The sequence below is a fragment of the Mercenaria mercenaria genome, chromosome 18 (assembly GCF_021730395.1).
Source record: "Mercenaria mercenaria strain notata chromosome 18, MADL_Memer_1, whole genome shotgun sequence".
Lineage (NCBI taxonomy): Eukaryota > Metazoa > Mollusca > Bivalvia > Venerida > Veneridae > Mercenaria > Mercenaria mercenaria.
This window is the reverse complement of record NC_069378.1, coordinates 17064914-17137002: the sequence shown is the minus strand read 5'-3', so window position 1 is coordinate 17137002 and position 72089 is coordinate 17064914. Positions and strand designations below refer to the sequence as shown.

At 35.4% G+C, this 72089-nt stretch overlaps 4 protein-coding genes across 4 annotated transcripts; 2 read left to right on the top strand and 2 right to left on the bottom strand.

Annotated features, from left to right (window-relative positions):
* Positions 1-18166: 18166 nt before the first annotated feature.
* On the top strand, positions 18167-22267 carry LOC123538968 (toll-like receptor 3). Its single transcript, XM_045323409.2, has one exon. The coding sequence runs from the start codon at positions 18285-18287 to the stop codon at positions 20697-20699; it is 2415 nt and encodes an 804-aa protein (XP_045179344.2). The 5' UTR covers positions 18167-18284; the 3' UTR covers positions 20700-22267.
* A 5368-nt stretch (positions 22268-27635) lies between these two features.
* LOC123539097 (thrombospondin-2-like) lies at positions 27636-30025 on the bottom strand. Its single transcript, XM_045323576.2, has 4 exons — positions 29890-30025; positions 29101-29196; positions 28627-28800; positions 27636-27881 (listed from the first exon to the last, which is right to left on the bottom strand). Exons 1-4 carry the CDS (start codon positions 29915-29917, stop codon positions 27727-27729), a joined length of 453 nt encoding a protein of 150 aa, XP_045179511.2. The 5' UTR covers positions 29918-30025; the 3' UTR covers positions 27636-27726.
* A 5660-nt stretch (positions 30026-35685) lies between these two features.
* Positions 35686-48185, bottom strand: LOC123538895 (uncharacterized protein CXorf65 homolog). Its single transcript, XM_045323303.2, has 5 exons — positions 47769-48185; positions 40586-40672; positions 38556-38678; positions 38193-38276; positions 35686-36147 (listed from the first exon to the last, which is right to left on the bottom strand). The coding sequence occupies exons 1-5, from the start codon at positions 47791-47793 to the stop codon at positions 35957-35959; spliced, it is 510 nt and encodes a 169-aa protein (XP_045179238.2). The 5' UTR covers positions 47794-48185; the 3' UTR covers positions 35686-35956.
* Positions 48186-53325: 5140 nt separating this feature from the next.
* LOC123538433 (cytosolic 5'-nucleotidase 3-like) lies at positions 53326-71393 on the top strand. Its single transcript, XM_045322537.2, is given in 10 exon segments — positions 53326-53723; positions 55968-56066; positions 59695-59727; positions 59729-59765; positions 62804-62847; positions 63921-64006; positions 65281-65370; positions 66481-66643; positions 67284-67484; positions 68324-71393. Coding segments are annotated over 10 exon segments (1062 nt in total). The 5' UTR covers positions 53326-53525; the 3' UTR covers positions 68435-71393.
* Positions 71394-72089: the final 696 nt, after the last annotated feature.

Here is a 72089-nt window from a genome sequence, read left to right as displayed (position 1 = left end):
AATTAATAAACTTTTCATCTGTAAGTGTTGAATTCATGCTTGTCTGCATAAAATCTAAAATTCAGGGTTTGTCTGGATCCATCCTGGTCGCAAAGCCACAATGTTGATTTTCACATGGCGCGGCTCATATATAAACTGACAGTGCTTGTAGATCTACATTCGCAATTAATGTTGTGTATAACAGTCACGTATTAAAAAGAAACTTCCTGTTACTTAATATAAAAAAACACAATGTGTGTAAACTCGCGCCGCAAACCCACTTTCCATTTCCACTCAGAAGAAACGTAATGCAGAACAAAGAAATCCTCCAAGTACCAAAATAATATTATCATGACTCGGAGTAACGACTATTGTTTTATGATTTAAGCGTAATTTCTTCGGAATTCCAGTTAGAAATTATACCGGAAACACTAAGAAAATACTTGAGCATTCACATGACAAACAATCCTTGTGTACGTTACATCCACCTTGTACGACAGGAAGAACAGTAAGAGTGAATAAAGTGAAACACAACTTTTTCACAAGAAACATTTGTATCAGTGACTCATGCTTCTAGAGGTTCATGTAAAGTGTTTTAAAAATGTCCCATGGGTGAATATTTGTTCTGTTTTTAGACCTCATAGGCCTTTGTTTTTATAAAATGTATACTAAACTGTTTAGAAAAAGTTGAAGTGTTTTTCAAAACAGGTTGTTCTGTTCTGAATAATATTTTTGTTTCTCTTATATCACATGCGCTTTGATTGTCCCCATTCTTTTTGTAGAAGGTATCAAATTTCTTTTTCAAAGTTTTGTGCCTAATCTTCCATTGTGGGAAATGTTACAAATTTGTACATATCAAGATCACACAATATCCCTGGGTTTGAGAAAATATAAAAGATTACCATATTTCACTACTGGGAGTACCAAGATGAATGTGTTAAACACACAGTCAAAATACTATTAAAAAAAAGGAGTTTGATATTTTATAAAAAACAGAAAATTGACAGTCGAAGAAAATGTAATATTAGACAAAACGTATATTCCCAAACAAACTTACCTTTATATAAACTATTTCCTTCTTTCCCTGAACAATTTAGTGTATAATTTTGTTATGAATAGTAATAAGCTATGAGGTGAACATTTCCATAAATAATAGTCACAGAGGGATGGTCTCAAAACACATTTGACGAACCCTAACAATTGTTTGTAGAGCTCAACCTTAATTTCAAGAGCCCTTAATGTTTTGTTTAAAGTACCTGTCATAGCTTCTGACACTGTCCTAACCATAAAGTTATTTCTTTCTTGATCTTGTTCCTTCTTGTCAGGGCTGTTATATTTCCATCTTCTAAGATCGTTTAGCACAACTTGTATGTCGTGTTATTGGTATTGTTTGTATTCTCAGCTTGAACATTTTGACCTGGATGTTTCCAATATCCCCGCTTTCGTAGCTTTGGGTATTGTATAATCACCCCTTGGATATGGTACCTGCTTTTTAATTTTGTCTTTTGGCAGTTCCTGTGATATGCAGGTTCAATAACCTCAGATCCCTTTTTAAGTTTCAGTTTGTTTAGTTCTGCCCATTGATTTATCATTTAGGGCGAGTCCGTTATTTTAATGCTAGTTGAAGGTTCCATGTGCACCGCCGTATGAACACATCTGCGGATGTCTCTAAATTGTTTTTTGTACTTGTAGCATGTGTAAATGTTGAGTTATGCTCGACTCGGGGCTAGAGGGCGTGGACGGTAACATACTTTTCCGCTACGGTCCACGAACAGGCTTAATCAACCCAAGCCTGCAACATTTTCGTTTTTGCCGTGCTGAGCGATCTGTGGAATTTCCACTTCTTCTGTTTCATAACGAGACTTGGGTTTCGGCTGGTGTCACTCAAAATGTCCTCATCCTCAATTATCAAAAATTGTTCAAGGAGTCTTTCTTCATCAGGAGATTTTAGCCACTCATATTTAAGAAATAATTTATAGCAAAAGAAGGCTTTAATACTATTTATGCACGATGGGCGGTTATACGTCGGGCGTAATAATTGGAATTATTTTTGAACGACGTATTACCGCCCGAGTGTATAAATAGTGTTAAAACACACTTTTGCGATAAATTATTTCGATTCTAATATGCCCTTAATTTAAACAGTAGATAAAATATAGAAGCGCTCTTTCTTGTCGCAACAAAAACTTTGACGTCACAGCACGTTAACGTGACGTCATTCTAGCGTAAGAGTGTTAAAATGGCATGCCTCACACTTGAAAGGAACATGATAATCACTGATGTCGCTTCAGAATCGAACTTTTATGCATGTTTTCTCACTTTTTTCTTGCTAAAGATAGCAGATTGGTACAACCTTCCTCTCTTTGCCATATATTGCAACATCGCAGAGGCCATCTGAAGAAAGATATTTCGCAAACTAAATATTTGCATACAATAACAAATATGTCCAAGATTAAACTTTAACCTTGATCAGAGCTTATAATAATGAACCACTAGCAATGCATCTGAATCTCGTAGCCTGACCACAGAGTTCAAACTATTTACGCCTTTCAGTATGACGCATAACTGGTACATAGTTTGCATCTAAGGACTTGTACCGGTGAACTAGTTTCAAGAAAATACCATACACATTCACCTGCTTAAAGTTCGTAAAGTAGCATTACCAAGATTTTGTATAGCAGCCTGATGTTCTGTAAGCATTCTCGGGCAGCTTTCCTGTATCCTCACCATATAATGTAACACTTGCAATCGACAATGTTTCTGGACAACTCTTACCTCAGGCCCCAACAGACCCCTTTTAGCATCATCTTTCATTTCATAAAAGCAGTAACTCATTTTCAGTTTTTTATAAGTATTTTTCCAACCAAAGAGCCAGATTAATGCTGCGCCGTGGGCGTCATGCAACAGTTCTTGTCTTGATATGCTTGGCACCACTATCTAAAATACTTGATTAAGTCCATTTCTTTTTATAGTTAAGCTGTGATTTGAACTGGCATTAACAAGTCTTTATAAAATGTAATCATATTAGATGACATTTTAATAAGGTTTGCTGAAGTATGAAACTCTTCATACCACTATTCGTACATTTTTTCATATGGGTTATACAATTGTTCTGGAAAAAAAAGTTCGCAAAAGTGACACCTGCTATGAAATATTTATTTGTGTCAATTTTGATAATTACAAACAAGATAATGCTAGAAAGGAGAAGACGGCCTTTTAATTATTCATATTGCAGTTTATCTGATATTTATGTAAAGTATGCTTGCACGTATATTAATACGCATGTAGACATATTCCACTGCGCCTACACATACCCAGGGCTTGAAGCCTATCAATGAGTATTAATGCATTAACCATCAGACACCATCCTCTACTCTCTGATCTTTCATGTCTTCTATACACCGGTATTGGCAGTAAATCGCGTATTTTTTATCGTTTTTTTTAGCGACTGATAAATCAAACCACATGTCAACTTCAAATGAAAACACCCTTTCAAATAGTAAAATGATCATTCCTCTTACGGGACGCTGAGCACATCAAGTAAGTAACATACCCAAGTTGTTCATTTCATTCGTTATCTTAGACTATCGAAATCGCCGTACTGGTACCTGGTATCATACCTTCCTCAGCTTCCGGTTTTAAAATTTGAGGTGAATCATTTCAGAGAGAAACCTAAATTCACCGATAACAATTCGTATCGAACAACAATGGTGATTAAAGAACTATAAAACGCCAGTTTGTAAACCATCCGAGCTGAATACAGTCAATAAAACGTTTATTTACTTTGGAAATCCCCAACGGTTTCAAGGAACTGTGACGTAATGTTTGTGACGTCATAACAGTCTTGGGATGAAGAGGTTCTGCTGTGTACTTATTTTATCGAGATGAGTGACGACGGAAACCTAGCATTTTAGTAGATCTATGTATCATTTTCAATTTTACCGTTTTCATTGCTGTTATATTAAAATATATGTAATACTTAATGTTTGATCGCTAAACTTTCAATATAAGTCATACTTTGTTGGTTTATTTGTAAATCTTAACAACATAATTATACGTCTAACGAAAACGTTTCTCTAAACGAAATGGGGAAAAACACCACCCAAATTTTTGTTTTTTATTGGTCTCCAACCCCACTACCCATGATTTTTAATTTTCCTCCAACCCCACTATCCATCATTATGAATTTTCCACTAACCTACCACCTATAATTATCAGATATACGAAAATCAAAACATGATTTGGTTGTAGAGCATTTTGTTTATAATTATATGAAAGTTTCAACACGTTAACCATTCTGGTAACGCGAAAATATAACGCCAATACGTTATTAACTATAAGCACCGAAGAAGCATCGTGGAATGCACGTGCAGTTTTCCCGCCAAAATACAAAGAAGAAACGTCTGCTTCCGGTTCTAACAAGAAATTCATCGGCCCGATATTTACGCATATTTAAGCAGGATTTTTATTCGTAAAGGCTGGTTATTTTATTATTCACGTTTCCATCTTAACGTTCACATCTGTAGGTGTGTTCAGCTAAACATCAGAAAATCTGCCGAACAGAGTACGAAAATGTATATAACGAACCAGCCAAAGAGCTATAAAAATAAATGTATTTATACTTCTTTGATGTAGTACATATGGCTTCGGAAGAATCGTGTCGAGTCGTTAAAACATACATTGTATCATGCCCTGACGCCGACAAGACTTGTCATTCCTTTGGACATGATTCAATGGAAATTTAGTCATCCGTTTCTAGAATAATGATTTCACGCAGTACATGTTTAGTAAACTTGTGTTAAAGGCACTGACCACCAGATCGTACGACAAATAAAATAGATATCAGAATATTATTGCTATACATTTCTTAAGGTTTTAAAACTTAGTGACTGACGGATTATGTTATAAAAACACGTAAGAATCAGTTGTTTTTGCGATTTTTCCATTCAAAAATCGGGATTCTGGAGGTTAACAATCTTAATCATAAAAGCTTTACATTTATTTAACGACCGTTCTTCCATGGTGTACTGGTCAAGATTGCAGGAAAAGTTTTATTGCCGCGGCGGTTCGGGTTTGATTCCCAACTCGAGCATGTTTTCTCTCACTCTCTCTCACTCTCTCTTGATTTGGCATTTTAAGACAGATTAGAAAGAAAAACTAGTGTTCTGATGTTCAAAATATGTCCAGACTCCAAGCAGAAATCTCGAGGTCAGTGTCTTTAAATGGCTAAACGCGAAAGTAACAACTTTCAAGAGTTCTTTTGGCCACATACTGTTTAACATGTAACGGAAATAATTAAAAAAGGTTATGTTTAGGGAAAGAAATGAAATATTTCGCAAGTCAAAAATTCTTTTTACGATGCTGGCTTTGTCATTAATACTTTAAACTGCAGAAATGCACTCATTTATGATAGGTCTGTCTATCATTTGCTTTAATCTGGAGGCAAAATATGATTGGAAATCAAATGAACACGTGGCTTTTGTTTTTTATCATGCTCAACATAAATCATTCAAGTATTTTAAAGAAATTGATGTTCGCGATTTTTGCACTTTAATTTGCATTGATACTGCAGTAAATATGATTGTGTGCGACATTAGTGACTTCCCATAATTATAAATGAGAATGTCTGTCGGGAATATTATTATGCGGGTTTTCTTAGCGACTTACATGTTTCTTGTAATGAAAAAGTTTCCGAATCGGCTAGTGCTTCGCAAATATATTGAAATACCTGAGTCAGATATGGATGATGACGATAATTTACGTCGGGGCCTCCGTGGCTGGGTGGTTTAGGTCGCTGACTTCAAATTACTTGCCCCTCATCGGTGTGGGTTCGAGCCTCACTCGGGGCGTTGAATTCTTCATGTGAGGAAGCCATCCAGCTGGCTTACGGAAGGTCGGTGGTTCTACCCAGGTGCCCGCTCGTGATGAAATAATGCACGGAAGGGCACCTGGGTCTTCCTCCACCATTAAAGCTGGAAAGTCGTCATATGACCTATTATGTGTCGGTGTGACGTTAAATCCAATAAAAAAGTAATAATAATAAAAAAATTTACATCGGCATCGGATAATGAAATCGGTACCATTCATTTATTAACATATAAACATATAGTTTGTAAGGCTGTTTAAAGTATTTTTGCGTGCATGGAAAAATTCGAATAATTTTAGGGAAAAGTGATCTTCATGCAAAGAAGTTTTACTAAATTCTCGCATCTTTTCGTTTCGGCCTGCCTCGATTTCATATACGCGTCACGTGCCAGTCAGAATACACGAGTGCGAATGAAAGGCGGGAAAAAGAAGTATCAATCGGTCTCCACAGATTCTATTGACTTCTACACAAGTGCGAGATGTAATCAATGACACGATTCTATTACATCAGGAAATGTTGATTGACATACTTCGGCGACTAGGGACGCTGTACGCATCATCCAGACTCCGAATTCAACGAGAAAAAATGAAACATTTAATGAACAGAAATAAAAAAAAAGATCATATCTTTTTAGATCGGTGATGTCAAAATTGCATTCTATGTATAGCGGTCAGTAAAGTAGCGACTTGTCGTTAAAAAGTAAGGAAAATATACGTAATTAATTAAAAGAGGTGATCAAACACCTACCCAACCTTTCCCCCCCCCCCCCCCCCCCCCCCCCCCACCCCACTCCCACCATGTTTTTTTTTTTAAATATTTTTACAATCAACCCACCACCCATAAAGACTATTTTTGTGAGGACCACCACCGATAATTGTGATTTTCTGATAGACACCACCACCCATAATTATGATTTTCCGATGGACCCCACCACCCGTCAATAAAAATTCTTCTGTGAGAATTATGGTATTGTATGTAATGAAAATAAATCTGTAATAAAAAAAGTCGCAAATTGCAGATGTGGTGCATATTTCACAGGCGTGTAGGTCTAGTAAAATTAGATCTATACATTTTGAATGAAAATTATTCAAGATATAAATATATAAATTTAACAATGCCTTTACTTCAAATATATGACAAAATGCATGATTTGCCGTTCTAACTTTAAAAATATAGCGGGGGACAATATACCTATAACCTCTTTACCACGCCTGCGTACTATGAAAAAGTTTCCAGCTACGCGCCTGAGTTGCTGTTAGATATTTTTCTCCATGACATTTACATAATTATGCTCTCCAATTTTTTTTTTCTAATTTCTTGTTAATTTATCCAAGAAGTAATTCAGTGCTATGCATTCCAGCGGTCTGAATAACGATAATTTCCAGAGCATCAACTTTCTTTCACAGGATACACAAAACTGAATAATAAACCCTTGACGGGCCTCAGTGGTTTCATTTCATTACTGACGTAGATAACAAATGACGTCACATACATAGTACTTGGAAATTGTTGCAGCCATGTTTATAATGTCAGTTGCGATAAAATGTGATAAATGGACTTTGGAAATAACTATGTTACTGGAAATTTCGTGTAAAACATATTCGTGATAACTTCGGCAATCGGACAATTCAGCTTCTAAAATGTGTCAGGTACTGTACACTTTACACTTTTAAATTGCTGTATGTTTCAAACCAGGGGTAGCAATAAATGTTCTTTCTGTTCCACAACGACCAGTATAAATGACGCTATGTCCGAATTTTACGAGTTGAACAACTGCTCGTCCTTCCTTGTTCGTAGACATTTTGGGATGAAAGATTCTTAATTTGTTGCTAAGCGATACGTTCTCTCCGATTGACCTGGAGTTGGATACGGAATGGCCGAATACCAGAACATTTTATGTAATTTATTTGCTATATGTGTATTCTATACATGAAATCAGTCATAGACGTTTAATGCGCCTGCACTGGCGTAGCACGCTGTAGGCACTGCAGGTCCGGGCCTACACTTTCTCCGCAAAAGCAAAAATGACAAAAATGAAAACGCCAAAAATCAATAAAATCATGGACCGGGGAGGGGGGTGTAGGGGGACACAAGAGAGTACCATGTAAAAATAAGAAAAAGACATTAATCGATTCATGAATAATGCTGTAAATTTATATATTATAGAAAGATTGCATAAAATGATAATTTTACATCGCGGGAATTTTTGAAAATGTCCACTGCAAGCCCACCTTATCTGGATCCATGAGAAACCAAACTTTGATACCAATGAACTTTAGTTTGTTATCAAACAAATGGAAAGATTCGAAGGAGTACAAGTTTCCACCCAGGTAACCTAAAAACGGTCTTGACTCTAACAATATGTTTGGTTATTCCGCACAATGTAGAGATCTATTCCGTATCGAAGCCGTGGTAAAATTGTAAGTGACAGGGACCCAAAGTTACTCTTCAAAAACATATAAGCAATTCTTCAAAAGGTAATTTTATCAGATTTCCAAATTTATGCACGATTAATCATTTCTGCAACAGCGGTTTTGTTCAGAGTGGTATTAAGAACTTCTTTAATTCTGGAAAAAGTCATCTGTTGAGTCAAACGGTTTTGAAACATTAAATCATGCAATCGCAAATTTATTAACTAAATACCTCAACCCATTTTGAATGTAGCAACATTTGCATTGAACAGACACTTTTAAAAGGAAGAAAAAAGTGAGCATATGCATATGCTTGACAAGTTTTGCGAGTAGTTTGAATAAACGAGCCTTAATTACATAGACACAAACAAGTAATTACTCACTTCTCTCAAACACACAGTTACGGTAGTTCTGCAGGGTTGAACAATTATAGATCTACAATGTACAATTCTATTTAAACATAATTATATTTTCAAAGCACATGAAAGGGTCATGTGCTTGATTTTTTTGTTAGAACGATTTAAAAATTTTGGTTCTGGGGTTAATTTCCAGCGTGGACTCTTATGGGCATTTTTTGACACTTTATTTAAGACATTTTCACGTATAAAAAAGTTCCACGATGTATATTTCAATGAACCTTGTCATTGTTTTTACAATTTTCAATCGCATTGCAAAATAAAATGTATAGGTCCGTGTACTTGATTTAGCAGTATAAAGAGAATAAAAACATACCTTAGAAATACAATGACAGAAAACCGTCTCGCTAGTCTTGCTCTGCTGCATATTCATCGAGATATTATAATCGAGATATAATTTATTAACAAGTTTGCCTCGGTTAAATGCCGAAATATTGAATTATGTCATACTAACACAGCTTGAGTTATTTAACGCTAATGAAATAAAGTAGAAAATAAATCATAGAAACCGAGAAAAAATGGCACTGATTACAGTTCTGTTTCATACCTCCGAAATGCACCAAATTGCTCCATTTAACGTAAATTTTCAAAAAACTTTCTGGGGGAGCATGCTCCCAGACACCCCTAGCAAATTGCACCTTCGGTGCTCTTATCTGTAGGCCTACAACTTGAAATTCCTAAGCTACGCCCCTGACCTGTCAATATTTTTCCCGTCCGTGGGGGCGGCGGGCTGACCCAGGGGAATTTGACATTTCAAAAATTTGGTTGTCTAATCCCCACCCTAGAGACAACCTTTTTTGTCTAAATCCCACCCTAGAGCCTGGTTGGTACATCAAATGTTTGTCAAATTCCCGCCTGTCGGGAATGGTCTTCTGTCTAAAGTCCCGTGTATGCCCGCCGCTCCCCCGGGCGGGCAAAATTGACAGGTGCATAAGTAAGTACAAAATTTATTTCTTTCTCTTTAGAATGGTGTAGATCTATCATAGACAGAAATCCAACGTCATTTGCCTTCAAAATCGCCGTTTAAAAAATCGAATCGAGCCGTGAAGTTGCCAACCTGGATCTCTTTCAGAGATCTACGATCTCTTCAAGAGATCTAACCTGCATATATATTTTATTGATTGAGCTTCAGACACCTGTGCACATACTAATTTACAAGTAGATCTATACTGTGCAAATATATACGTTCAAGTATAAAATGTTACATGTCACGACTCGCATAATTACAAACTCACTTATATACCGGAATACGCAGACATGTCCATTACACGTGCACCTACATGAAATATATTCTATTCTATTTGTGTATGTAAATATATTCGTGTCCCTATATAGATTTACAAGTGTACACTTAAAAGTTAAATATATACACGGACGTATAATTTTATGCGCACCATATACATGGATGCGCTCGCGTTAATGTATAAAATTCACGAATTTATATTATACACGTGCACGCATATTTTTATACATACATCATAGCAACATTATCTTTAAGCAAGACTCCTGCCAGGTAACATATCCCAGAGCTTATCAAATATTATAGTTGCCATCTTCCGTGTCTGATATCAGTGTGGGGAATTTTGGAAATTTCCCGCTTTTATCTAATTGTATGAATTTTTATTTACAGTGCACAAGTTATGTACAGTTCGATTACTAGGTCATACGTGTTTACACGTTTTCAAACCGAAAATTCTCTACTTACAAAATGACCTTTTTGCTTTCTGATTATGTTTTGTTTTAGCTTGAGTTCACGTTTTTCTTATACTAGAAACACTAAATTATGGACGCCAGAGTTAAGGTTACAAAACGTAATCTTTAATGTTTACAAACATGATGTTTACGAAAACGAACTTGTACATTGTGTATTCCGATATTACTATTACTTTATTTTGAATAAATGTTTACTAAACCGTATCAAAATAAATAGAAGTAGAATACCAACAATTTTACTTTTTCCTTCCTGAATTGTACGGTTTGCCTACAAAACATAGAATTAAGACTTAACCAAGATACCAGACAAATCAAGCTGTAATAATAGGGTAGTTGTATCTATTTATTTATTTATTTATTTGGGTTTTACGGCGCACCAACACAGTATAGGTTTTATGGCGCCAAACAGGACTACAAATTTTGGCTCCACATCTCATTTACATCGAAATATAAACATGAGGTATGGAATCAAAAAAGAGTTACTGCAAAACCAAGTGTTAAGACCCTATTAGTCGCCTTTTACGATCATGCAAGGGTAAGGCAGTGGTTCCAATTCTTTTCATACACAGATCGTCCCAGAACCACATGGTCAGGGTTGTTGTAATAGTAGTTGCATTCGACTGGTGCCGGTTCACAAGTGCAAGCATCTGTGTAGAAAAGACCTTGCAACGACCATGATATTAAAATTCACCTTAATGGGTAAATCTAACTGACTGATACTAAATGAAAAATAGCTTTCGTTTATTGATTAAGATTCGATGAAAACAAAATTTGCTTCATCATGTTTATCAAAGGTCAGAAATGGGATTGATGGAAATTACCCTGATTTTCCCTTATCTACAACCACAAATAAATCATACACACATAAAGCACTTAATCCACTTTTTAACACATTACTGATACCTGTAATCATATATGAGCCGCACCATGAGAAAACCAACATAGTTCATTTGTGACCAGCATGGACCCAGACCAACCTTCGCATCCGCGCAATCTGGTCAGGATCCATGTTGTTCGCTAACAGTTTCTCTACTCACACTATGTACCCGGATAATCTTAACTCTGTTCAGCGACCCTAACTCAGTGCCAACATGGCGGATGTAAAGCAGATACAGCTTTGTTTTCTGTTGTAATTTCGATGTATAAAGGAATGTTTCGGTTGTTATATCTGTCTCCATTGATCGTGGAATACCGACGAACAAGGCAAACTTTTCAATGAAACATTTTACAAAAAATCTTAAAAAATACTAATATTCTTTTGTTGCCTCTACTATTTTGTTGTTTGGAAGCAAAAATATACTACTTTATGGGCCCGTTTACACTATATTGTTAACCCACTACATGTTGACACAATACATGTTCAAATATACTGACAGCGAGAAAAGGGATAAAAACCTTTGATTTGATAAAACCCGAACTCAGTTTACATGAGGAATGGATAAACACCTAACTGACTAGTATTCTATAGGAATGAATGAGTTGACATGTACATGGTCTGATTATTGTAAACATTACTTTACTTTATAAGCGGTATTGTTCAAACTTTGTCATTAATTTTACAAGATGTTATATGTATGTCCTCTACAGTCAAATATTCTTTCATAATTTTATGCAAATAGCAATGTTTGCAAAAACCTGGGTAAACCCTCGAAAATAATTCAATATAAAAGTCAAAATTATTATATAATTATATAAGAAATTATTTGATACCACCGATGTTCAAAGTTCTGTAACCCCCAACCTTCTCTCCCTCCATCTCTCTCTCTCACACACTGTTTCAGAAGAATTGCGTTTGTTTCAAATCTTGTATATCTTATAATGTAAGAGATTTTATAGAGGTGCTAATGGAATATTTTAATATTGTTTAAATGGGATTAGATTTATGATTAATTATTAAATATGATATTTTTCAGACGGTAAGTAGGGAAGAAAAGTGTGTGTGTGTGGGGGGGGGGGGGGGGGGGATCATGGACCGACAGGGCACGGGTTTGGAAATCCACACATTTTTCACTTGTCCACGGACACTTAAAAATTTACTTGTCCATAGTCAAATTTCACTCACTCGAATTTGTAATATTAAACCTTCTTGAAACTGCAAATAGACTGGAGAGTTCTTTATTTAGGACAATGAAAAGAAAAGCATATCACAGTAACTGTGGTAAAAATTAAGCTGTTAGAGTAGTTGCCTTTTAAAGTTTATAAAAGTCTGAAATCGCACAAGCAGGGTTCGTGATCTTTTGATGCCATGCCCAAAACACTGTCCACACAATGGTACAAAGCCAGATGAATTCAGAGAAAGACTCCTAAAACGTTCCGACTTGTTTTTAGTCATACTTGCGATATCTGTGTACTTTTGATTTTCATTTGGCTGACTATTGGCTCCCATATTTCCTTTGACAGTGACTTACTGTCTCAGCAGTTGGAATTCTACTAACAAACTTGTTGAAATACTTTTTTAAGTTGTTTACGTTTCTGATTTTTTATCATAGTCACCGTGTTACAGTGTGCGCAAGACCTAGCCAAATAACCAGTCAGATCATGGAAAATGATGCTTAAAGACACAAATGCATGTTCAGCAAGTACATCACGGATTTCATACATTAAATTATCTTTATCACCTCTATACACTTGAAGCAACACACAATCTAAATGATATTTTTTGTTTTCTATTTTATAGGTGAAAAATTCTGCTTGTCCGCGTACACACAGAATGAAAAATGCACTTGACTGCTGACAAAAAAAAATCATGAGTTGGACAAGTTGGATATAGGAATCCCACATCCATGCAGGGCAGGGTGGATGAAAGAACTTCGAGCATTTATAGTTCATACATAAAGTACAAACGAACAGCTATGTTTTCATTTGGTTAGGTGTTTATTCATTCTAAGTTCGTATTTATCCAGCACTGTTTCCTTTACCAGTCAGGAATTATCCGCAAATCTAAACCCACCTCATAAGCAATACAGTTTTTAAGCCATAAAAATGAATTTCAAACTCTGATACTGTTAAACATTGTCTAAGAGATGTTTATTGAACTAATACAGTTGATAAGTAAGGTCGTATTGCAATTTCTGGTACTTTAAAACAGTTAGAAACATAAAACATGGTCATTTTGAAGACTTCTTTGAGTACATTTTAATGAATTCCAGCCACATAATGTGACTTGTCGATTGAAATATTTAGTACACAAAACATGTTATCAATGTAGGCAAACAGGTTTGAGATTAGTTAACGGCAGAATAGGTAACGATATGAAGGTGGGAAAATATACTTGTGTCACTAACAGAGGTTGTAGTGTTGTTGATTATCTATTGTGTAAATATAATATGTTTAAGAATATTTCATCTTTTAATATTGATGATCCAAACATAATGTCAGATCACTGTTTAATGAATGTTACATTCAGTTTTGATACTGTTATAGATAAAATATGTAGTAATACAGATAACACATATGAAAATATTTCTTATAAGTACTTGTGGAATACGGAAGAAAAGAGTACATATGTTAAAAATTTAAATAGGCCTGAAAATTTAGCGTCTTTGGATAATTTGTCAACACATATTAGCATGAGTGATAGTCAGATTGATACTGACCAGTGTATACATGAATTTGAAGGCTTTTTCGGAAATGTAGCTTCACCTTTTGTTAAGAGAATAAATACACGTAATAATGTGAATGTTGGCTATAGTGAAAGTAATCAGCCATGGTTTAATGAACACTGTTTTGAAAAAAAGGATATATTCTTACAATGTTTAAATAGATATAGAGCATGCAAAAATGATGTAAATAGAATACAAATGGTCAAAGCCAGATCAGAATATAAAAATGTCATTAGAAAATGTAGATTTAATTATGACAAAAATAAAACAGATAAACTTATATACGCTAAACAGAAAAATGCACGTTTGTACTTGAAAATGTTAAAAGAGGCTTCAGGTGTAAAACAGTGCAATAGATCATTATCAACTTTTGAAAGGTATTTTCAGGCAAGCAATTAATGATCCGGAGGACAGGTTTTTCACCCCGGACGAAGATGTACTACATTTTATCGAACACTACGAGAGAAATGAATATATGGTTATGTTTGAAGAATTGAATATATGTATTACTTTTGATGAAATTAACTTAGCAATTAAACAGTTGAAACAGAATAAATCTGCTGGGCCGGATTTGTTACTGAATGAGTTTTTTATAGTAGATAAAGATGTTTTATTACCTGTATTATATACTTTGTTCAACAAAATATTTGAAGTAGGTTATTTTCCAGATAGATGGTCCGAAGGTTATGTGATACCACTGCATAGGAAAGGAAGTATAAATGATGTCACAAATTATAGAGGTATTACATTATTAAGTACATTAGGTCAACTGTTCACACGCATTATTAATAATAGGATGACATCATGGGCAGAAAATTATCGTATATACATTGAAGCTCAGGCAGATTTTAGAGCAGATATGTGTACAGTAGACAACATTTTTGTTTTAAATGGTTTAATATCACATGTTCTCAATCAAGGAAAAACACTATTTACTCTTTTTGTTGACTTTACAAAGGCATTCGATTATATTGTACGTGACAATCTTTGGTATAAATTAATACATACAGGACTTCGAGGAAAGATTTTGAACATTGTACAGTCAATTTATGACTCAGTTAAATCACGGGTAAAGTATTGTAATAGTTTAAGTGAAGAATTTACATGTGTACTTGGTGTAAGACAGGGCGAATGTTTATCTCCCTTTCTCTTTTCAATGTTTATTAATGATTTAGAAGAGAAATTTGTGCATAACAATCTTAATGGTATAGATGTCGATATGTTAAAAATATTTATGTTATTATATGCGGATGATATAGTTATATTTGCTAATTCAGCTAATGAACTACAAGATAGTATAAATGTGTTGCAGCAGTATTGTAATGAATGGGAACTTCGTGTTAATGTTACTAAGACAAAAATTATTATATTTAGAAAAGGGGGTTTAGTTTCAAGTGATGTAAGTTTTTATTATTAGGCTGAACCAATAGAAATAGTTTCTAAATTTAGTTATTTAGGGGTAGTGTTTACCCCTGGTGGTTCTTTCGCTACTGCACAACATACACTTTCCTGTCAGGCCCAGAAAGCATGTTCCAGTTGAATAAATACCTATACAAATTTACATTTATAACGCCAAAGCATAAATTAGAATTTTTTGATAAATTAATTTCACCTATTTTGAACTATTGTTGTGAAGTATGTGGTTTTGCAAACGATTTATCAATAGAAAGAGTACATATGCAGTTTTGCAAGAAAATTTTAGGAGTTAAGAAAACCACACAGAATGATTTCATTTATGGAGATCTTGGTCGTGTGTCTTTTAAAACTGTACAACTGCTTAGAATAGTTAAATACTGGTTGAGAATTTTACAAATGAGTGAGCACAAGTATGTAGCTATTGTATATAACTTGTTAAAAAATGATATGGAAAGATATCCTAATAAGACAAATTGGTGTACGTTACTTAAGAATTTATTATGTTCCTTAGGTGTGGTAGATGCTTGGATTTTTCAAGGTGCTGGCAATGTTACAATGTTTTTGTCTGTTGTTAAGCAAAGACTGAATGATCAATTCATTCAAAATTTGAATTCGAGACTTAATAATTCTGATAGAGCCCGTTTCTATAAAACGTTTAATGTATTTCAATTTCAACCATATTTGGAATGTTTTACGGTCAATAAGTTTTGTCAAGCATTAACTAAATTACGAGTCTCATCACATAGATTACAAATTGAAGCTGGAAGATGGATTAGACCTGTAAGAATTCCTATTGATGAAAGAAAATGTTTTGTTTGTAATCAATTGGAAGATGAATATCATTTTGTTATTGAATGTAGTTTATATAATGATATAAGAAAGCAGTATTTACCACGAAAGTATTGGAATAGACCGAGTATGATGAAGTTTGTTGAACTTATCCAGTCAGACAATAAGAAAATCATAAGAAATTTAGGAATGTTTATCTATCATGCATTTGTCTCAAGAGATTCTACATTATATGGAAATTAATGTCCTTATTGCTCATAGTGATATGTGAAATAAGGCATAGATTATATTGGTCATTACGTGACCTTCTCCGGTTCTGATACTGTTAATATGAATAAAATAACTTAAAAGAAATTGAAATTAGTTTACAGTTATTAGTTTATGTAAACGTTAAATGTTATAGTATACAAAATAACATATAGGTAGTTAAACTTCAATTTTAATATTATGATAAAAATAGTACTATCTATTTAAGTGTCCTGAAACACATAATACTGTACTTAAATGGACTGAACTCACTGATTATGTCGATATGTTTTCACTGTTAGGCGCATTATGTAGTAAAAGATATTTATGGCAAATGATCTATATTTAAATGTTACATGTTTTCACACTGTTTGTTCATCATGTATTATTGTGTGTTATTATCCTCGTGTATTTATAAATGCAATGGATTTAAATAAAGTATCTATCTATCTATCTATCTATCTATCTGACTATCAATAAAGGAGATCATGGCTATCGAAAGTTTTACGCTAACATTGTATACTAACATAAAACATGAAAAAGACAGGGAAATTAACTACATACATCGTCTTTCTGTCAGCCATGTTGGCACTGAGTTAGGGTCGCTGAACAGAGTTAGGATTATCCGGGTACATAGTGTGCTACTTGCAATAGGCTTTGAAAGCGAACAGCATCGATCCTGACCAGACTGCACGGATGCGCAGGCTGGTCTGGACCCATGCTGGTCGCAAACACACTATGTTGGTTTTCTCATGGCGCGGCTCATGTGATTCGCTTTAGTTCATCAAGATCTTCAATATAGTTTTACTTTCATGTATTAACTCGACTGTTCAAAGAAAATGGCAGAGCCGTTGCACTCGGCGCGGCGTCCCGATCGGTTAAATTTCGTATGTAAGCTAAGATCACAGTATCTTCAGTATCCACTCGTGGGAAAGGATTGAAACTTCGCACAATTCAACACGGTGATGATCTGACAAGCACTACACAGGTACCATCAATCTATTTCGCATGTTTACAAAACTTTGCTCCTTTCGTGGCTCAGCAAATTTTGGTTAAGTTTTGTATGTAAGCTGGTATCTTAATACCCACAGACGGAAAAGAATTTAAATTCCACATACTTGTCCCCTGTAATGAGCTGGCATGCAATATACAGGTTTTATAACTCTGTTTAGCTTTGTTCTACAAAACCATACATTTTTGACGTTTGTATTCATTCCATTTACTTTCCTTAGTGACAAAGCTGTTGACTAGTCGAGCGTTTATGACATCCGAAAGCTCTTGATTATGAAACATACAAAGCAGAGCAAACCAGTAGTCAATCATTTATACTTTATACAATGTTCTTACAAAAAAAAAAGGAAAAAAGACTTTCGAAGGAAAAATACTGCCGTAATTATTACCACAGTCACACATACGGCGCAAATAGCTACGTCTAGCTACGGATAGAAACGTAGTAACCCGTATCGATCCGTACCTGAGCCGTACGGATTGGTACGAATTGATACGGATTACTACTTTAAGGTACGTCTAAGGTACGTTTCAATACGGATAGATACAGATTACCTCGTTTTTATTCGTGGCTAGACGTAGCTTTCCGCGCCGTATGTGTGACTGGGGTATATAGAGCGTTCGACACGGTGTAATGACACGTAAAGTCGGGCAGGATATTGATTTACAACGAATATTCCCCTTATCTTTCCGACAAAAAAATGTAGGACTAAACCCTGTTTATACAGGTATTTGTTATATAATATAGCTTTACGTTTTAAGGCTGTATTTTAGTCTTGTTTTAAGTTTAACGCAGAATAACATAAATTGTATAAGTGAATATTTAAATAACATAAAGATGAATTCAGGGAGAGTACTTATGTGTATCATAATTGTTTCTACAGCAGTTGGGATTTTATCGGCCTGTGATGAAATGGTAGATAGAAAACGATACTTCGGTCATGAACCGAACTGCGGAGGACATCAGTGCTTCTGTGTGAATGAAAAAGCACATTGTATTGGAGATATGACTATGAAGGTCATACCAAAATTGAGCCGAAATATTTCTGTACTTCATGCGGAATGTTACGATTTTTCACAACTTAACAAAGAATCGTTTAAAAACATTCAAGAATTAGATCTGGAAAAGTTATATCTTCGTAGAAATGACATCCAAACACTTTCAGAAGAAACATTTGATGATTTACAACATTTAACAGTCCTTGATATCAGTGAAAACGAAAAGCTGAATAATGTAACACTTTTCAAAGCCCTCAGGCATTTAAATAAATCTAATATCATAATGCTTTCTCTCGAAAAAAATAGAATAAAATTCATTAATTTTACACTTTTAGAGGAATTTACAAACCTGCAAAATCTGACACTTGACGGAAACTTGATAAGTTCAATAAGTGGTCCCAGTGTTATGAAACATTTGAGGGTTTTGAAATTAATATGGAATCAATTTCGGGAAAAGAACAGCTTACAATTCTGCCTGCAAGGTAGGTCCAGATATCCAAAATTAAAACGTCTGTATTTGGGCCGTAACGTCCTTGGCCGAAACGGAAAACCACTGCAATTGGAATGGACTTGTTTGGACACTTTAGAATATTTGGATCTCAGTAATAATACTCTAATAGAAGTTAACGTAACAACTTTCAAAAATTTAACGTCACTTAGATATTTAAACCTGGCTGCAAACTGGATTGAAAGAGTTTATGGACTTGTATATCCGCCAAGGCTGGAACAAATAAATTTCTTTGACAACCATTTCACTCGTCACCCACCGAACTTGTGTCATCATATTCGAAATAACGTGACTTTCCCGAATATAAAGCGCCTAAACTTTGGCAGGAATTATATGCAAACACTTGGCACGCGATGGAATTGTTTACCACGCATAGAAACGCTGGATTTCAGCAGGAATGACGTCAGGTCTATCCGGAAGCATACATTTTCAAATTTTAAAAACTTGAAAAATCTTTACTTAAGTAACTTGATTCCTAAGACCAAAAGTTTTGATTTAGAAGCTTTCAAAAGTGCAAGCCTGCAGAACTTGGATTTACGATTCAACCAAATTGATTTTCACGAGCTTCAGAATCAGCGTATGTTTGGCTTTAATCCCAATCTTACTCGGCTTGATTTGTCGTACAATAATTTCACAGGTCTATCTGTTGAGTCTATAAAGGACATTCTATTACCTTTGAAAAAGTTAGAGAAACTAGTTATGCAAGGTATCAAACTTAAAACATTCCCCGTCGAATTTCTAGTAGATTTTACACAACTGAAAGTGTTGAATATTGACAACAATTTGATACACACTATAGAAATTCCAGCAGCATTCATGGAAAAGTTAAAAAATATTCGAATACAAAATATTTCAATTGCACGTGGTCTCATCAACACCGTCACGGAAAATGCATACCCTCTAAGTATCATTAATAGTCTAAAATATCTAAATCTTGGAGGCAATCAGTTTGATTGTGGCTGCAACATGGAATGGTTTAGGGACAATGTTAACGTTTCAGGTTACTTCGGCAATGCGCAGCTCCTTAACTGGCCTGAGAATTATGTTTGTAGTACGCCTACATCTTTAGAAGGACATCTTTTCGTGGACTTTAGGCCGGAGATAGACTGTAGACCTATTAATCCAGTCTATATTGCATTAATTGCTATCGGCACCTTTCTTGTTATTTTCTTTACCATAACCTCAGTTATTTACTGGAATAGGTGGTATTTGAAATACTGGTGGTATAAATGGGACAAACGTAGACGTTCTGCTCATTATAGAGACCCAGAACTACAACCAATATTAGACCAGACACAGTTTGATGGATATGTTGTTTCAAATTGCAATGACAATGGCTTTATTCATCATCCCTTTCGAGAGATGATGGAAGAGAAACTGGGGTACAAACTTCATATCTGGGAACGTGACGCGAAAAGTGGTGCATTAGTTGATGTAATGTTGGACGCAATGTACGCGTCAAAACAGATTGTTGTTGTCGTTTCAAATAACCTTATATCGGATGGATGGTGTAAGTTTCAGGTCGATGTAGCGGTTGACATGAGTATCGAATTTGGCCGAAACTGTGTGCTATTAGTTGTGCTGGAAGATGTTGATTTTCGTCCTATAAGTAAGGCATGGTGTGTCTTGTTAACAAAGAAACCCACGGCCTACTGGTCGGATGATAAAGACAGTATAAAGTACAAACTCTACGAAGAAAATGTTAAAACGCATTTAGGACTACCTATGTCTCACAGAAACGCATAGCATAAATACTTTTATGCACAAAACACTTCGCAAATATATTGAGACAATTTGGCATTATTTTAGGAATCAAATAACAAAACATCAAGTAATTATTTGTACAATGTATAGTTTTGCTTTCTTTTAAGTTCAAATTGATGTATTTCATCCAATGGTTTATGCTTGCAAAGTAACAAATTTTCGAAACAACAAAATCGTCAACTACCGTTGGCTGGTGGTTACACAGCGCACGATTTCCATAGGCAGCTTCGGGGGAAAATACACGTTTTTCGTACATGCATGACAACAATATCTAATTGAGCTTTGTCGCTTCTGGAGTCACAAGTTTCATTCACATTGCATGTAGATAGCTTCGTTATCCTGTCGGTTTCAAATAGCAACACACGATAACCACTTTGAAGTGCTATATCTAAATTTATTTGTGACGCAGTGTTATTTTTCGCTCGTCTGTATATCCCTTTGTGTATTAAAGTATACTGGGCGTCATTGAAGAGTTACCACTTAATATATACCTCCAGCATAAATACTTCTATACACAAAACACTTCGCAAATATATTGAGACAGTTTGGCATTATTTTAGGAACCAAAAAAAAACAACATCAAGTAATTATTTGTACAATGTATAGTTTGCTTTCTTTTAAGTTCAAATTGATTTATTTCATCAATGATGCATACTTGCAAAGTAACAAATGTTCGATTTCCATAGGCAGCTCAGGTGAAAAATATACGTTTTTCGTACATGCATGATAACAATATCTAATTTAGCTTTGTGGCTTCTGGAGTCACAAGTTCCATTTACATTGTATGTATGAATAGCTTCGTTCTTCTGTTGGTATCAAATAGCAACACATGATAACCACTTTGAAGTCCTATGTCTAAATTTATTTGTGACTCAGTGTTATTTTACGCTCGTATGTATATCTCTTTGTGTATGAAAGTATAATAAAACTGTTGGGAGATAATGTTATCATTGTTGATTTGTTTTATTCAGATGCATAAATTACTTAGTTTATATGCTACAATTTATTTTAAATTGTATATTACTGTAATTACATGAACCACTATTTATATCATACTTTATGTTTCTTCAATACATTTTTCCATTACTGTGGTATCTAAAATACCATAATAGCCTGAATTACTATTCATATAGTATTACTTTATGCTTCATTATTCATTTCATTTTTCGTTTTCATGTTTTAAATACTTCCGAGTAATTGTTTCCTTAATAAATACAGCATCATTTTCATATACGAAATCAAACTTCATGTCATTATTGCTATCATTGTTGTTATCATAATTATTTTCACCGCTGTTATCATTATGGTCATTATTGCTATTATCATAATCGTTATCATTGCTGTTATCTTAGTTGTTAACTTGATGGTTTCCATTGCTGTTATCATTGGTGTTGTCATAACTGTTGTCGTTGCTATTATCATTGTTGTTGCTGTTATTATTTATTATTATTATCATTGGTGTCGTCTTAATTGCTGTATCACCGTTGTTATCTTAATTGTTGTTTTTTATCATTATTTTTTTAAATAATGACAGCATACCGCTGGAATTACCTGTGTTTGTATCTATATTTTGCAATAAATCTTTCTTTGCACGCACTCAGACAGTACCTAATGAAGTACAAAAACATGTGGCCACTGTGGCCGAAAGGTTAAGGTCGCTGAGTGCGAACGCATCTGGCTGGCTTACGGAAGACCTGTGGTTCTACTATGGTGCTCGACTATGCCTGAACGAATGCCTGGAGGTGCACATTTGGTCTTTCTTCCCCGGTAAAGACGGAAAGTCTCCATATGACCTGTAATTGTGTCGGTATGACATTTAACCCGACAAAAGAAATACAAAATCAATATTTATATAAGAGTGAAGCTTTCGAGATGTATACAAAAGATGAAACATTCTACATGCGTTGTTTCAATATTTCAAGCAACGTCTTTACTGACAACTACATTCAACCAATGTATACTCAGCCAAAACAGTTGATCTTTGGCCCTGGACATATTGATGTATGAGGAGGCAATGTGCCCGAAAGAAATGAGTACAGATTAGACAGCAATAAAAGAAATTGTTTATCTCCAGTTATATAGAGGCTACAGGTATCAGTTACGATGAATTCTGATGCAAAAAAAGAGGAAAATCGCCATTTAAAGGCAAAAAGAAGTTAATGGTCAATACTTCTTGAACGGTACTGATCCATCTAGAATGCTGCCTATTGATAAAAAGATCTGCAATTTATATTGTTATTATATAACGAACTGCACGTTATGTAACAATCAAAACTTAGTTTTTCTAAAAAATAGTTGATGTTACTGGGATCCTTGTAGAAATCTAAATTCTAAAAAAGTGGCGATGACCATGGTCGAAACCTTAAAAGACTATAAGAAATTTAATCTAACAACAGCAAAAGCTCTGACAATAAAATGTGCGACTTCAACAGATGTACGCTGAAGATAACCAGTACACATTATTTTGGTATATGACATGTACAATTACTAGACATTCAGTACTCGCATGACAGTCCATAGAATTTCCCTTTTATTTTTATTTACACAAACATTTATATCCATGTTTATTGTGGACACAAGATTTTTGTGAGTGAGATCTGCAAGTTTCCCTCTGACACTGAACAATTACATTAAATGCATATCTTTTACAATTTTGAAACCCGGTCCTTAGTGGGTTTTTTCAGCTGAAAAGGGCATCCTCAAATCTCTTAATGCAAGCACTTTAATTTCGTTTCTTCATCAGGTTCTTTCGTTTGACAAAGGCTTTGCAAAGACACCGCCAGCCATCCAAGTTTCATCGAATGTCCAGATTGTATATTTTCGAATGAGCGAACTTACATTTTACTAAATAAATAAATATTTCGAAAAAAAAAAAGAAATAACACTTTAATTTAGCAAATTAATTTTTCGTCAAACGAATTCTTTCAACAATTTAATATTTCTTTATCACAAAATAAATTTTTCATTTTCAAACTAAATACTTCGAATAGGAAGGATGTCAGCATTATATGACACATTTCCCCTAAAATGCTTAATAGAATGAAATATGATAGAATAGAATATAACGAACTAAAACATGTGATAAGAAGCCTAGTAATACAAGTATGTCTACTTCGTGTTGATAAGGGATACTTAGTTACATTTGGATCGTACGGAATCCTGTTGGGGCCATTTATAATGTCGCCGTCGCGCTTGCGGGGTCGACACACGACAACGCGAAGTGACATAGCGACATTACGAAGTGACACCCGACAATCGCAAACGACGGCGACAATCCCAAACGACAATGTCGCGGTATCCACTTTGAAATGTCGCCTTTCAAAAGCACGATATATCGCGATGTCACTTCGCGCTGTCGAGCGTCGTATCGCATTGTCGCTATGTCACTTCGTATTGTCGTGATGTCACTTCGCGTTGTCGTGTGTCGACCCTGCAAACGCGACGGCGACATTTTCAAACGACATGCGATAATCACAAACGACGCTCGACAACGCGAAGTGACATTTTCCAAATGTCGTATCGTATGTCGCGTGTCGCGGGTTTGGGTGAGGGTCGACGCGCGACAATTCCAAACGATACACGACACGCGAAGTGACACTCGACAATACGAAGCGACATTTTCATAACGTCGTAATGCATGTCGCCCGTCTACCAGTGAAAGGGTAAAATAAAAAACTGTATTTCCGTACTTTTCCGTACGTAAAATGTCCATGTTTTTCATTAACTTCAAATAATTGTAGAATGTTCCAAACACAAGATATCTTAATGAAATAACTTTTATAAATTAAATTCAAACATTGTCTAAACGGATATGTAACTTGCTTAATTTTACCCCGACGGTTTCGTCGGAGGACCGTCTCAAAATGTATCATTTTTCGTGAAAATATGCATACTTCTTCATATATTAAAAAGAGAGGTGGTCCTTGTCTGAGGAGCCATATCTTCATAACCTGTAAAATCGGACATCAGATTATGAAGATATGTCTCCTCAGACAAGGACCACCCCTCTATTTAATATATGAAGAAGTATGCTTATTTTCACGAAAACTGATACATTTTGAGACGGTCCTCCGACGAAACCGTCGGCGGTAAAATTATACAAGTTACATATCCGTTTAGATAATGTTTGAATTTAATTCATAAAAGTTATTATCTTGTGTTTGGAACATTCTACAATTATTTGAAGTTAATGAAAATCACGGACATTTTCCGTACGGAAAAGTACGGAAATACAGCATTTTATCTTACCTTTTCACCGGTAGACGGGCGACATGCGATATGACATTATGAAAATGTCGCTTCGTATTGTCGAGTGTCACTTCGCGTGTCGTGTATCATTTGGAATTGTCGCGCGTCGACCCTCACCCAAACCCGCGACACGCGACATACGATACGACATTTGGAAAATGTCACTTCGCGTTGTCGAGCGTCTTTTGTGATTATCGCATGTCGTTTGAAAATGTCGCCGTCGCGTTTGCAGGGTCGACACACGACAACGCGAAGTGACATCACGACAATACGAAGTGACATAGCGACAATGCGAAACGACGCTCGACAACGCGAAGTGACATCGCGATATATCGTGCTTTTGAAAGGCGACATTTCAAAGTGGATACCGCGACATTGTCGTTTGGGATTGTCGCCGTCGTTTGCGATTGTCGGGTGTCACTTCGTAATGTCGCTATGTCACTTCGCGTTGTCGTGTGTCGACCCCGCAAACGCGACGGCGACATTATAAATGACCCCAACAGGATTCCGTAGGATCGGTTGTATGAGGTGTTTGGTACACAAGGTAAAGATGAAGTTGTACTATGGTTAAGTCAAAAAGGGGCATAACTCACAAAATAATAGTCAGACATAAATGTCCTGATAATATGCACATGTTTAAGTGTAGTAGGAGTGAGTGCACGGGGTAAAGTATTGCTAAATTCAAAAGGAGCATAACTCAGAATTCAATAATTGAATATTAAAGCTGAAAAACATACACATCTTGATGAAGTGTTCCATGTTTCATTTCAACTGGATGGAAACTGAAGGAAAATTGATTACACGCGGTACACATAGGCGTAGGAGCCGGGGCCAGGGGGGTGGTGGGCTGCCACCCCCAACCCCCCTCAAGCTAGGATGGGGGAACGAACTATAGTCCCCCACCCCACCCCAATATTTTGGAAAAGAGATATAACTTGCAGTCTAATATAACATTTATTTAGTATCATATTATTCTTTTCAACACGATTTCTGATTTGCATTTGGCCTTTGCATTCTGACTTGTCTCTTTCCGTAAGGTGAGTATTGAAACCTCGTACGCGTCGAGGATTGTTCGATAATATTTTATAAAAAGAAAAAATATCGGGCGCATCACTACAGTTCCGGTTTGAGCGTCTGCCAAAACGATGTAAGTATTTAGCCTGTTTACGCATGTAAACGTTATGTATTTTTCATTGTCTATTCAAGAGAAATAATATTTCCACAACATTATAATGCAGCGATATTTGAGTGTATATCCAGGGCTTCAACCGAAGACTGTAACAAAAAATGGCACACTTGATTAAAACAATACATATTTTGACAGATTAAGATAAACTGCTGACATTTCAGCACATAGTTCATTAGCAATGCAACAGAATAACTCAGTGATTGCTAAAACACATGAATGAACCGGGGATCCCTTGCCAGCCCCCGGGCCCCCTGTCGAAAAGGTTTGCACCCCCCCCCCCCCCCCCCCCCGACCTCCCCCCAAAGATAAACTCGCTCCTACGCCTATGGTACAGATTAGATAGTTGTATTATGGTTCAGGTCAGAGAAGGGCATAATTCATAAACCAATGTCTGAATATCAATGTCCTGAAAGTTTGTGCATGTCTACTTGATGTTGATGATGTATACCAAGTTTCATCTCGACCGCCTCGATAGCCTAGTGGTAGAGCGTCCGCTTCGAGTGCGGGAGGTCTTGGGTTCCATCCCCGGCCGCGTCATACCAAAGACGTGAAAATGGTACCAGTAGCTCCCTTGCTTGACGCTCAGCATTAAAAGGAAAACTGGCTTCTCTTCCCTCATACCCTCGTGGCGATGGATTCCATCAGGAATGATGTGTCGAGAGTGATTAATATAAGTTGTAGAACTTGCTTCACAATCGACCTAAAATAAATTATGTATAAACAAAGTTTCATCTCAACTGGATGGAAACTGCAGGAGTACAAGAGTACAAAAGACAGTGCACTGATGAAATGAGTGCAGTGATGGACGGACAGTTCATATACTCGAGAGACAAATAGTAGAAATAAGATTTCATTACAGCAATATCTTTTGTTATCCGAATTAAATTATCATTGAAATAAGTTAATATTTCGACTATAATTGTGGACCGTTAAATACTTTTGTCCTTCATGTCTACTTCAAATCCAGGGTAAGCCTATTAGCTATAAGGTATAAAATTTTAATTTATTAAAGCAGTTTCAACAATTTTCACACGAAATGAATTATAATTTACATTAAGTCCCATTGAAAAGACAAGGCAGTAACATTCAAAATTATAATTCAAAGAAGAATTTCAGAGATTGGTAGCCAGTCTACAGTAAATAAAACCTTCCTCTGATAAAATTCCTGAAGTCCGATAATATCTTTGCCGAAAAAAAGTTAAATATATACATGTATAACAATGTGTATTCTTGAAACTCTCTGAAATTCGTTTATTTACTTTTCAACAATCAAGGGACTTGCATTTTTCGTAGGACTTTCCTTAATTACTATGAAGTATTCTCATTCTGTTGTGTTGTATATATTGAAAGAGGAGGTAATGTTTCAGGTAATTGTCTATAACAACCTATGCCATGTTCAAGTTGAATTTATGCAACAAATACCCAATATGAAGGCACGCAATTAATACTCAAACTTGGACCTGTAAGGGGCAACAAGAATCAAAGATTTATATAGCTTTTATTTCCAGTTTCTTAAATGGAAACTGTGTTGATACTTTATTAGTCTGATTGATATAAGACCCATTGCAAACATCAGTGACATGAAGTATCAATTTTGAACTCGGTCTTGTTTCCCGGGGGACAGTCAACTCCGCCAAACATTGGACCATAACACGACCTCTGACGCACACGTTTGCCGCCAAATATGTAACAATTCCATGCTGACCATTCCGACCAAAAGCCATTAACTGAAACAGAATTATAATTGGTAAAATCGTAAAATTCTTGAGAAGAGTATGTTTTCTATAGTTATACTTTTCTCGATACTTACAAACTTTATCACATATTATTGATTATGTATATGTGCATTAGTGACACAGAAATTTACATCCTAAAGTCTGTATATTTTCCATTGGAAGATTGGTGTTCGGCTATTAGACACTGAGACACAGGAAACTGGAGATTCCTTTAATTGTTCCTTATGATGTGATACTGTATCAATTCATTTCATGATCCGCATATCTGTTTTACAGGCTAAATATACTGTTAATATAAATATGAACGTTTAATAGGCAAAAATATCTTTTGTTCCAAAGTTGTGAATAAGATAGTGTGTGTTATGCGTATCTGTTTATTTGATTCCTAGAAGGATTATTTAAATATTAGTTCTATTGCACGACGGTGCTGCTGTTTAGTCCTTTAACTTCATATGAGCCGTGCCATGAGAATACCAACATAGTGGATTTGCGACCAGCTATGCTGTTCGCTAAGTTTCTCTAATTGCAATAGACTATGAAAGCGAACAACATGAATCCTGACCAGACTGCGCGGATGCGCAGGCTGGTCTGGATCCATACTGGTCGCAAAGCCTCTATGTTGGTTTTCTAATGGCGCGGCTCATAGATGTTCCCATGTTAAGGACAAACTGGCTTGCACTGTAACTCCTACTTGCTTATAGTGTGACTCTTTTACAAAATGACTGTAACAACTTACTCTGGCAAGGATTGTCATTGAAACACAACTTATAATCAGTTTCATCTCCTTGGCAATCATTTCCTAGCATCGAAGGTTTCGGATTTGAGCACGTCCTTGTTCTTCTTGTCAAACCCGGTCCACAGGTCGTAGAACATCCTTGCCAATTTCCCCATTGTGCCCAGTTCCCATTGACTGTGTTTAAATAGTATATATCAATTTATAAAAATACATCATTTTTAATCTATGGTGCGTATACAGTCAAAATGTTTCTTATTTGTCTACAAATTTGGCCATATCAATTCAATAAGACTTTTTCAAATTTCATCCGATTTTGGCCTCAGAGAAACAAATTACTTTCATATCTGTATTTTGTAACAAATGTTACTTTATAATGTATGTATGTGGGTGCTCTGGACAATTATCTAATTTATAAAATGGCTACAAGATCAAGTACAAACTATAGTTCATGTAATCTAATAAGATGGTCTCTACCTGGGCAAGGGTCAAGTTTAACTTTATCTTCTAAGGTTCTCTGGCATGTAGCATCCTCTTCCAGAAAGGCCGATGCAATGGCAGCACAGAAAATAACTATAACGATTTCAGATATTATACTACAATTAGCACAAGCAGGAGTATTTACATCAGTTACAATTTTGGGTATTTAAATCCGGATTTGGAACAGTCATTAAGTGCCTAGATTATAACACGTAAGTTCGGAAAGAAGTCTGAATCCTATAAACCTATGGTTTCGTTCTATCACCATTTTTCAGTCAATCGAAATACTGTTTCCTGAACCAGGTAACCAAACTGGCATCCTGACAGTACACTGCAACGAGATGATTTTGACTAAACAGTTATTATTAGCCTAATTAACACAATGGCACTTAATTTTGACAATACCAACTTAATACATATATTTGTCAAAACAATGACCTAAAATATAGTACCCCGAGGCTTTTATTAATAGTGACAAACTTGGTTTATTAAAACATAACGGAATTATTTTTAAACACGTTCCTTCATAGAATTGTCAAGGTACATTTTAACGCTTATAACTGAATCTTCCCAAACATGCGCATGAGGGGTAGGCTTATTTTAGCATATAAAGTACTGAGTGACATTTCAGGTGTATGTGAACATTAGTCCTTGACCTTCAATTACAAATCATACAACAAGCTACTTAATGGTCAGACACCGCATTGTTTTATTATCACATTAAACTGAACCTGTCTAAAAGTTCATATTCAAAACTTACAAAAAGAAACAAATAGAATTACTCACCACTCCTTAAAACAATAGAATCTGTCATAATTTCCAAGTGATTCAGTTCACCTTTGTCCTACGTTGTTATCTATATAGGATAACTACATGTATAACCACAATCTGCGGTTTTCATCTTCTTATATGGTGGATAGTGTATACCATCGTCTCTGTTACATGTCTGAAATTGAAAACGAAAGCGGATGACATAGCGTAACAGCAGAGTATCAGCACTCAGTGAAGAAAACACAAACAACGCATTTCTTAGAACACAGAACCGTCTGCAGTTAGACCAAGACTTGACCTTCAAATAGATCTTCATAAACATTTTTTTCCATTTCGAAACATAAACTTTACTTGTTGGTGGAGTGGTGTTTAGAATAACCTGATGCAGTGAACAAAATTCATTTTATAAACAGAACCTTCAGTCTTAAAATCTAAGATAAGATTATTTTGTTTTTGTTCAACATTAACTTATATAGGAACATATATAAGCGTAGTTAAAATCTACGATTTTAAGGTTTCGTTGCACTAACGCGTGTCATATGTCCTCTAAAACTTTTGGCGCAGAAAAAATCCAGGTAAGCTGAGATTAAGTTTGTTACATGACAGGGCTCCTTTTGAAATAACGAAAAGGCAAGAAGGAAAAACAGGTGAAAAAAAGAAAATGAAAAGTACGAAAAGACATTAGCTTACCAGAAGCTAAAACAAGCTTTCTCATCAGGAAAAGTACCGCCATTGCTTGAACAAATCATCATTTCAAGCAGTGTTGCATATGTCGTACATCCTCATGCGGACTTCAGGTCAATATAATCGAGAGGTTTTCTTGACTTGTGTACTAATTATTTTTTTAAAAAGAACGTGACAGTTGTGCGGCTTGATATAAATACTCGCTTGCAATGTGTTAATAAGCAATCCAATTACTTACTAAGAAACTATTTAACATTTTATTTACCCGAATAATAGATATGTTCATAAGTATGAATAATTCAATTATGAATAATATAAGTGTTTATATCTTTCTGCTCAATGACCATCTTTTCCTAAATGATTAGTAGTAAATAGTGATGCCGGTCTTAAAGGAGAATATAGCTTAGATTAGGCGATTTTCACAAAAAAACTGTCGTTGACAGATACGCCCTTCTAATTCTATAGAAGTAACAGAAGGGTGTAAGTGGACCCTTCAGGTACAGCATTTCAGTGCAGATACGCCCTTCTATTACTATGATTCTGAAAAACTCCTTACTTACACCCTTTTATTATTGTTGAATTTGGTCAACACAGCAGTTTGTAACAAAAAAAAATTTAATAGGATTATGCCCCTTGGTATGTAGTTTTAAAAAAATGTATAATTCATAAAAGGGCGTAACTAACACTTACGACCTTGAAGGCTTCTTATTCTGGGGCGTCAAAATACTAAAATAACTCAGGCTTGTAATACCGTAACCAGTTCTCAATTGTGATGAACCGTATAAGGATGAGTTTTGTGACGCAAAGAAACAGCCAGCACCAAATGTATTTAATAGATCATGTGTATTAACTTTTGCAATGTCAAATTTTAATTTCTGTCTAAATTGAGAACATTATCCTGTCCTTACCACTGCACCGATTCCAAAGCGATACATCTCTTATTGCAATTCACACGTTTAAAACACACGGTGAGCGACAAACACTATGCAGATCGCCGTTTCAACTGCAAAAATATTATATGCCTCACTGAATAATGTTTGTCTTGCGTTCCTCTGCATGGTACATTAATTCACCGTGATTTTCATTATTTTGAAAGGTGTATATAGATCTTGCGCAATAAAATTCTACAAATGAATGAAATTCTGGAAAGTAAACAAAAATGTGTTGAAATGTTACGCTTATACATAAAGAGCAGCATCTCTTAGTGGTATATTACCCGAATAATCAATAAAATCTGAAAAGTAGATCCATCGGAAGCACCGAAAACAAGGCAAACAGTGAAAATTGCAGACTCGGTTTCGTTGAGTCTGTTCATGAGCAATAATGGAAAATGCAACACTGCCCACAAGTCATAGTATCGTTAGATGCAAGATTTAAGAATTTTTTCATTACCAGTAATATTCACTAACAGTATGAGTGCACGTGGAATGTTCTGTTCTATAGTAAATATCAATATATGCAATGTAAGTCGAAAACATTTGTTAACTGGGCTCCTGAACAGTGTCATAACAACAAGCACCTACGACTTCTACAAACAACCCAGTTTTATGATCAGAGTGTCATTGTAACCTTTCCACCAATATATTACATTTGGCATATGCATACAGATAAGCGATAGTAAAACGGCAACAAAATTTGATGTCAGTTGGACAGATGTGCAAGAATCTTTTGTCATATTGAAAGATGCTTGAATATCTAAGCAAGTAACTCGCAAAATACATGTCTACGCTGAACATTGTGACTGAACATAAGCTCCACCATTTCCATTTACAACATGTTTTACATTCACATTTTCACAGCATATCCTTTCCATAGCCGTAACGTACTTAAACGTATTAGCCTATGGCGGCCCATTCACGTTTCCGTTGAATAAACATTTATAACACGAAATTAACTTTGAAAATATTTCTAAAATGCCTAGGTCTGAAGCTCTCAAATACGAAAATATCTGACATATGAGGCATAAACTGACATATAAAGACAACATCAAAAAAGACCCTATGAACGATTTGCCGAAGTTCAAAAAATCTCCATACATTGTATACTCGTTACGGACCCCTGTGGGAATTGTGTTGATTTTTTTTTTCGAGTGCAAATAATAATCTTAATACACTCATATATTTTCATTGCAATATAGAAACAAAAACTAAAATTACTAAGGCTTGTACTACCATAACCAGCTCTCTCTCTTGCGATATCTTAGTTGTATATTACCCGTATAAACAAGTCAGAATAACGTTAGATGCAAGATTTAGTAATTTCTCCATTACCAATAATGTTCACTAACAGTATGAGCGCACGTGGAATATTCTGTTCTATAGTAAAATCAATGTATGCAAGGTAAGTCGAAAAGATCTGTTAACTGGACTCCTGAACAGTGTCATGACAACAAGCCCCTGCGAGTTCTACAAACAAACCAGTTTTATGATCAGGGTGTCATTGTAAACCTAAAGTGACAACCTTTCCACCAGTATATTACATTTGGCATTTGAAATACAGAAAAGCGATAGTAAAATGGCAACAAATTTTGATAAGAACAAATCAAATGTCAGTTGGACAGATGTGCAAGAATATTTTGTCATATTGAAAGATATTTGAATATCTAAGCAAGTAACTTACTTGCAAACTACATGTCTTCGCTGTACATTGTGACTGAACATAAGCTCCACCATTTCCATTTACAACATGTTTTCATTTACATTTTCATAGCATATCCTTTTCATAGCCGTTATGTACTTAAACGCATTAGCCTCTGGTGGCCCATTTACGTTTCCGTAGAATCAACATTTATATTACAAAAGTAATTTTGAAAATATTTCTAAAATGCCTACGACTGAAGCTCTCAAATACGAAAATATCTGACATCCGAGGCATAAACTGACATTTTTATGCAACGTCAAAAAGGACCATATGAATGATTTGCCGAAGTTCCAAAAATCGCCATACATTGTACACTCGCTACGGACCCCTGTGGGAAATGTGTTTTTTTCCGAGTGCAAATAAAAATCTTAATACACACATATAATCTCATTGCAATATAGAAACAAATACTAAAATTACTAAGGCTTGTTATACCATAACAAGTTCTCTCTTGCCATATCTTAGTGGTATATTACCCGTATAATATAATCAAGTCACAGTATCTTTAGATGCAAGATTTAGTAATTTGTTTATTACCAGTTATGGGCACTAACAGTATGGGCGCACGTGGGATGTTCTGTTCTACATTATATATCAATATAGGCAAGGTAAGTCGAAAAAATCTGTTAACTAGGCTCCTGAACAGAGTCAAGACAATAAGCCCCTACGACTTCTACAAACAAACCAGTTCCATGATCAGAGTGTCATTGTAAACCTAAAGTGACGACCTTTCCACCAGTATATTACATTTGGCATTTGAATACAGATAAGCGATAGTAAAACGGCAGCAAAATACATGTCTCCGCTGAACATTGCGACTGAACATAAGATCCACCATTTCCATTTACAACATGTTTTACATTCACATTTTTATAGCATATCCTTTCCATAGCCGTAACGTACTAAAACATATTAGTCTCTTGTGGCCCTTCCACGCTTCTGTAGAATCAACATTTATAACACGAAATTAACTTGAAAATATTTCTAAAATGCCTAGGTCTGAAGCTCTCAAATACGAAAATATCTGACATATGAGGCATAAACTGACATATAAAGACAACATCAAAAAAGACCCTATGAACGATTTGCCGAAGTTCCAAAAATCTCCATACATTGTTTACACGTTACGGATCCCTGTGGGAATTGTGTTTTTCCGGGTGCAAATAATAATCTTAATACACTCATATATTTTCATTGCAATATAGAAACAAATACTAAAATTAGTAAGGCTTGTAATACCATAAACAGTTCTCTCTTGCCACATCTTAGTGGTATATTACCCGTATAATCAAGTCAAAGTATCGTTAGATGCAAGATTTAGTAATTTCTCCATTACCAATAATGTTCGCTAGCACTATGAGCGCACGTGGAATGTTCTGTTCTATAGTAAATATCAATGTATGCAAGGTAAGTCGAAAAAATCTGTTAACTGGGCTCCTGAACAGAGTCAAGACAATAAGCCCCTACGACTTCTACAAACAAACCAGTTCCATGATCAGAGTGTCATTGTAAACCTAAAGTGACGACCATTCCACCAGTATATTACATTTAGCATTTGAATACAGATAAGCGATAGTAAAACGGCAGCAAAATACATGTCTCCGCTGAACATTGTGACTGAACATAAGATCCACCATTTCCATTTTCATGTTTTACATTCACATTTTCATAGCATATTCTTTCCATAGCCGCAACGTACTAAAACGTATTAGCCTCTCGTGGCCCTTTCACGCTTCCGTTGAATCAACATTTATAACACGAAATTAATTTTGAAAATATTTCTGAAATGCCTAGGTCTGAAGCTCTCAAATACGAAAATATCTGACATCCGAGGCATAAACTTACATTTTAGACAACGTCAAAAAGGACTCTATGAACGATTTGCCGAAGTTCCAAAACTTTCCATACATTGTATACCCGTTACGGACCCTGTGGGAATTGTGTTTTTTCCGAATGCAAATAATAATATTAATACACACATATATTTTCATTCCAATGTTCAAACAAAATAGCATTATCGTCTAAATATTTTGATACGAGAAAATTTCCATTCCCTTTGGATACTGTTCGTATTTTTCAAATATCATATGATGAAAATGGTAATAGGAATTGCTCGCATTTCAATGGGAAAATGCCATATTCTGCTTGGGAAAGTCTTGAATTTTTTGCTACGTACTGCATTATACATGACATGAAATTGTAATCAAAGGTATGGAATAAATGTGGTAACTAAGCCCTTGAAACTGGCGCATTATAATATCGGTACTCGCTGATAACCACATAATGATACTTGCTGATAACCACATATGATTAGTGGCAATTTGATCAAAATGTATAGACAAGAAAAGTTACTACATGCGCAGTATGTTTTTCATAATATTCAGACTGTGTTAAAAAGAAACTGAAGTGATTTCGAAGTGTAACAGAAATGAATCAAAAATGAAACACGGCCAATATATCATTATGGCAAAAAATAGATACCAAGCGTACTGTTTACTTTGATTTTAATTGCTCTTTAGTCTGTTGAGATAATCTTCAGAACACTACTGCCAATGCACGTCTGTTGCGTTTTGTTTGCTGGTCAATGTTATACGACGTTATCCATCCCTATATTAAAATGCTCGTTTTCATACTACAATATTGATCGTGAGTGTCGTATGCATATGATGCATTTAAAATCAATGAAAATTATTTAATGCGCAAACTCAAGTCAAGCAAATAAAGAAGAACAACTGATTTTATAAAGAGTTATTTGCTACTATCTTTTTGTCCTGGCACTTAATCTTTTGTCAGATTTCGCATTCGGTTTCAGTTTGTCATTTCCTTTTTCACGGCTGTTTTGTCTTGAATGCTCTTTTGGATGTTCGACTGCTAACGCCGCTTCCTTCCGTCTGCGCGTGCTCGATTTCACGCGCTTATGATGCTCACTTCCTTTGAGTGCCAGACGAGCTGAAAGAAAGATAAATTTTGAATTGCAATGAAAGAAGTTTCAGAAGTTCATGCCATTCTATGAAATTGCCCAAGTAAACATTGAACTGTTTTGTATACAGGGAAGTGACTTTTCAAGATTAGAAGTTTGTTCTAAAATGCCAAGTTAAATAGCTTTCCTCGGCTGTACATTTACGTAACCATTTACAATAAAATTATGAAGTCATTAGTGTTCGCGTGGGAATTTCACCAAAGACTAAATTTTCTACATACTACAATCTCACATGCACCAGCATAAAACATCTGGAGCAGTTTATCAAGTAGTATTATCTTTCACCAGCAGTGGTCAGCAATTAGTTATGTATACAGAAAGCGTTGAAACTCTGTTTTTAAACTAATTTAGAAGCAAGAAAGAAATAACTTATTTTATAATAAAATATATGTCTAGAATGTGCATGGCGGGAACTTTCCAAATATATCAGGGATGGAAATTTAACTTTAATATTTCCATCAAAAATAATCAGTAAAAACAGGGTTATCGTGTAATTCTGCCAAATATATATCTGGAGTATATTGAATTTGAGAGACTTTTATCAAACGAATTTAGAAGCAACCAAATATTGACTTATTTTAACCATCGTAAAGGTATTAAATTGTTTTTAAGGAAATATCCGGGATGGTATAATAGAATAAATAGAAATGTGTAATTTATGACATTTTCTATGGTAAATGTATCATTTTCCTATATAAATCAATGTAAGTTTAGGAATAGGATTTATCAGTTGCGCTGTCTGGTGGCTTATCAGAATATGTGCCGTAGATGTACTGATAAGATCGCCAAAGAGGAGAATTGTTCAACATGCATTTCATTTTTGACTAACTACAATAAAATAAATCCCCATGAACCGGTACAACAGTCGTTCAGTTAATGTTTAAAGATCAAATCCACGACTTTATATCGCCACGAAAAGCTTTTCCGGAAAAAAGAACATGACATTATTCAGTGGCTACGAAAATAAATGACTTTACAAAGCACATAAAGCACATAGGTGGCAGCGTTTAGTTACCAATTTAAGGGATTCTTCTAGATCAATGTGACAACAAACAAACACGGATACCTAACTTATTATAAAGGCTTTGTAATAATACTACAGCAAAAAAATGTCTGTCATGCAAGAACATAACTTAGGCTTGGTGCTTGAGATCACATTGATTCCGCCCTTGCACATACTATAACACTTGTTTATAAATATGTCATTTTGGTCTAACCAATGATGTCCTATCTAGGTGAAAAAATACCGACTGAAAAACACTTTATCATCGAAGTTCTAACAGGTTTTTTTTTCAGTAAATAAGCTCGCTGAACGACAGCGTCGGAAATTCATAGTCAGAAGTATGTATCCCATTTGTCTAGCTGTGGGATTTAACTATCATATGCTGACAGGTTATGTTATGAGAAACTCATATTACAACATGTCGCAAAACAAAAGTAAATCGTTCAATGGTACAAACAAAAGAAAGACATATCAATATTTCGGTCTTAAGTCTGATCAATTAGGAATCAATAAAACAATAAAAGGCTGTATCGTCATGATGCTTCAGTCGGCAATTTGTAAAATGTTTTACAAGTTAAAGCTATCCCATGTATTCTTGTCAAATATTAGATAGAACGCGATCGTTTTTATTCTTAATTCCCATTTTCCATTCTTTGACAAGTGCAAACTTACATTCTTCTTGAAGCAGAGACGTATATTTGAAGTCCAGACCAAGAAAATGTAAATTATGTTAAAAAATACTTAATCTCTATATTAGATAACCAAGCCAAATGTAAAGCATAAATGTTTAATAAAAGAAGTACTGAAACGACTATAAGGTACAAAAATGAATTCTTTCACAGAAATTAGTGGGATGGTGGCAGTGCACAGAGGTAATGATCTATTTGTTTGGACTAGATTCCTTAGATTAATTTTCAGCATTATAACAGTAAACTTCATGCCTCTCTCAAATGCGATTTAACTGAACCATTTCTTTTCCTGTTAATACTCGCTCTATCATCCCATACATACCCAAAAACTCATCGCTAAGTACTGCATCACCGGCTTGTAGTAAAGGCGTGTACACGATTTGACTGCCTTCCTGACTAGTATTCCCTGCCAGAAGTTAAGCAAAATTATTAGATGTCAGTGTTTACTATAGCAAAAAAAAATGCATAATTTGTTTAAAAAGAAAAGCAGTAAAATTCGTAATGACTATTAAACCGAGAGGAAAGAATGTATATTGACAAGAAATGCTACAAGTGCTCTGTACAGAAATGATAACTCTTTGCCATTTTATCGCTACATACTGATATATAGCTCTTCTTTAAAACGGACAGCAAATAAAGATATTACAAAAACTGTCCCTTGCCTAAGGTAACTTTTTGAACTTACTTTCAACTTTCAGTAGGATTAATATTTCTCTTTCTTCCAAGAACTCTGTGGCATATCTCAGTTGAAACCCAGGGTCTCGTAAGTTCTTTATATTTCCTGATTCGTCAGACAGCTCGATGTCAGCTAGAAATTTATATGAAATAAAAGATTCATCGTGTTACATTGGAACATATCTGCATTGTAACATCGGTACGTAAGTTAGTGCTTGCGTTGCATGGATTCGGCTGTGCCCCTGCCGATAAACTAAATTAAAACGCAACTAATGTCGGTTATTTCATAACAACAGACTCGGTCTGACTGAGTCTGTTCTTGAGATTTTAAAGTTGGTATTTACTGAATAATTCTACACCATAATGTTAAATACATGTGTCTATTTTAAATGATGTTGCAACAATAAATTTTATCCAATATCAGCACATTTCCGAACATTTCTATATTTACAGATACGTTAGACAACATTTTAAACTTTGAATTTTTTTAACCTTATGATAATGCATGTAGATTCGTTTGATCTTATAATTAATATGGTGATTACACAGGATTATACAAGTTTTTAAAATGAAAGAAGTTATTTTCGGATTAAAATCTTAACAATTGTTAAAATGAATGATTCATATTCCTATAAAAGTTGTGCAGATTTTACATTTCAGTAGCATTCTTGTGCATCAATGAATTATTCAGTATATAGCCATGCAAATTGTGTCATGGCGCATCTCTGTAAAGAGTACATAGACAAGTTCATTCCGCGGTGGTCAATGGCAAACTAAAGGTTAAACTACAAGAATTCAGCCTATAACCTCTCTGTTATTGTTGTTGTTGTTGTTATTGTGTGTAGCGAGGATGTGTGTGTGGAGGGGGGAGGTTAACGTCTCATGGATAAAGTTACAGGTCATATGGCGGCTTTTGGTGGTGGAGAAAGACCGGAAATGCTCCCTCACGGCATTGTTTCATCACAACCAACGACCTTCCGAAAAACGTCAGACTAACTTCCTAACTTGATAGAATTCTTCACCCTTAGCCAGGTTTCGAACCCACAAAGGTGATGGGCAAGTGATTCGAAGTCAGTGACTTTAACCACTCGACCAAGCAGATCCTCTTTGTATGATCTCTAGGTGTAATGCTAGATATAAGATATCTGAGACGGTTCTACTACATTTCAGAGGCATCCGTGCCCGAGTGGTTAAGGTCGCTGACTTCGGATCACTTGCTCCTCACCAATGTGGGCTCGAGCTTAACTCGGGGCGTGGAATTCTTCATGTGAGGAAGCCATCCAGATGGATTACGGAAGGTCGGTGGTTCTACCCAGATGCCCGCTCGTGATGAAATAATGCACGGAGGGGTACCTGGGGTCTTCCTCCACCATCAAAGCTGTAAAGTCTCTATATGATTGTGTCGGTGCGATGTTAACCCGTACACCCCCCCCCCCCCCCCCCACGCACAGACACACACGCACACAATCATTTTAAGATAATAGAAAAAAATGTGTTTGGCCTTAACTTTGCTTCCTTGGTTAGGTACATGACGTAGACAAACAATTTAATGAGAAATTAATTTAAAAGACAGGCCTTCAAATTGATGTATTTGTTAAGTGTTTTCATAAGTGAGTAATAGTAAATAAAAGTCCAGTCAGATGATTTATTAAATCGGTGAGGTTACTGAAAGTACAAAATGGCTATGTCTTTGTTTTAACAGTTCATCAGTGCAATTGTTAAACCGTTTTTTCTCTCTTGTCGTCAATCTGACCGGCCTGTTCTTGGCCCGTTATAAAACTGCACGTGTATACAACTGTTAACCCTAACTTGCTGTCGCCAGTAAAAGCAGATGAGCAAGTGAAAAGTGGACGAAAGATAACATTCCTAGAGAAATACATTATTACCTTGCCTTCTCTATTATATTTTCGTTTGCATTTGCGTAAAGTAAAAATATTACTTTCCTTCTCTGTGATATTTTCATTTGCGTAAAGTAAAAATATTGCCTTGAGTTGCCTATGATATTGAATGATCTTTTCAGAAGTTGGTATATTACCTTACCTTCTCTATGACATTTGCATTTGCGTTTAATGGTCTTCAGAAGTACATACGTCTTGCAGTTTGGGTTAAATATTTCTTGTTGGCTTTCTGAAATAAAAACACTAGATTTAGTGATTAAAAAATTTCATTTCTGCACTGATATTACCGTGAAATCGGATTCCCATCACCTAGCATACGTCTAAAATCCTTTCCATTGAATAGTTCTGATTTACCATCCGAAGGACCTATCAATTGACTCCCATTGTAATGCTTACAATAAACCTATATGTCACAATGCCAAACGTGGTTATAATTGTTTCAATATACGCTCTACCTAGTGAGAAGTTTGATCACTATTAGGCATTAGCTTACATATAACATATAATACGAGTCATTACGACATCATCTGTATAATTTTAAATTGGTGTTTCAGTCTAACGCATAAACTAAACAGGCGTTTCAGTCTAATGTAAACAAGCATGATGAGGTGTTTCAGCTATGTGACAGCAGGCAGGTTCCTGGATTCTGTACCAGTACAAACCTGTTCTTATTTTAGTTAAGTTGGTCTGCAGTTCGCAGTTCGCAGTTCGCGTTTCGAATTGCGAACTGCAAACTGGTCTGCAGTTCGCAGTTCGCAGTTCGCGATTCGAATTGCGAACTGCAAACTGGTCTGCAGTTCGCGATTCGAATTGCGAACTGTAAACTGGTCTGCACTTTACGATTCAAATGTCAACGTGCAGTCTGATCAACAATGTCCTGCACATTGCAGACAAGAATGCATTTCACAGTTGGTCTGCAGTTCTCGTTTCGAATTGCGAACTGCAAACTGGTCTGCAGTTGGCGATTCGAATTGCAAACTGTAAACTGGTCTGCGCTTTACGATTCAAATGTCAACGTGCAGTCTGATCAACACTGTCCTGCGCATTGCAGACAAGAATGCATTTCACAGTTGGTCTGCAGTTCGCGTTTCGAATTGCGAACTGCAAACTGGTCTGCAGTTCGCGATTCGAATTCGAACTGCAAACTGGTCTGCAGTTTGAGATTCATATTGCGAACTGTAAACTGGGCTGCAGTTTACAATTCAAATTTCAAAGTGCAGACTGATCAGCACTGCCCAGCGCATTGCGAACAAGAATGCATTTCATAATTAGTCTGCAGTTTGCATTTCGCGTTCGCGTTCCGAATTGCAAACTGCAATCTTGTCTGCTGATTACAATAAAAATTTCAAAGTGCAGTCTGATCAGCACTTTCTTGCGCATTGCAGACAAGAATGCATTTCACAGTTGGTCTATAGTTCGCAGGTTGTGTTTCCAATTGCGAACTGCAAACTGGTCTGCAGTTCGCAGTTCGCGTTTCGAATTGCGAACTGCAAACTGGTCTGCAGCTCGGGATTCGTATTGCAAACTGTAAACTGGGCTACAATTTACGATTCAAATTTCAAAGTGCAGTCTGATCAGCTAACTAATACAGATGGATAACTCTAGCTACCCTAAACGGTGTTATTTTATGCTAAAATCTTTAGATAACGTAGGTAGAATCACCTGGGCTACTCAGGTCAAACACTTGTTATTTTTGTATGGTTTGGGTTATGTTTGGGTTTCACATGATGTTGGAAATATTGACTGCTTCGTTAGTATTTTTCGTCAAAGACTCATAGATTGTCATAAACAAAACTGGAAAGAGTCTATCGAAGAATCAAGTAGATGTCACCATTATAAACATTTTAAAACTTTATTAAATACAGAACGTTACCTTACAATAAATTTGCCATTTAATTACAGACTAGCAATGTCAATATTTCGTTGTTCAAGCCATAAGCTGCATGTTGAAACTGGTAGGCACAACAATACACCTTTTGAATCTCGAATCTTCGTATCTGCCAATTTTGTTATAATAGAAGTAACACTAGTATTGTTGAATGTGAATATCATGCTTTTTTCAATGTGAGAAATTTAGTGAGATCCGTAATCAGTATCTTCTTAATTGGTATTCATCTGACAGAAGTATACAAAGTTTTTATAACATACTTAGCTCTGATAATGAAAAGGTGTTATATCTAACAGCATTGTTTCTTGAGAAACTCTTAAATAATGTTTGACCTGTTAAATATGATATTCAGCAGCCTATGTTTACTAGTCGACTGTGTGCTGAACCTATGAATATGTATTTTAACTTATCCGATTGTATATGTATACATTTTGTGGGATCACAACTGTTTATATATTTACTTACTATATATTATGTAGTGTATTTTGGGCCGGAGGCCTTTGTTACATTTCATAAACTTTTGACTTGACTTGACTGTCCAGCGCATTGCGGACAAGAATGCATTTCATAATTAGTCTGCAGTTCGCATTTCGCGTTTCCAACTGCGAACTGCAAACTGGTCCGCAGTTCGCGTTCCGAATTGCAAATTGCAATCTTGTCGGCTGATTACAATAAAAATATTTAAAGTGCAGTCTAATCAGCACTTTCTTGCGCATTTCACAGTTGGTCTATAGTTCGCAGTTTGTGTTTCGAATTGCGAACTGCAAACTGGTCTGCAGTTCGCGTTTCGAATTGCGAACTGCAAACTAGTCTGCAGTTCGCAGTTCGCAGTTCGCGATTCGAATTGCGAACTGCAAACTGGTCTGCAGTTCGCGATTCGAATTCGAACTGCAAACTGGTCTGCGGTTCAAGATTCAAAATAAAAATATATTTGAACGTTACTCTTATACTTTTAAGTAATAGGTCAGTATTTGCTAAATATAAAATTTTGAGCCGTGCCATGAGAAAATCAACATAGTGGGTTTGCGACCAGCATGGATCCAGACCAGCTTGCGCATCCGCTCAGTCTGGTCAGGATCCATGCTGTTCGCTAATGGTTTCTCTAATTGCAGTAGGCTTTAAAAGTGAATAGCATGGATCCTGACCAGACTGGTCGCAAACCCACTATGTTGATTTTCTCATGGCACGGCTCATTAATGTTAATGGTCTGCACTTCCTCCCTCTTCAGTAGAACTGCAAAGTGCGGGCAAGTCTGCGGCTCCTAGTTTTCGATTCGAACTACGAAATGCAAACTGGTCTGCAGTTCTCAGTTTGCAGTTCGCAATTCGTAGTTCATAATTCGAATTGCGAACTGCAAACTGGTCTGCAGTTCGCAGTTCACTATTCGAATTGCGAACTGCAAACTGGTCTGCAGTTCAAGATTCAAAATGAAAATGAGTTTGAAAGTTACTCTTATACTTCAAAGTAATAGGCAAGTGTTTGCTAAACATAAATGTGAAAAGTCTGCACTTCCTCCCTCTCCATTAGAACTGCAGACAAGAATGCATTTCACAGTTGGTCAGCAGTTCGCAGTTTGCGTTTCAAATTGTGAACTGCAAACTGGTCCGCAGTTCGCAGTTCGCCTTTCGAATTGCGAACTGCAAACTGGCCTGCAGTTCGCAGTTCGCGATTCGAATTGCGAACTGCAAACTGGTCCGCTGTTCGCAGTTAGCCTTTCGAATTGCGAACTGCAAACTGGCCTGCAGTTCGCAGTTCGCAGTTCGCGATTCGAATTGCGAACTGCAAAATGGTCTGCAGTTCGCGATTCAAATTCGAACTGAAACTGGTCTGCAATTCGAGATTCGTATTGAGAACTGTACACTGTGCTGCAGTTTACGATTCAAATTTCAAAGTACAGTCTGATCAGCACTGTCCAGCAAAATGTAGACAAGAATGCATTTCACAGTTGGTCTGCAGTTTGCAGTTCTCAGTTCACGTTTTCAAATGCGATCTGCAAACTGGAAAAGTAAAGAAGAAATGAAAAATCTTGAAATGGAGCTTCTCTATCTTGCAGGATTTTTTCCAATGAATTTAGTAACATTTTTATGGAGGAGCCGCCCATATCAATTACCGGTGACGAATATAGATAAGCTTAAATATAAACAATGAAAACATGTAGAAGTTATAGCATGTTTGTCACGGGATGTAACATTTCATGTTCTTTAAACTTAATAGTGACGTGCGCCGCGCATAGCGGGGAAACTAATACTTTTCCCTGGCGGTATCGTCTGCTGTTTAATTAAATTGGATATCCTCGGCAATGAACGTGTTATTACGAATATTAACGGAGATGTCCGAGGCACTTCATCCTTGCCCGTACAGTCTTTGTGAATTCTTGTCATGTAGGTTACATTCTTACCAATTCAATTCCTTATTTATTTCATATTAATAACAAAAACTTCAGACCTCATTTTCAGCACTTTAGAGCATTTCAATGATATGAAAACCATTTATGGTCATTTAGTATAACATGTCTTCTTATCAAAAATAGAAAAATATTGACATGTTATGTTGTATATAAGAAAAATAATCTGTTCTGAGAAACATCACCCTCTAAAAATGCCCCCATGAAAACAGCCGTTTAGCAATTACGCGTAGGTAGACATAACTGCAGACCAACTGTGAAATGCATTCTTGTCCGCAATGCGCTGGACAGTGCTGATCAGACTGCACTTTGAAATTTGAATCGTAAATTGTGTCCCAGTTTGCAGTTCGAAATACGAATCCCGAACTGCAGACCAGTTTGCAGTTCGCAATTCGAATCGCGAACTGCAGACCAGTTTGCAGTTCGCAATTCAGATCGCGAACTGCGAACTGCGAACTGCAGACCAGTTTGCAGTTCGCAATTCGAAACGCAAACTGCGAACTACAGACCAGTTTGCAGTTCACAATTGGAAACACAAACTGCGAACTATAGACCAACTGTGAAATGCATTCTTGTCTGCAATGCGCAAGAAAGTGCTGATCTGACTGCACTTTGAAATTTTTATTGTAATCAGCAGACAAGATTGCAGTTTGCAATTTGAAACGCGAACCGCGGACCAGTTCGCAGTTGGAAACGCGAAATGAGAACTGCAGACTAATTATTAAATGCATTCTGGTCCGCAATGCGCTGGACAGTGCTGATCAGACTGCACTTTGAAATTTGAATCCTTAACTGCAGATTAGTTTGCAGTTCGCAACACGAATCGCGAACTGCAGATCAGTTTGCAGTTCGCAATTCAAAACGCGAACTGCAGACCAACTGTGAAATGCATTATTGTCTGCAATGCGCAGGACAGTGTTGATCAGACTGCACGTTAAAATCTGAATCGTAAACTGCAGACTAGTTTGCAGTTCGCAACACGAATCGCGAACTGCAGACCAGTTTGCAGTTCGCAATTCGAAACGCGAACTGCAGACCAACCGTGAAATGCATTCTTGTCTGCAGTGCGCAGGACAGTGTAGATCAGACTGCACGTTGACATTTGAATCGTAAAGTGCAGACCAGTTTACAGTTCGCAATTCGAATCGCGAACTGCAGACCAGTTTGCAGTTCGCAATTCGAATCGCGAACTGCGAACTGCGAACTGCAGACCAGTTTGCAGTTCGCAATTCGAAACGCGAACTGCGAACTGCGAACTGCAGACCAAATTAACTGATATCCTGTTCTTTGCATGTAACTGCCAACTTCCCTAAATGAATCAGAGGTGGAGAACGAGAGAATTCAGACACAATGTCTTTAATCAAATTGTCGCGTAGGTGTTTTAATCCCCTCCCCCCTGATATTTTGACATAACAACAACAGTGTGCTAATGTAATATGTTTCTTTGTATTATATCACTAATATAATTACAAAAAAGTCTGTTTTTAGCATTTACTGTTTCTCGTTGTGTAGTTGTTGATTTCTGAAATATATTACGGGGATATATCAGAAATGAAACGAAATTGTATATTGAATATGTATTGCAATCAAGTGTATATATTGAATTTCAGCCAAAGAAATTCATTCTATACAAGTATTAATTGGGTGTTTCAATCAAGTTGGTTAATGTATGTACTCCCACAATATTTGTTTAATGATACATGGCTTATACAACCATTCAAAAATATTTATAAGCAATTTAAAGTAGAATTAATGGTAAAATAAATATTACTTCTAAAGCAAACAAAATCCGCCAGCATAAACGGTTGTATTAAATCAATTTAACGGGTCGTTGGTCCATTATGATTTCATATATTTGCATTGATTTTTAACTACCTTTTGCAATGAGAATAAATCTACAATATAAATAAATTGCCATTTACTCGATCTGATGTTCTTTAACAATAACAAGTGAAAATAAGATTAGATTTACCAGTATTCATTCTCCTGGACTTCATTTATATGTATTATAGTATAATATCAATTTATTTTTTACAATACTTTACGTCTGAACTAACCGACAGTGTCTAGACTGCTTTGACTGACCAACATATTGAAATACTGAATGATATCAAATACATACTAAGCATTTGTAACACCGTACATACATAAGACTGTTGGTCGTTAAAACTGCATTTAAATAAAATCTGTAAAAAGATGTTTTTGAAACATAAAATGCAATCAGGCAAAACAATAGTAGACACAGATTGATTGAGAAAGTTCATGAGTGGTGATGGAAAGCGCAACACCCCTCAAGTCCACTAACACTGGCTTAAGCAGAATTTCATTATACATATTGAATTGACTGCCGGGAATGGTCGGGAAGGCACCTGGGGTCTTCTTCCACTATGAGGTCGTCCTGTGACCTAAATTGTATCGATGTGACCTTAATTCCAGCAAAAACTGTCAAAGAAAATATGCATGTGTTAATTGTACATATGTATATTTTTTTTTACCCTAATGCAGAGTACTGTAAACACACATTATATTTTGTATCTACATTAACGATATGTATTAATTGTTCATATTTTCAAATATATCTTTTGGGCCTAGAATACCTTTTAAAAAAAGACATTTGTACATGTCCATAATGTTCTAGACAATGTTTTCCATAATAACTCGGTTACTGAAATTCAGAAAAAGTTACACATACAAATTAATGTCTGCCTGAACTTGGACTCGGTGTTGTTATGTCTCATGGTCCTTTGGTATCAAGGAGGATATTCATTTTCACTATAATAGAATTCCGCTTACGTAGTATCCAGAGTGTCGTGAGGGTAGATGCGCATTTCATTGCCTCTCATGACCATCCTCAGTCATCCAGAGTCCGACATGGTGTTGCTTAGTTGCTTTCTACGTTTCCATAGATTTTATTAAAGGTGTTAGAATGTAATATTGTTTCAGTGGCAAGTGGATATCATTAGAAAAAGATGTGTACATTCATTTCGTGTTTGTGTACAAACCAATTAATTTAAAATCTTAAGTCATACTCACCTCCGTAACGCACAGTTATGTACATGTTTGCCTTCAATATAGGTGTCCGATGTCAAAAATTATGACAAAATTCTCATATTATATGAAATAAATTGTTTATATTCCGTTCACCAATTTCTTTATTCGCTTTAAACCAAACAAAATTGTTTATTTTAAATGCGCTACTTCAACGCCGATCAATCTTTAAATTGGAGAATAGTTAGTAATATACAATGATAAATCCTTTGAAACTGAATGGACACAATCTGAAACTGATAGATTTTATTACAAAATCTCTTTGTTAGTTTTAAAATATTTGCTGTATTTGGCACCTGTTTTACATTCTTATCGCTCTTACTTGTCGGTCTCAACAATTAAATCTGTAGTAAATTAAGTCGTATACGGTTCCATTTGGCGGAAATAAAGTAGAGTTTGAACTTTTCCTCCGATTGAAGGTCGTGACTGAAAGGAGATTTATTACAACAAGAGGATTGTTCGCCGCCTGTAATCGATGCGGATTAATTATGAAGTTACAGGCGGTTGCCAAAACTAATTATATTTGTATCGTGCATTTTTGCATATGCTATTAAGGATACACAGGAAATTCGTATACAAGATAAAAATTTGATATACTTTTCTTCCAATCGACTAGTAAGATAATTGGATTCATACCGCTTTAAATATACAAAAGCCATTGAGGTCATAACACATGTATAAAGTCAATATCCTAAAAACATTATACTAACTGCATTGTTAGAGATACCCTATGCCCGTCCCTCACTTGATAATGTTATTTTTAGATATTTACTTCAAATGTAAAAAGTCTGCATTAAATACATTTAATTTCATTAAACATAGAAATTAATTGTGCGTGCGTGTGTTTGTGTGTGTGCGTGCGTGCGTGTGTGTGTGTGTGTGTGTGTGTACACTGCTGCATTTATAATTAACTGCCATACAAATATGTTGAAGTAGTTCTGCAAGTTCGGATCAAATTTCTTCTACAATGCAGAATTTCACCAAACCCCGAATTTTTTGTTTTAAACTTCAGAATATACATAGAAAATTGGACAAATTCGCATAAAAGATTTTCGCGAATAGAATTTTTCGTACTAAGTAGATTTTAATGAAATTTCTCCCAGTCGTAAATAAATATGTGGTCAATAAAACGTATTGGGCAGTGTACTTGTTTTTGTTTGTTTGTTTGTTGTTTTTTTAGTTATTTGCCCATAAATAAAGAGATCTGTATTTTTCAAGTATTATTTAGAAGTATTTAAGTAATCAAACGTTTCGATATCATATTTTATCTTTAGAAAGATAGTAACGTTGTCGTTTTTTAATAAACTTACTCTCGGGGTGCCATTAATATATAAATGAATTTCATTTCCGTATGGCTGGTCCTTTATTCTACGTTACCCGGAAAAATGACGTTACGCCGTTTCTTCCGTGCACTGCCTTAAAACTAACTACCTTAAAAACTTCTAGATTCGTTAATTGTACTGTTTTGAGCAGTACCCATGTACAAGTATACAGATTACACCAATGCCTACAAGACAGAGTTGCCGTCGCTTGCGATAGTGTGACTGTATGCTGATGTTCTTAACCCTTACCCTGCTAAATTTCTATAATGAACTTGTCCATCTTTCAATTTGGACAGTGTCATTAACTGTTAAAAGGGTGTGCTTACCTAAAAGATACAAAATGAATGGCGAACAAATAGACGACCGATAATTGACATATTATACCCTTGAACGACAATCTGCTTCGTATCTGAGGCAAGCTGTTACATCGGCCAGTTAATAAGGCATGCGGAACAGAGGTCATTGAAAAACATAAAGCCGTGCAAGGAAGGTGCATGGTACATTTCTTGGCGAAGATATGAAGAGCCGACGTGCACTAAAAACAAAATATATCGATGTCTATAAATAACTTGATTTTATCACATATTTTACACATAGGGAAGGAAATGTAGCCAGATTGCAGTAGTGTACTAGCTAACACTGTGACGTTAGTGCACATAATATGAGACGTTGGTCAAATTGACTTTATGAAAGAAGAAATTTGAATGTTTTGGCAGGAAAAGCTAACATGTGATAAAAAGAGTATTGCAAATGTATTTTTCCACATTGACTTTATTAAGGTCATTGAATATAATTGATAAAATCCGAGACAGGCCCTCGTATTTTGTCATTTTATTCAACGATCTCAATTAAGTCAATATGAAAAGACGCTTATATAATACCCTCTATTTAATGCCAGAATTGCATATTCTTGACATGTTTAAAATTATTTACGGATGACTAATTTTCCAAATTATCTAAATGAACAGTTATGCTTTCAATCCTTTCATGTGTACTTATCATTTAGGAAAATTGAGTAGACAGATATAAACTTTATCATGTCAGGGGTTCTAACTGACCAACCAGAGAGCAGCATTTTCGAGTACCTGCCAGTTTCCACTTGGGTAAAGCGAAGTATTTTTACAGTGACCATATAGTGACTTTAGAAATAAATATCACACTATTTCCGGAATCAAATTAAAAATTTTCACTGCACATGCTCCAGACGATGCTACAAACAACAAAACTTCGAAGCTTCTATGAAATATTATATGGATTTAGTTTAAAGTTTGAGATTTTACACAGTGAGTCTAGGATAAAGTCCAAGTAAAATCACGGTAATCATTACCCAAGTGACATCAGTATCATTCCACAGTGTTTCGGACATGTTAAAATTATGAATAATGAACCAACTGCTTATCATGTTTTACTTGTTAGAATGCAAAATATTTCGTTATATGATAGCGAAAAGAATTTGCCAATCTGTCCGTTGTTAAGTTGCAAGCTCTTAGACTTGTTAAGCTTGTGCATCGAGTGCATACTGCTTTACTGCACCTTAAATGTCTTATTAGATATAGTGTCTCAGAAGTTTTGTTTTCTCTCCAGATTTGGAGTGATAATTTTGGGATTGGGATCCCAACTATCTAGCTGTTCTGTGTAACGATTGGCAGACGTTCTTTATCTCTAATCCAGTGAATGAAATAATGTTGTGTAATATGTACAGTCTTGATGCCATTCTCTTATAATTCATTTAATAGTATGACTATATGCAAATTTGATACTTTGTATTATGTAATACTTAAGTAAACAATTAATATTATAAGTTATGGTATACAGATTTTAAACTTGCGAATAAAGACACAACCTGTGTTCAAACCCCAATTGCCTTTACAGAGCCCGCCCGCTTAGCTCAGTAGGGAGAGCGTTGGTCTACGGATCTCGGGGTCGCGAGTTCGATCCTCGGGCGGGACATATGTTCTCCGTGACGATTTGATAAAAGACATTGTGTCTGAAATCATTCGTCCTCCACCTCTGATAATTCATGTGGGGAAGTTGGCTGTTACTTGCGGAGAACAGGTTTGTACTGGTTCTGAATCCAGGAACACCGGTTAGGCTAACTGTCCGCCGTTACACGACTGAAATACTGTTGAGAAACGGCGTTAATCCCAAAACAAAACAACAACAACAAAAAAATTACAGACTACTAGTTTCATTTTCAGTTTAAGCAAGCTTTTAATAAAGACAACGAACGCATAAAGACAACTATTTGCCTTTCTGAGCACGGTCTACATTCAACCCTCCGCCATAGAGCATCAGTGAACAGAGACTTGTAACCGGGCTTTTAAGACCACTAGTTTCGTGTACAAATTAAACATTTCATTTCATTGTAACCTGGGAATTAACACGACATGCACATAAAGACGACTATTTGACTTTCCAGTTTTATACAGGCTTTACAGAATAGTTGTTCCTGAAATATATATATACATGTTATCCTGTCGAGATGTTTTTTATACAGGTGCAGTTTATGATAGGCCTTGATACTAAAGGCAGTGGAATATACGTCCTGATATAATAACAAATCCAGTTTTGTTGTACATCAGCACTGTTTTTTGTTTTGTTTTGTTTTTTGTTGTGGATTTAACGCCTTTTTTTTCAACAGTATTTCAGTCATGTAATGGCGGGCAGTTAACCTACCCAGTGTTCCTGGATTCTGTACCAGTACAAACCTGTTCTCCGCAAGTAACTGCCAACTTCTCCACATGAATTATCAGAGGTGGAGGACGAATGATTTCAGACCCAATGTATTTTATCAAATCGTCACGGAGAACATATGCCCAGCCCGGGAATCGAACTCGCGATCCGTAGACCAACTCTCTCTCTCTCTCTCTATTGAGTTAAGCGGCCGGGCCAGCACGGTTTTTATTTAATAATGTGCGTTACCGTGTGGATCATGTTGTAAAGATGAATAGAAAATTGCTGCACCATGCGATAAAATTTCAGAGACTGATTAAAAGAGCTAAATGTGAATTTTGGAAGAGGAACAAAATATTGTCCACGGAAACTAAGGCAACAAATAGAATTTCTGGGAAATAGTAATAAAATTAAATATTGCCAAATATAGTATTTAAAACAGACAGTAAAAACTGTTACGTCATGATAAAACTGTGGCAAGCCTTTTTAATATTTATTCACAACAGTATACTATACAGTGTTTAGGGTATAGCGGATTTTAGGGTATAGGAGATAGGTTGATAAAGTTTGCATTTAGACTTGAATTATTATATAAATTTTCATATCATTCTTTTACTGGCATGCAGACACACATTCTGACATACATTTTAAATGATTGCTTGTTGTGTTATTTTTCATATGTTATCAAATAAAATTCGAGGCTATCCTTTACTGACTAAATGAGTGTGTATGTAATAAACATCAATGAATAAAAGGTATTTGATAGAAATATAAAAAGCTGAATGTTTTTGAGAAGAGAATACATTATTATTCTGATTTATTGTAAAAAAATATTTGGAAGTTTGTTTTGATGTGGATTTTAAACTAATAATGGAAAAAATGACCAAAGCTCTCCTGTACACCCTAAACCAGCACGTACGTAAACAATAGCATGGAGAGAAAAATCACATGAATTTCTATTAAATGCTGAATGTTTTGAAAAGAATAGCTGTTTTCTGTCTGATATACAGAAAAAAACTACTAAATTTTGTTTCTTTGAATTAGAATGCAAGAAAAATTAGTTAGCTATCCGCTATACCCTAAAGCACTGTACTAACTATAGTAGAGAAGTTACACACTGTACCGGTATTTTTTTTTAATTTTCTCACAAAATATTTTAGACTTTTTTAAGAAACTTAATGCAAATGAAAATATGTTTATTTTGCGCACAGTATGAGAACTTTGTATATGGGGAACTTTGAAAAGTAATTTTAGCCAAAAGTTAATTTGCGAATTACAAGGAAAATACAATCTGGGAATGTTCCTTTGGAAGCATAGAACGCAACCAAACAACATGATCCTCCATGATCCGAAAGGACCTTAAAATATAACAGCACTGAGTTCCAGAAAAGTTGCTGGGCAATGGTTAAAGATGGATAATCATATATATATCGTATATATATAAGATTACTGATCGGGTTATAAAATAAATCGATTTAAATATTAAACAAAACATGGCTTATTTTCGTACCATTTCTTATTTCCACTACTTTTCGCACTTTAGGCCTACCGATCTGCGTCGTTCGGGCGCGTTTATTCAAGCTTCTAGCTGATAGGGAAGATAAATTTTCTGAAAATTTTACTATTTTCGTCAATTATGAGGGTTTTAAGGAATGGCGGAGGTTTGAATTGTTTGTATAGATATTTATCGCATGTTTTAATGCACAATTTTTGGTTTGACCTAAAGATAAGTTGAACGGCTACAAACATGCTTGGCTTCCTTCGACGAAATCTACATAAGACCAGTCGGGAAACAAAGACACAAGCCTACATCAGTCTAATACGTTCCACCCTCGAATACTGCTCGACTGCCTGGAACCCACACCAGAAATTTTTGACAAGGAAAAAAGAAATGGTACAAAGGAGGGCTCGCTTTGCAACAAACCAGTATCATAACACCAGCAGTGTAGGTATTTTCAGAAATAGTACAGTGGTATCCTGCTTTTGTGAATAAAATAAGATAAATTTTCAATTTTATTTGCCCAATCAAATACATCTGAGTAGCGACTAACTTGATGCGATCCTAGGAAATATTGGTTTTTTTTTTCATACGGGCAATATCCCCACTTCCGTCAAACACTCATAAGACCAAAATAGTTTAAGCAATTTCCGATGAAATTTTCATCGCTGCTGATGTTTTACATGCTATAGGTTTAAATGCCGATTATTTCACGAATTGGCCATAAATTCAAATAAAACTTACATGTATGAAAAGGGGATTCAATTCCTCATTGATTTATGTAAAAATTATCAAATAATATCCAAAATTACGAATTTTCTGGTGATTTAAACCTATGTATGTACTGTACATGATTAACGTTTACCCTGTATACACGCCAGTATGCAAAAGCGATAAAACCAATAACTTTATATGACTGTATACTGTGATTCATCCTCCATTAATTTTGGTCCTTTAAAGTTTTGACTCACAAATATAAAACAATCTGAACGTCAAATTATTTTGACTAAATAGGTGGGCAAATAAAATCGAAACTTTATCTTATTTTATTTATAAAAGCAGGATACCACTGTACTATTTCTGTTGGACAGGTTGTTTGGATATTTTCTCATTCAGACTTTTTCCAGAAGGAGTCATGTCATGAATACAGAAAAATATTCTGTTCTGGTTTGTTTACATTTTTTTACATTCAAATTTTGCGCCATTTGACGCTTTTTATTCCATCCAATGAGATTGCTTGATACAAAACCACTGGGTAGAAGCGGTTTTTGATGGGTTATCAAGGTTTAAATAATTCCGAAAGCAATAAAATTCGCTTAATTTCTGCAAAAGTAGCGTTTTTTGGTGGGGATTTCTTGTTGTTGTTGTTAAAATAATGTAAGACCTTCTGCTCTGTACATGAGTGCCAGCGAATAGCTTATTTCTGTGGAAGGTTGTGACCTGCGAAACAGAGCCATATTGGATTCCGTTCATTAACATGTTTTAATATAAGAACAGAGGGTGGGACAGAATAAATAAGAAGGCACCATTTCTTTGATATTTCTTTATTAATTGAAAAATAAGGCATATATTTATGAAAATAGGCCACTCAAAGCTAATTTTGCGGTTCTAGTGCCAGTGGGCTAGGATTACTAGCCTTTGATTCTAGGGTATTCCTAGACAACCCTATGAGGATAGGCTAGGGTTACGAAAGTATTTGAGGCATCAATTATATGTTAGGACATGCATAAATGATGTTGAAAACTTAAGTTTTCCCAGAAATAAAGTATAGCCACTTTTCCTTCCATTCAATTGATGTTCATGTGAATAAACGTCAAAACACGATTTTGTCACTGTTTTAAACAACGCACCCTAAGTTTAATGCACATTTTACATGGCTCCACATTGTGTCACATGATCGATAACCGCACTGTCAGCTGTAAATAATGAGTGTAATGGCGGATGTGTAATACAGCGAGGTAGCCAAATGTAACATGATTATAATGTTTTTCTGTTATGTTTAAACACCATAAAATGATTCAGTTTTATTTTGTTTTATGATTTCATCGTTTAAGTATATTGCCTGATAGTGTTTTTACCTTAAGAAATCTATTTTCACCACAGAAAAGGTTTACAGGTTTTGACGTAAAGAGAGGGATTCTGTCCAATCACGAAAATATCTCGGAATCAGTTATGATGTCAAATTATTTGGACTACATTACATGCGTGATTCTTATTTAGTCTATGTGGGTAAATTCTGGGTTAGAACTAGATTTCATGTATCTGTTCACTGTTAAGGTAATTTGTTCTTTCTAATTGACTTTTTACTGAAAATTGACAACATTATGCTCAAAGAATGTTCAGCATTCCCTTTCACTCTAAATTCTGCATAATTCACGCATAAAAAGTCACATGCACGCAAGTTTTAAAATTCCACTCGCTTAACCCAGACTGAATGATGGACCAGTATATAGAAATATAGCAGGGTAAAGGTTAAAAAGAAGAACTGAAGGGGAGCTAGCTAGGAAATGGCCCCTTCTATAGAAGAAAATCAGTCTCGTGTAATGCAAAGATAACTCTTACTGCCTCTGGAACAAGAGGTCAAAGGTTAGAGTGTAACTGGGAGTTGTTCTTACGTTGATGGTTAGTAAGCTCCCCAGCTATTTAAAGAATGGTTGCCAACAAGTCAGCTGTGAATTATTGTAATTTCAGATTGAGGAGCTTAACAGAAGTCATGTTCATATACGTGACAGGGACTATGTGATGAATAAATTGATGAAAATGATCAGTGATGGGCCAAATAAGTTACAAGTAAGTAAAATTTATGTATTAATTTATGTTAGAATATCAGAAAGTATTTAATTATACCGTTAATGTTAACTGTTTAATATTGATTTCTTAAGCATAAAGTACTAACTGAAATTTGTACCATATGTTTAGCCTACAGTTAGTAGACAGAGTTACTTGAAAAAAATGTTCTTCATCACAGTTTGAAAGCAGCAGATATCATATGAAGTGATTTTACCCCTACCTTAGCTTGTACAGAACGAGTTGATACTGGTAATGGTTGTAAGCATTCCAATTTCCTTGATTCTATACCATATAGAATCAAGGAAGTTGGAATGCTTACAACCATTGCCTAACTGAAATTGAGAGCAGACTCAAATACAAGGACTGTTCAAAAATAATGTAGACTTTGTCTCTAGCTTTTTAATCTGTACTTAAATAGAGCAAAACAAGAAATACATCACCACAACTGGCAATTTTTCTACAAATTTCTCTGCAAATTTGACAGGATTATGATCATAGTCAGAAGTTATGGTCCTCGAAAATAGTCACTTACACGAAATTGGCGCATGGTGATAATATTTCTACGATGTTAACGATGTCCTTACTTCAGTGAGATGCTTTCGTTAAATTTGCAGTAATTTATGTTGATAAATAATACCTGAGTCATCATCAGTTGTTTAATTAGAATACCAGTGAGTAGTTGGACTTTATCCAAGGCAGCATAGATTGACGTTGACATCAAACCACAGATTTTACGTTTTTGTCTGTCTGCCTTCGTTGACCTTTAGCAAGTCTGGACCATTTGCAAATCGTTTGTATAACTTGAAGATCAAGATACAGATGACCATGTGATGTTTTAAGCACTGGTATTCGCAATAGGGGTAAAATGACCTTAATGGGAGGGGTGCGGTCATGACTGTTTGTTACAATAAGGCTGTTATTATTATTATTGTCATTATTATTATTATTATGTACAACGCCATTGAATATATCATTGTATAAAAATAGGCGTTTAATCAAATTATGGTCAGAATGTTTATCTTGATGATCTGTAGGCCAAGCTTGAATCTGGGTCATGCAGGATCAAAAACTAGGTCACTAGGCCAGATCAAAGGAAAATCTTGTTAACACTCTATAGAGACCACATTTTAAGTTTGAAACTCATGAGAAATGGTCAGAATGTTTGTCTTGATGAAATCTAGTTTGAATATGGGTCATCTGGGGTCAAAAACTAGATTACCGGGTCGAATCAAAGAAAAACTGTGTGTGCAGTAGGGGCTGCCTTTTTTGACCGGATATTCGAGAATTTTGATCAGAACGATCTTCTTGATGAAATCTAGGTCAAGATCGAATATGGGTCATCTGGGGTCAAAAACTAGATTACTGGTCAAATCAAAGAAAAACCTTGTGTATGCAATAGGGCTGCTGCATTTTTCATTTGATATGCATGAAACTTGATCAGAATGTTTGTCTCCATGAAATTTCAGACAATTTTTATCTGGGTCACGTGGGGTCAAAAACTAGGTCACCAGGTCAAATCAACAGACAAGCTTGTTTACACTCTAGGGGCCACATTTTTTACTCAATCTTCATAAACATTGGTCAGAATGTTTATTATCATAAAGTCTTGGATTGTTTTGAATCTGGGTCACGTGGGGTCAAAAACTAGGTCACTAAGTCAAATCAAAGGAAAAGCTTGTTAACACTCTAGAGACCCCCATTTTTTTGCTCCAATCTTCAGGAAACTTTGTCAGAATGTTTTGTTGTTTTTTTTTTCATGAAATCTTGGACGAGTTTTAATCTGGGTCATTTGGGGTCAAAAACTAGGTAACTAGGTCAAATAAAAGAAAACGTTTGTTTAGACTTAAGAGGCCACATTTTTGGTCCAATGAAAATTGGTCAGAATATTTGTCTCCATGAAATCTCGGATGGGTTAAGAATTGGTTCAGGTTGGGTCAAAAACTAGTTCACTAGGCAAAATTGAAGAAAAATCTTGTTAACACTCCAGAGGCCACATTTTTGCTCCAATCTTCATGAAACTTAGAATGTTTATCTCCTTGAAGACTCTGACGAGTTTGAAACTGGATCATATGGTATCAGAAACTAGGTCACTAGGTCAAACATGTTTACACTGTTTTGGTGTGTTACTCAGGTGAGCGACTTAGGGCCATCTTGGCCCTCTTGTTAATTATTCCCCATTTTGAGACTTTACACTATATCAATTACATTTGTATCATATATACTCTTCTCCTACAGTTTCCATCCCCATGAAATAGGTTTTGCCCAAGCCTTGAAATTTCATGCCCACAAAATTAAAATTAAATGTCACAGTATTTCTTGGACTTTAATTCCCATAATTTATTTATTTGGTTATGCTTCTGCTTTGGATTTCACAATATTGCCACTTACATTTCTACCTTTATATGTATACTCAAGATAACTCCTACAGTTTCCATCCAATTCAGTTGCAACTTGGTATATGTCATCAGCATGAAGTGGACATACGCATTTTGTCAGGACATTCATGTCAAATTACTTTTTATGAGTAAAAACCTTTTTGACTCTATACTGTTATTCTATAAAGCATTTTCAAGTGGTATGTGTCATACAGTGTTGACATCATTCTTGATTAAAGTAAGATTTTACCAATCCTCACAGGTCTGTTCTGACTTTGATGACACTATAACGAATTATAAAGGTCCTGGCACCTATAGTAAGTATTCTAAGAATAAGTTACAGTCAACTTCATCTACTATATACCTAGCACAAGATGGACAAGTATACTTTTTTAGTATTTGTCATTTTTGTGTTATATAAAAAGTATTGTGCCTTTGGCTTCACTGTCCAGTACTATTTTATTTACAAAATGCAGACTGGGAATTTAAAATTCATTGTACTAAGTTTTTCTTTGTGTTTTGTCATTGTTAAAGGAGAACAGATTGTAATGCAGCTGATTGAATTTGCATGTTGCACTATGGACTACTCAAGCAAAATTTCAGAAGTATAGATATATACTATTAACAGAGTTATGGCTAATTGGATATTTTCCAGTTAGAGTGTCACTGTGTGGCATCTTGCAAATGTGACTTAAGAGCCAACAGCCAACTTCTGGTACTTAAAATAGAAAAATCTTTTTCGGATGCATTTTTACCACCATTGTCCACATTTTTTCAAGTTTTACTTGTCCATTCTGGTGCATTTTTAACAGCTATGTAATAACAGTAATTATTACATGACACCTTAATATGTAAATCACTGGTCACTGTTAGTTCTTTATGACTGGTCAGTATTGAACACAGGTTTACTGGGCTAATAAGTCAAAAAATTTGAAAGTAAATCTGTGAAAATTAATGTTCTGATGTTATGTAATAAAACACTTGTCTGAATGGTTTGCCAGTCAATAAATCAAAACTATTGCTTGGGGACAGAAATTTGAAAATAAATGTGCGAGAATTAATTTTCTGGTGTGATGTAATAAAACACTTACTGCATAGTTTGCCAGTCAGTAGTCAAAACTATTGACCCTTCATTCTTTGAACCGTGGGCAATAGTTTTTACTATTGACTGGCAAGCCATTCAGTAAGCGCATGTTTTTGCATGCATGGCACAGCTTGTTATGATTAATATACTAGTATCTATATATTTTCAGGTGGTTGCTGATTTCGATAGGACACTGTCAAAGTAACACACACCATGGAAATGTGTGTGCAACATGTCACAGTATGTCCTTATAGTGCGTAAAGCCTTGCTTGTTGTTACACCAGCTCAGTGTGTACGTAGTTGATGAGTGAAAATCCCCCCATCCTTTTGACTCAACACACCTTTGCTCACAGTACAGACAAAATTCTCTTACTCAGTGATGACTGAAATAAATTTTGCAAATGTAAATTGTTACCAATTTATTAAAGCGTTTCTTTTACAGTCTACATTTGGCTGCAAAAAATTTGCCCACTCCTTGTTTGTAAAGGAGACAGATTATGTCAGTCAAACAAAATCAGAGAAAAGAGAATTTTGTCATGTTTCACCATTGAATAGTATTTGATCATGGCCTCCCCATGGATTTCTATATAATGTTTCTAGAATAGTAGACAGTTGTGAAAACTTTTAAAAATATTCTGAAATTCTTTGATGTTGTGTACTGTATAAGTGGATACATTCGCGGGTCAAATAGTTCGTGAATTGCCGATTCCAGACGTTTCGCAAGCGGAAATATTCGCAGATTGCCTAGAACTGAAATGCCAGAACCAAGTTTATTTATCTTTGCTTGACTATAATGACTTTTATTTTATGCTCTGCAGTGAAATACTGAAATTTATCAGTGATAAAATTGATATTTTCACTGTTTCAAACATTTTTATTTTTCACTGGTACGGAACTAGACTTAAATATGAAAGAGTATGAATTATAATTGATAGAAAATTCATTGCAAAATATTCTTCAGTTAATGTATAGATGTATATAATAACAGGATCATAAATATTAACATTCTATCACGATAAACAGTAAAAGATATCAGGAAATGTAATAGAACTATTTGCAGTTTTTTCAGAAAGATATCCTGAGGTCACACCATTACGATGTCTTGATGCGATGCACTTGACGTTGCACAGACAAACTGGATATAATTTGGTTAAAACCATTAAAAATGCATAAAATAAATAGAAAATTTGTTTGTTTTAGTGTAAGATCGAAATATATTTCACTTGTGAGCACCGTAATTTACATTTTCACTTGTGGCTGCGCAAATATCCTCTATGTCATGGTTTATGTGGAAATTTTCTTAAATTCACAAAATTCACCAATAATCCCACATTGCGAACTTTTCCACTTGTACAGTATACTGCAGACTGGGTTATGATTGCATATGCTTTATTTAGTGATTTCATAGCAGCCTTAGTTGGAGTGTTAAGAATTTCCAAAAAGCAAGTGTTTGTGTTTTAGGACCTGATACAAATAGTTTGAATTCGCAAGTGGCATTTTTGACAATTATTAGTGAAGATAAAACCATCCTGAAAATTACCCAGTCTTTTCAGGTAGCAGCTGATTGGCTATTCTGAGTGTTTTTACCAGTTCAACTTAAAAAACACAAATGAATGTTCTGTGTGTCTTCTGAATTTATCTTTGCTAATATTTGTTAAAAATTCCACTTGCAAAATTAACATTAGTGCTGAAAAAGTGAGTATCCTGTCAAAAAATGACAGAAGTTTTGCAAAACCATGTTGAGGTCATACTAATGTTTGATTCAGTAGGGCTATCATTGGCTAAAAAATCAACTGATAAAATGAATTGAATTGTCAGTTTATTTTACATTGATACAGCAATAGGACTGGATTGAAAAATTCATTTGAAGAAAAAATAGAAATTGGGGGCATAGAAATAATACCATTCAAGTTTTTAGCTCACCTGAGCTAAGGTGAGCTTTTGTGATCGCCCTGTGTCCGTCGTCCTTCGTCGTCAACAGTTTGTCTGTTAACACTCCAGAGGTCACAATTTTGGCTCAATCTTAATGAAACTTGGTCAGAATGTTACTCTCAATAAAATCTTGGACGAGTTTGATATTGGGTCATTTGGGGTCAAAAACAAGGTCATCAGGTCAAATCAAAGGAAAAGCTTGTTAACACTAGAGGCCACATTCATGACTGTTTCTTCATGAAACTTGGTCAGAATGTTAATCTTGATGATCTTTAGGTCAAGTTTGAATCTGGGTCAGGTGGGTTCAAAACCTAGGTTACCAGTCAAATCAAAGGAAAAGCTTGTTAACACTCTAGAGGCCACATTTATGACTGTATCTTCATGAAACTTGGTCAGAATGTTAATCTTGACGATCTTTAGGCCAAGTTCAAATCTAGTTGAAGTGGAGTCAGAAACTAGGTCACCAGGTCAAATCAAATGTAAAGCTTGTTAACACTCTAGAGGCCACATTTATGATAGTATCTCTATGAAGCTTGGCCAGAATGTTAATCTTTATAAAGACTCAAAAATTTTACCTGTTTCGCTACATTATCGGTGCGCAAAGGATATAAAGAATGACTTTTAATGCATATTAATTCTGTACTATCATAAAAAATTCATTATTATATTTAATAAGTAAAGTACATAGTTATGCAGCATAAATTATGTTATTTTATAAGAATGCAGAATTGAGTGAAAACTTAAACAAGGATTAATTATGTCTCCCACCACACAGTGGTGTGGGAGACATATTGATTTACTCCCTTTGTGTGTGTGTGTGTCTGTCTGTCACAAATCTTGTCCGCACTCTAAGTCGAACATTTCTCATCTAATCTTCACCAAACTTGAACAAAATGCGTTTGACCATAAGTCCTCGGCCAGGTTCGATAACTAGCCAAATCGGCCCAGGCACTTCGGAATTATGGCCCTTGAATTACTGAAAATCAGCCTTTTTACTCTTGTCCGCACTCTAAGTCGAACAGTTCTCATTCGATCTTTACCAAACTTGAACCAAATGTTTTTGATCATAACTCCTCGGCCAGCTTCATTAAATAGCCCAATCGCCCCAGGCACTTCAGAATTACGGCCCTTGAATTACCCAAAATTAGCCTTTTTACTCTTCAAAGGTGTATTTGTAGTGAGTAAACAGTATATAAAGACTGACTTACTATTTAGATGATTAGGCAGTTGTGGGAGACATGCACTTTTCTCAAAAGCAGCTCTAGTTTTAAACTGATACTCTTATCTGCATAATTTTTGCAAACACATGAGTGTTTAGATTTTCATTGTAAATCTTCTGTCTTCAGATATCATAGAGGAGGGTGGTTTGCCAGAGGATTACAAACTAAAGGTAACTCTAATGTTATACTCTTTAGTTGAAAAATGGTCAGACATGTTCAGTAATGTTTTCTTAGTTCCTTTTGTTTGATTAATGTGTTTGACTTGTGGTTTAGCCTGCCCGCTTAGCTCATTACAGTCCATGAAATATGCCTGAGGAAAGCAAAAATACTAAAAATTGCTTTCCTTCTCACACCAAGGTGTTAATTAGGTTCTTACTGAGGGCATATGATTGCTAGCAATTAGCCTGATTATAAAGTCAGCACCACTGCAAATTAATCTTATGTTATCCTATTGTTTGTACAGATACATGCCTATTTGCTGCCTTCCATTCTGTGTATGTATCCACAACCCCAATCAGGGAAATTGACAAAGATTAGACTTTGTATTAAAACATGACCAAACCTTTTTGTATAAATAATTTTGACCCTGAAATCATATCTTAAAGACATAATAGATTTTTTTCATCATAGTCATCTTAATTTTTCACCCCACATAATTATCATTTTAAATGCACTGACCTCCAAATTTTGGCTAAAAATGATCTTTCTTTAAAATTGAAGTTTGGTCATATTATGGACATTAGAATGTGAGTTTTCGTTTGTATATGAGTTTTTAGGGAAAGCGCAGATTTATGGATCATGCTGTCATGACTTCGATCCTAATGGGCCAGGCGTATGTTCTCAGTGACAACTTGATAAAAGACATTGTGTCTTAAATCATTTGTCGGCCTCATCTGATTCATGTGGGGAAATTGACAGTTACTTGTGGAGAACAGGTATATACTGGTTGAGAATCCAGGATTACTGATTAGGTTAACTGCCTGCCATTACATAACTGAAATACTGTTGAAAAATAGCGTTAGACCCAAAACAAACAAACAATTCATGAAAATTGCTGGTTATCCCCTTAGGAACAAGTAAATTTTGCTGAAAGAATAGGATAGTTGGCAAAATAGAATTGGTATATGATTTGTTTGTGACCAGATATAGTCAAGGAAATCCATATTACACTCGAGATTTACTCTTACCTTATTTAGAAGGCATAAATCCCATGAAACTATAGTAGAAACTTTTTTTATTTCAGGCATACAAGATCAGAGACGAGTATTTCCCAATTGAGACTGATCCTAATATGACCATTGAAGATAAAATACCATATATGATTGAATGGTATGTATTGTTCTTAAAAGGTTTTACATGTTATTACCCATTTTCAAGTGAAACAGATGAACTTGATTTCTTGACAGAAATACAGTTTGCAAAATGTATGAACTTGACGCATGAACCTGTAACATTTCAGTGTTTTAGAGTTTTGTGTCTTCCCATATTGAAGCATTGTAATATAGTAATTAAATACAAATTTCACACAGTTGAGGTGAAAAATTTGAACATCTTGATAATATTCATTTTGATATAAAATGAATAATGTAAAAGCACATAATTTTGCTGGGTCAAAAATTCGCAAATTTGAAATTCTGAGTAGGTTTGCGATGTTTTATTTTCGCGAAAATATAAAAAAGTTAATCTGCTTGTCAACGGTAAAGATTGACCCATTTTAATTCTATTGATGTTTCAACACCTTTAATTACCTGTTAACCTTGACGACTACCTGTAACAAATACGGCTTTACATGTAATCTACATCTTGGGGTAGAGATGTCAATGTTTGTTTAAAAAACACACTACAAACACAAAAGTTTTCATAATGTTCTAAATTAAACAGTTACGTTGTTTTTTCTGTTTGTTTTAAAGAAAAACTAATCATAGCCAATTTTTGTAATATGGCCATTTCCATTTGATATGTTGGGGGAAATTTTTGTGATGTCAAGATCTGTTTTATTTGCATAATATTAATTGTCAATATTTTTTCGAGGATTACTGTTCGCGAGGTGAGGGACCTCGTGAATATAGCGAAAATTAAACCTTTGCGAAAATTTCTGATTTACTGTATATGACATTGTGGAAAACAATGGAGCAAGTTTCTGGATACTTCACAGAAGTTAATGTGTCTGTTAATATACAAAAGTTCTTATAATAAAGTGATTTAATTTTTACAAAAAAATTTTTTAAATTACCATGAACAAGGACCCCATGGAATCTAAACATTCAAAATACATATGTTTCTTCAGATTATGTATTATTTAAAATTTGGAAATGTTTGAATTAAAGGAAAACCTTCATTGACATGATATGTCTTACCTTTATTGGCTTTTAGAGCATCTGACTTGAAATGTAACTCAAAAGTGAGGATTTCGATACAGTACAATCTCCTAAGTGTTAGCATCTCTGGGATGACAAAAATGTGTTTGGAGTACAGAGATTGTTGCTCTGGAGAGGTTCATGTCGTAAGAATCTATCTAAAAGGGAGTGGAAAATATTGGTGTTTTCTTTTAATCTCTTAGGACGTGTTTATTATAGAGGTTATACTTTTATTTCAAATTGCAGGACGACACAGGCACACAATCTGCTACTAAAATACCCGTTATCTAAAGAGATGCTGCATAATATGGTGGCAACATCTACAGCAAAGTTGAGGTAAGTTTGATAAAAAAAATACTCACTTACACAAATCACAACTAAAATAATGGATAAAATTTCTGTGCAACTACTGCAGTACAAAACCACTTTGAAGGATTTGGTTTTTGAGGGACTAAATTGTCAATAAGCAGGTCTTGTTGGAAAGTAAATTTATGCCTTTAACATAGGTTTTACTGTATTGTTGTGAAAGAAATGTTTGTGCCATTTATCTGGATTGACTTATTACATGCCATACAGGAAAGTTTGTTTAAAAAGAAACATGGCTATGTACAGACAATAAACTGCATTATTATATGTTCTAAAAATAACCTAAATTTCATTGGTCGAAACCGCTCATCATTTTTCAAAATATAATTCATGTTTAATGGTTAGTGGGCTTTTCCCATTAAACATGACTTTCTAAAAATAGAATTGAAATTTCACATAGTTATTGTTACTTTCAAACATTAGATATGTTGCAAAATATATTGGTTCATATAATAAAACAGTTATTGACTCTTGAGCCATTGAATATGATGTGATATTCACTGGAAGAAGGCAATATTGACCGAGGCTAAGAGTCAATAATTGTATAATGTTTGTGCAAAGGTATCTGCCTTCCATCAAGAAGGTAAGGGTTTAGTCCCTGGCGGGACCATATCAAAGACTTGATAAAACTATACTTGTTTCTTGCTTGCTTTGTGCTCAGAATTAAGGGGACGGTTCTATGATTGGTCAACTCGGTGTCAGTATGAGGCGACTGTCAGATGTGGTATCAATGATGTGATATTCCAGTAGACAGCACCATGAAGTTGGGCTTTTTCCTCACTGCTTCAGGTAGACACTGTCAGTTTATTACTGAAATATTATTAAATTTTAGCCTGCTAAATTTCTACAATGGACTGGTCCATCATTCAATTTGGGCAATACCATTTATTATTTGAAGGGGTGTTCACTGAAAATTCACTGATTGAATAGCGAACAGTGCAGACCATGATCAGGCTGATCTTGGTCTGCACTGGTCGCAAAGGCAGAATCACTTGCGCCAGCAGGCTAAAGGTTAAAAAGATTGTTAAAATTATGCTAAACCCAAACATACACAGTACAGACAGTAGTCATATATTACAGGGATGGATGTACAGATTTCTTTGACAAACTGCACAAGTGTGATGTACCTTTGCTCATCTTCTCTGCTGGTGTTGGAGATATTATACGTGAACTGATTTCACAACATTCAACATTCTACAACAACATGCATGTTGTTTCAAATGATCTGGACTTTGATGAAAAGGTAAGTATTTGAGTTACTGGACACTAATACATGAATCTCTGGAAAAATCTTACTGCTTGAAAGATTCCAGTAAAATTCTTTGACTATCTGCATGTTGGTTCAGACTATATCAGTTTCAATGAAACACAATGGTTTAAAGAAATAGAAAAAAGAAGTGTAGTTATTAAAAAAATTTATACATTTTTGTATTTACGCGATGTTTTATATATTACTGAATCTGGGAAATGTTATTTATTAATATAATATGTGAAAATCTGTTCACTTGTCAAGTTAACTGTAAGTCAGAACACAGATTAGCAGTAATCCAGTTTGAGACCTATCCAGTTGTGAGTCTTTGCTTTCCATGATGATATGACAGATGAAATCATTTGTTTTTGACCTCAGATTCATGTGAAGAAGTTGCCAATTACTTGTGGGGAACAAGTCATTGCTAGGTCAAAGTGTGGGAATACTGGTGTGACTGCCATTCTATTATTGGAGTTATTTTGAAATCAAATATCAAATTTGAAAAATGTCAACAAGTAAATCTTGGTTACGAATTGTTTTACCGTATTAAAAAGACTAAAACTTGTTGGTTTGAACAGGAGCGGAGATAATATACAGTTAAAAGTAAATTACTGATGAATATTTTCCATTTCAGGGCAAAGTGATAGGATTCAAAGGAGAAATGATCCATGTCTTCAATAAAAATGAAAATGCCGTCCACGACTCAGACTATTTTTCAAACCTTAGTCACTGTACGAATGTTCTACTTATGGGAGATTCACTAGGAGATCTTGAAATGGCAAATGGTGCAGAAAATGTAGAGGCTAAACTGACTATAGGATTTCTTAATATTAGGGTAAGAGTAGAAAAATGGATTTTAAGGAATTGAAAAAATATTTTCAGTAACTTTTAGATCAGTATCAAAAGTTACCAAAATTTGCAAAGAATTTTCGTATTAGTTAAAATTATATTCAAGTACTTTTTTTAAGTTTTATTTATTAGGTTACTGTAATTTTGCAAGTTGTTTTTTTTATAAGGCTTTGCTGCTGCTTTATAACAAACACTGATTAAATAGACTAACAAATATTTGACCTGGATTCGATCAGTGGTCAGCAACTGCTTGGAACATTTTGACACTGTCGGTAACTGGTATTAACAGTTTATTGTGACTCTTAGACAATCGGAACTTTTAGGACTTTAGTTTAGATGGCTTTTTTATCAGCCCTTACCATGCTTAATTTCTAACATGGACTGGTCCAGCTTCCAATTGGGCAGTACCATTTATCATTTGAAGGGGTGTTTACTGAAAATTTACTGACTGAAAGCGAACAGTGCAGACCATGATCAGACTGCACAGATGTGCAGGCTGATCTTGGTCTACACTGGTCACAAAGGCAGAAACAATCGTGTCCAGCATGGTAAGGTTAAAGTTCTGCTGCGTTTCATTCTGTTCTGTTCCTGTCTATGTTCTTTAACAAATAATCAAGGCCTTAGAATGGTTTGTCGCGAGTTTGTCATGGTTCAGAGTTCAGAATAAAGGAATTGAACAACCAGGGTGTAAGCCTAAGCCTGAACGATGAACCACTGTAAATCAGAAAGACCTTGAATGTTTTCATTCTTACATGTTCATTGAAATAGATTGACAAAAGTTTTGCAGGGCTTCATTTATCCAAGTAGTTCTATTCTTCTTTGCAGGTAGCTGACAGTCTTGAGCTGTATAAAAGCAAGTACGATATTGTGATCTGCGAGGACGAATCCCTTGATGTAGTCAACGCAATTGTTAACAAAATTATAGCAGCTGGCTGAGTTTTAGGTGTCAAAATCTGTTTTTAGACATTTGATACTATTTTTAGAAAGGTTTCCTCCACTGTGGACTTTGTGTGTTGCCTTTCTAGGACAGTCCTTAGGGAAGAAACATACAGTAGAAGCTAGGGACTACTATGCATTTTAAAGGGGAAGGAAATCACTGCCAACATCATGAATGGCATGTAACCATTCACTGTGTTCGATCATGGTCTTCACTGTTCGCTATTCAGTCATCGAATTTTCAGTGAACACCCCTTTGAGTAATAAGTGGTACTGCCCAATTTGAATGATGGACCAGTCCGTTTTAGAAATTTTGCAGGGTAAATGTTATATTCATAGGGGACTTATTTTCATGGATGTCATGGTTGCGTCAATCCTCAAAATTAAATCCCAACAACTCACACTGGCCATAGCTTTCGCAGAAGCGGTGGTTCCAACACTGTGGCAGTAGGGATTCATCGCAGAAGCGGTGGAGAAATATGGCCGGCTGACTACATTTACCCTGTCATCGGTAAGTTTTCTAATGAGTTTTTCACGTTTGCCGGAAAACAACCAGTGAGACAGGAGCCCACATGTGTACTCTTCCAGCCACAAACACTTGTTCAATACAATTCTTTGTCATTAATGTAAACACTTCTGTACAGTTTGATGAGGGACTGCCGTTTTTGTAGAATTTCCATCAAAAATGGTAAAATCTTATACAAAAGGACCCCTGAGCACGTTTGAATCAAAACGTAAGTATGACACTGTCAAGCAAAAACTGTTTCTTAGTAATCGGTGAATTTTTCATTGCAGGCATACAAAATAATCGACCAAAAATTATTCCAATGCAGTATGGGGTGGGTACCAGTGTATCTTTTGCGAGGAATCCTCCACCGCCGTGGCATTTGAACCACCGCTTCTGCGAAAGCTATGGCCAGTGTGCAACTGTGAAATTCTCATTATATTTTCAGAAGTTGAAATTCACAAATTCGTATCCCACCAAAATATCCATTTTGGTCAAAATGCCCATGACATCCAAAGATATTATGGTAAAACAAAAATGCCATAAATGACTGTTTTTCTATTTAATTCATGTTAAGATTTACCAATAAATTATATATTTCTGTAGCACGTTTTTTCCCAGTATGGGCCTGTACCAAACCTTTAAATCTTACTGCTGTATGAAAATGCATGGCTACCAGGTGGCAGGGCAAGACATGTTTTCCTTTCATGTCAGTATTTGAAACTGTGAAAAAATCTTTCAGAAACTCAAATAGTTATGTTTCCCACACCACTGTGTTGGGAGACATCTTGATTTACTCCTGTCTGTGTGTGTCTGTCAGTCTGTCACAAGTCTTGTTTGCGCTCTAAGTCGAACAGTTCTCATCTGATCTTCACCACACTTGAACAAAATGTGTTTGACAATAAGTCCTCGGCCATGTTTGATAACTAGCCAAATTGACCCAGGCACTTCGGAATTATGGCCCTTGAATTACCGAAAATACTGATGCCAGTGATACAGGTCTTGCTGCATGGTTGACTCAGATACATAGTGGAGAAAAATTACCAATGTAGATGATTAGCAGTTGTGGGAGACATGCGCTTTTCTCAAAAGCAGCTCTAGTTCTAAAGAAATTTTCCTTTAGTTACTCTCTACTAAAGTCCTTCAAGATATTGTGTTTTGTTATGAAACACAGCTGCCATAGGGCATGTTCATTTTCACTTTTACCTTTATGTATATAAGAAGAATTTAAAAAACCTTCTCAGGAACTGCTGGCCAAATTTCTAAGGTGGCCCTATACAAAGGTTAATTAATTCTGTTTCGTGGAAAAAATGGCTGCCAGAGCTAAAGTTAGACAAATTTTCAGAAAATATTTGCTCTTCACAGATTTTGAAATAATTTCACAGAAACTTTTTTAGGTGACTAGCTTTAAAAATCATTCAAATTAATCTGATTTTTTAAAGAAATGCCTATAATTGACAATAAAAAAATGGCCTTAGTCTCTAAAAATAAGAAAAGTCTACAAAGGCAGTATCTATTTATTGCTTGTCTGGTTTTGAAATAATTTCATGGAAATGTTCCTAGCTTAATTCTACCGGATTTGATAAAGCCTTATTGGTTTTTAAAAAAACATGGTTGCAGGGTGATGGGCTACTTTTCCCTATGTGACTTTATTGAATTCTTTGAATATCTTCTTTCTTATATTTGTCTGGAATGTTTCTTGGATAAGTCTGTACCAAAATTGTTACCAGTGAAACTCGTTTAGCCATCTAGAGCCATCATGGCCCTCCAGTTTACAAGACAAAGTTGTTAATAACTGTACATTGCAGTATTCCAACTAGAACGTAAGGTGTATGTAAGCCCGAGAGCAGTCTTGTATGATTGTACTTAAATATCATGAATAGATTAAAATTTAAGTGTTATAAGGTTTCCTGCTATTTTTGCTTTACTTTTAATGTCTCAGTAATTATCAAAGGAATTTGTTATCTATATATACTTTGACAGCTGATTGTATTTCACTCTTAGTTCTTGAAAAAGGAAACTTAATTCTAATAAATTGAGTGTTGCTTGAATACCAGAACTTGTTGAAATTACACTGCAAAAGTCATAAATTTTCAGTGCAATAATTTAATTTTGTCTCCTTGAAAATACTAAGAACTTTGTGGTCAGATAAATGTAGCACTCGCAGGAAGACATGCACTGTATAATGAAGGACACCATCACATGACCTTAGTATTAAAGGTTAGTGCAAAAGTTACGGTCACCTATACTGGAAACATGATGGATTGAAAAGATGAAATAAATGTGATTTTTCTTCTTTAGTAACTTATCAGATGTGAGTAAACTTAGTAACTTATCAGATGTGTGTAAACTTTTCTAGTAAAGAGAGAACACTGTCTTGTGATAAGTTGAAGTCTTTAAACATTGAAGAATTTGTCAGTATTTTCAAGAAATAAAACAGTTAGTCACACTGAATTGTCTTTGTTGTTTGCTACAGCCACAGAATATCTTAGCATGAAAGCAACATTTCCTTGCAAACATATTATTTCTAAAAAAGAATAATTTGAAATTGCAATTTTCTCCCTTTTTAGCTCACCTGAGCCAAAGGCTCATGGTGAGCTTTTGTGACCGCTCAATGTCCGTCGTGGTGTGTGTCCGTCAACATTTTCTAAAAAAAAATCTTCTCCTTGAAAACCACTGGGCAGAATTTCACTAAACTTCACAGGAATGATCCTTGGGTGGTCCCCTTTCAAAATTGTTCAAAGAGTTTAATTCCATATAGAACTCTTGTTGCCATGGCAACCGAAAGGAAAATCTTTAAAAATCTTCTTGTCCAAAACTGCAAGATGTAGAGCCTTGATATTTGGCATGTGACATCATCTTATGGTCCTCTATCAAGATTTTTCAAATTTTGCCCCTGGGGGGAAAAGAGGCCCCGCCCCGGGGGTCACAAGTTTTACATAGACTTATATAGGAAAAAGCTTTAAAAATCTTCTTGTCTAAAACCACAAGACCTAGACCTTTGATATTTGGTATGTAACTTTGCTTTGTGGTCCTCTACCAAAATTGTTCAAATTATTACCTTGGGGTGAAAGGAGGCCCTGCCCCGGGGGTCCTTGAGTTTTACATAGACTTATATAGGAAAAAACTTCAAAAATCTTCTTGTCTGAA

Coding starts and splice junctions, on each gene's coding strand:
- LOC123538895 (XM_045323303.2), bottom strand. CDS start 47,793: ATGTACATAACTGTGCGTTACGGAG. Junction 38,679..40,585: donor ATGCAAATGTCATAGAGAAG/GTAAGGTAATAT, acceptor ATAAATTTCTAG/CTGACATCGAGCTGTCTGAC. Junction 38,277..38,555: donor AATCCTACTGAAAGTTGAAA/GTAAGTTCAAAA, acceptor AACTTCTGGCAG/GGAATACTAGTCAGGAAGGC.
- LOC123539097 (XM_045323576.2), bottom strand. CDS start 29,917: ATGACAGATTCTATTGTTTTAAGGAGTG. Junction 28,801..29,100: donor TAAACTTGACCCTTGCCCAG/GTAGAGACCATC, acceptor ATTTAAACACAG/TCAATGGGAACTGGGCACAA. Junction 27,882..28,626: donor CAATGACAATCCTTGCCAGA/GTAAGTTGTTAC, acceptor ATTCTGTTTCAG/TTAATGGCTTTTGGTCGGAA.
- LOC123538968 (XM_045323409.2), top strand. CDS start 18,285: ATGAATTCAGGGAGAGTACTTATGTGTATCATAATTGTTTCTACAGCA.